Here is a 72,089-nt window from a genome sequence, read left to right as displayed (position 1 = left end):
AGACATGCTGAGGAGTCTGCAAAATACCGGGGAGATGAAAGAGCCAACCGGGTTGCTAATCTTAAAAGATATCTACTGAGGCAACAAGATTTCTTTAAGAAAGCTAGCTGCGTGGTTAGTGATATCATTGCTAAAGCAGGAAAGCCTTTCAAAGAAAGTGAATTTGTTAAAAAGTGCATATTACAGGCTGCAAGTATTGTCTGTCCAGAAAAGAAAGGTCAGTTTAGCAACATCAGCCTTTCTGCCAACACCGTTGCAGAGCGCATTTGTCACGGTCACGTGTGTCTGGACGCAGCGAGTACCGCAAGGCGATCCCATGACACGCGTGACCCTGGATACACCGCCTCCAGTGGGGCGAATTTAAATAAAACGTGCAGCTGGAAACCCCGCCTCCAGTAAGGCGAATTTAAATAATAAAGGGGGAACCTGGGAACATTAACAATGGTGGGCCCTGCAATTAGGAATAGGGAAGTGGAGACCTCCTGAACTCCCCTGAGCCAGTGTCCCTGCACTCCTAACGTTCCCTATGCCGGTTCCGCACCGGGCGACGCACAGGAACCTAAAAACCCTAGCTCGCCCTGAACCTAAACCCTCACTAGGGAATTGGTCGGTGAGGAAACTAATCCCACCACTGCACTAAACACACATGAGGGAAAATGACAATACAGGGGAAACACCACTTAGCTTTGTTCTGTTGCGTACGCTCCTAGCAACAGAGCCCACCACCTGTGTGTATCTTCTCCTCCACCCGGATCCATCACCATAACTGGATCCTTCACCATAGTGCAGCCTTGGAGCAGAGTCCACCACCAATTGCAGAAGTCCAGTAACAGAGTCCTGTTGTGAGTTCATTTTCCCCTTCATTACTGAGGCCCGAGGAACTCCCTCTTCTGGTAAAGAAAGGTAGTGAGCCTGATTATTAAACACCTGGGGCTGATGATGATGACTGGCTGAGTGGAGTTAATGACTGGATATAAGGCTGCCGACGCCCTTCTGCCCTGCGGGTGATTTCTCTGTGGGATCCTTGGAGACCAGTCTGAATTCCTGCTCCTCTAAAGCTAAGTTTGCTGCTCGGCCTTTTGCTTTGGTGCTTTGACTTTGTTTTGCTTTGTTTTCTGGATTTCTGCCATTCCCTGCTGGGGTGTGCTGAATTCCTTTAGCTCTGTCTTCTGAAAATACCTGAGTGCTGATTTAGTTTTTGAAGCCTAGCTGCTTCAGGGCCATTTTTATATCAGCTTGTTGGCTTATGTCTTTGATAGGGTTTTGGCAGATTGCAGACAGCAGCCTTCCTGTCCTTTCCTATCTAGGTAGTTTTGGGCCCCGTCTTTGCTCAGTCTATCTTTCTGTCTGTGTTGGTGTTTTCATCTTGCTTCACCGTCATTATATGTTGGGGACTGCCTATTGCTTTGGGGTCTGCTCTGGGGCAGTTTAGATTTCCCCTTTCTTTCTTTAGGCTTATTTAATTCTCCGGCTGTGATCGAGGGGTCTAGGGCATCGTAGGAACCCCCCACGGCTACTGCTAGTTGTTGTTGATAGGTTCAGGGGTCTGCAATCTGATAGTTGCCAACTTCTCTGGTTTTCTGGACTTAGCTTGTATTTCTGCTTTTGCCTCCTACGGTGACTAATTCATAACAGAGTCCCAAAGATGAGTTCAGCTCCTGCCCAAAAAGTCAAGCATGCTTGAGTCCAGCTCTCAGCAACCAAGTCCCGCATGCTGAGTGCAACTCTCTCCATAGTCGTCACTCCACCAAGCCATGCAAGCACTTCCTGCCAACACCATAAACTGTGACTCCACCATGCCATGCCAGCCCTTCTTGCAGACCACCTAGCTGCCACTTGTCCCCTCTGGCTGGGTTGCGCAGGATTCATGTTAAGCTCCTTCATCACCCAGGCTTCCTTCCCAAATGATGAACACAATATCACCAACAGTGATTGAACACACCTGGCTCTCTTTTATAGAGCCTCACACCTGATTTATAATTACGTGCACTAAACCAAAGAAACTAAAGTGCACTACCACTCACCACCACCGGGGCAACTTAGAATGAACGACACCACGTGTAATAATTCTAAAGGCCACCGGGGGCAATCACATCACTTTGGCACCTAGCCAAAGGAAAAAAAAGTTCACTTATCCATTTAAACTGTCAGATCCACGCTGGATCATGATAGCATTTCTGACCTGTCAAGTGACATTTATGATCAACTGTGTGAGAAAGCAAAATGTTTCAGTGTATACTCAGTCGCTCTTGATGAGACCACAGACATCACCGACACTGCCCAGCTCGCAATCTATGTCCGTGGTGTTGATGACAATTTTGAAGTCAGAGGAGTTGCTCACAGTGCAGTGACTCCAATGCATGGCCAGACCACCGGTCAGGAGATATTTCACCTGCTGTGTGATGCCATTGAGAATGCTGGTTTACCTTGGAGGAGGTTTGTTGGAATAACAACTGATGGCGTGCCATCAATGACGGAGGAAAAATGGACTGGTGGCACTTGTTAAAAAAAAAACTGGAAGAGGAAGGTGTGGAGGAGGTCATTGCTCTGCACTGCATTATTCATCAGCAGGCCCCTTGCAGCAAATGCCTGAAGTTTGACAATGTGATGTCTTTCATTGTGAAATGCATCAACCAAATTAGATCCAGGGGCTTAAACCACAGAAGGTGTCATGCTTCTTTAGAGGAAATGGAGTCAGAATATGGGGATGTGCTCTACTTCACCGAGGTACGTTGGCTCAGCAGGGGAAACATATGGAAGAGATTTTTTGAGTTGAGCGCGGAAGTGAAAGCCTTCATGGAGAAAGCTGGGGCTGCTGTTCCTGTGCTAAGTGATCCAAAATGGCTCATGGACTTAGCTTTTTTTGTTGATGTCACACATGAGCTTAATGTACTGAACAAGAAGTTACAAGGCAAGGGGCAACTTGTCAGTGCTGCCTATGACAACGTGAGAGCATTCTCTACAAAACTTATGTTATGGAAAGCCCAGCTTTCTCAGACAAACATTTGCCATTTCCCATCATGCGAGGCACTCATGGAAGCAGGCACACCATTAAGTGGTGAGGAATATATGGATGTCATTTTGACGCTACAGGAGGAATTTGATCACAGATTTGCAGACTTCAAGATGCACAGAGCCACATTTCAAATTTTTGCAGACCCCTTCACCTTTGATGTGCAAGGTGCCCCTCCTGTGCTTCAAATGGAGATCATTGACTTGCAGTGCACCTCTGAACTCAAAGCCAAGTTCAGGGAGGTGAGTGGAAAAGCAGACAAGCTAGTGCAATTTTTGAGAGAATTGCCCCCCAGCTTCCCTGAGCTTTCCCGAATGTTCAAGCGGGCCATGTGTCTTTTTGGGAGCACATACTTGTGCGAAAAGCTCTTCTCTACCTTGAACTTCAATAAGTCCAAGTATAGGTCCAGACATGCTGATGAGCATCTTCAAGCCCTACTGAGGGTCTCATCTGCTTCCTCCCTTAAGCCGAATGTGGCTCGGCTATGCGAGAGTAAGGGCCCCGTCACACATAGCGACTCACCAGCGATCCCGACAACAATATCAATGTGTCAAGATCGCTGGTGAGTCACTACATGATCGCTGGTGAGCTGTCAAACAGACAGCTTCACCAGCGATCAGCACAGCGACGACGAGCGCCCAGCGTCGCTGTGTACTTTAGTTACGCACGCCCCTTAGAAAGCTGATGTGTACCTTAGTTACCAGCTCCCTGCATCAGCTCGCTGGTAACTAAAGTACACATCGGGTTTCTAGGCACAGCGCGCCCCCTTAGAAACCTGATGTATACCTTAGTTACCAGCTCCTGCTCGCTGGTCTCCCGCCTGTCACACGCAGCGATGCGTGCTGACCAGTGGGAGACCAGCGACCCCAAAAATGTTCCGGGCTTTCCATCAACGATCAGCGATACCGCTGGTGAGATCACTGTTGCATCACAGAACTAGTGACTAAGCAGCGATCTCGCTATGTGTGACGGGGCCCTAAGCGCTGCCAGATCTCTAGCAGCAAGAAGTAGGCAGAAGAAGCCATGTTCAAAACAGTTTATGTTCAATGTTCCATTCATGTTCAGAAAGTAAAATGTTAAAGAACTGTTAATACAGACATCTGAATCTGAATAATAATTACATTTCTCAGCAACTATATGTGGTTTCTTCAGTCTTCTATATATATATGCTGTATTATCATTTTCATTTTATTTATTTATTACTGATTGATTTATTTTTTTCTTATGATTTTGTTAATTTATTTTTACTTTTTAACACAAAATAGCATGAAAAAATAAAGACATTTGATAACATTGGAATGTTTTTGTAAGAGCTTTTCTTGTGGAAAACCTGATGCGGCCCAGCCTCAGCCAGATTCTACCTCCAGCGGCCCCCAGGTAAATTGAGTTTGAGACCCCTGATGTAGGTTGTAGGCTTGTCGGAAAAGGTAGGTCTTCAGGTTCCTTTTGAAGTTTTCCATGGTAGGCGAGTGTCTGATATGTTAGGGTGAAAAGTTCCAGAGTAGAGGGGATGCAAGTGAGAAATCTAGTATGTTGTTGTGGGAAGAGGACATAAGTGGGGAGTAGAAAAGGAGATCATGTAAGGATCGGAAGTTGCATTCAGGCAAGTACCGGTAAACTAGGTCACAGATGAATGGAGGAGAGAGGTTGTAGATGGCTTTGCATGCCATGGTTAGGGCTTTAAACTGAAGTCTCAGGACAATAGGTGGATTAGCAAGGCAGCAGAGTTTAGGATATATTGGAGGGGTGCAAATGTGTTAGACGGGAGGCCACAAAGCAGGATCTTGCAGTAGTCGAGGCAAGAGATGATGAGGGCATGGACAAGGGTTTTTGAAGATTCTTGATTAAGGATTGTGTGGATCCAGGAAATACTTTTCAGTTGTAGGCAGCAAGAAGTGGAAAGGGCATGGATATGTGTTTTGAAGGAGAGATTAGAGTAAAGTGATACCCCGAGGAAGCGATCTTGTGGGACACCATCATCTACACCTTATAGATGAGGAAGCACACTACCCAAGCCCATTTTCCTCAAAAAATGAAAGGGCCACACTTCAAATAACAATGAAGCACACTGATCATTGTAGAGTTACAGGCTACATATAGATCAAGAGGTGTGATGAAAACACACGTTATCTAAAATATAATTTTATTTCACAAACATACATACACATTTAATAAAACAAGATACCTCAAACCATCGACAACCAGAAGGAGTTTAGAATGTACAATACAGGGAAAACCAAAATAACCAACTTCAAATAAGGTAACAGAAGTGGAGATAAATCTATCAAAAATTTCTGGTTTTTAAACTACATTTACCAAATATATGGGAATAATATACATTTTAAAAGCTAAAGTACTTTTATTGCCTTTTTTCACAAGCCAAGATGAAAGCTAATTCTTATATAATACTAATTTCAGGATAATTCCAATAGGTTTGTGCTCATACCACATCAGCAAAACAATATGGGAACCATTATATTGCACTATTCCACATGGCCTTGAAAAGTGCACCTGCATATAATATCATGGGACCATATTACTAAGCTCAAGTACGTGTTATATGTATAATCCTTCAAAACTCCACATCAGCATAGTGTATATCCAAATTATAAATCCCCACTAGATTCACAGAAATGTTCAAAACAGAAATGAATTGAAAAAATAAATAAAATAAAAATAAAGTATTTACAGTGTATTCAGAAAATTGTGTCTAGAGGGGAGCAACTGATACCAGAGAACGTATCCTTCATCATTACTCAAAATAAGCAGAGAAGAGCATAATGCAAGTATATCATAAATAACATCATCTATTTAGTATAGCAACACAAGTTGTAAATGGCAGTAGAGAAAGAGTAGGTGGGAGAAGTTATATGATAAATGAAACAGAAGGACCTACTCAAATGATAATTGGTGAGATTTGGGGGATCCCCCCGCAAGGCAAAATAACCCTTTGTGGGTGAAGGTATGATTCAGTGGCAGTGAACAAAATATGCCTTGTATATAATGTGAAAGCCAGAAAGGTACATACCAGTGTAGAATGCCACTGGCTTATGGTACTGCCAGATCAGAGTGACTGTGAGAACCTGCAGGGTATAACGTAAGTTATCAGATATATAGTATCGCCAACTATAGCTGCTACAAGTGACCAGTGACAAGTGACCAGTTAGTAACGCTCACTAATATACAAATTAGGCACACTGAATACAGTTTTATGGTAAAACAATAATGTAACAATTTATTAAGATTACATCAGGATAATGCTGAATTATGAAATGGCAGATATATTACCCTGTTTTGTGCTAATTCATTTCATGTGAATCATACAATTAATATGAATTATAGTACATAGAGAAATAAGCATCAATACATTACCAAGTATTGTAACATCACTTCTCTACTGGAGGGACCACAGTGTCAGCGAGAAGGAAATACTCTGGTCTTGTCATCACAGAAACCGTGCGTCCACGATACCTTCTGGAATGTCCCTACCTCACTGACACAGGGTCCCCTTTTTTATACACAGCTTCCACTTCCTCCCCTATCACATCTGTGCAGTATGTTTAGGCTGACTCATCAGTATCTTGCCATTGCGCAATAGGTTGTTTGTTACGGATTACAACCCAAGATTTGTTTGCCACTGGCATGTCTCTTAACAATAGCACAATGTTTCAAGGTTGTTTGCTTCTGTTCAAAGTTCAACCATATGTTGCTTGTCACAAACTTAACTCTTCATGATCATAGCATAACGCTCTAAGATGGTAGCATATGGGCAGCATAACTTCCATAATCACCTATTCTGAAAACTGGATACCTATCGTAACCCAGGCACACATTCATACTTGTCTCATTTGTATCACAATCGGTCCTTGATTATTGATGTCATGCATGACCATTGCTACATAAAACCATCAAAACATTTTGGTCTTCCTTGTCTCTGAGCATCACACTATCATTGAGCACAAGACTTCCTTGTTCAAGCAGCATAAATATTCAATATCTGTATAGTTGTTATTTTTCCTATTGTCTTTGTAATCTTTCCCAGCACATGTGTAAGAATACACCACACAACTCTTACCCCTATAAATATTAGAATACCACACAGAATTAGTTGGAAAGCTCCTTGTAGAATTCCCATCAACCACCCCCCAATTCTTTAACCCAATTGGCAGGGTTTAGAAAAGAGAAAGTATTCAGTATAACTGTTTGTCAAAGCAAATTTCACAGTGGTCACTTGTGTGCAAATCAGGATAATGAATCCTTGAAACACACAGCTTCAAAGACCATAGAACAATTAAGGTACTGTCACACTTAGCGATGCACCAGCGATCCCGACCAGCGATATGACGTGGTCAGGATCGCTGGTGCATCGCTAAGTGGTCGCTAGTGAGCTGCCACACAGGCAGATCTCACCAGCGACATCGCAGGGATCGGGGGTTGCTACTTACCTGTCACACTAGGCGATCCTGACATCCTCCCGCCCGCGTCCACGCTCGTCGCTCGTCTCTCCACAGGAAGCCCAGCAGGAAGCTGACGACGAGAAACGGTCCAGGACGTTCTCGCGCGATCAGCGATAACCAGCGGGGGAGCAGTTGGAGGTAAGTATCAGACATAGCAATGTCGCTAGCAATATTGCTATAACGTCACAAAACCTGTGACGTTATAGCGATATTGCTAGCGATATCGCTTAGTGTGACAGGCCCTTTAGCCTTGTCTTACGGTATTAACACAGACCAAACACTTTGTGGCTCAGTATCAAAGTTCAGCATCAATGATATTACACTGTAGTATATTGCAATATACAGTATAGTGTTTGGATTCAAACAACCATATTTCATATTTGCAATACTTTCCACCCTTGGTCTAATGACCACACTATATCAAAACATATAAACAATATATTACAATATGTAGGCTATAAGATATCCATATTTTTATTAGCACCACACATAGGCAGGAAGTGGAGCTGTAGTGTCCATGGAACGAGCGTAACACTATTTGCAGATCCATAGTGGAGGCAAGAATGGAAATCATACAGGAAGGAGGGAATGGGAAGGTCCAGGGAAGTATTCATGCAGAAAGACAGTTTCATTTTCAATACAGTCGACTCTGTGAAAGAGACATTAACCATTAATATCAGGACAGTAACATGGTTACAGCACATTATGATCACAGCATTACTTTTTCAACAGAGTGATGACAAAAGAATATTAAAATAAGACACGATAATAGCAACACATTGTATTTGGAGCCAAGCCCATAAAACAATGAGATGGTATAACATGAGAGTGGGGAATATAAGGTACTAAAATGAGACAATATAATTATTATTTTTATTATTATTATTATTATTATTTATTTATTTATAAAGCACCATTGGTTACATGGTGCTGTACATGAGAAGGGGTTACATACGAATTACAGATATCACTTACAGTAAACAAACTAACAATCACAGACTGATTTAGAGGGGAGAGAGGACCCTGCCCTTTCCTGCTTACATGCTACAGGATGGTGGGGAAGGAGACAGTAGGTTGGGGGGTTGCAGCAGCTCCAGTGATGGTGAGGCGGTAGCTCCAGTAGTGGTGAGGCAGCGGGGATCATTGCAGGCTGTAGGCTTTCCTGAAGAAATGGGTTTTCAGGTTCCATCTGAAGGATTCGAGTGTGGTTGATAGCTGGACGTGTTGGGGCAGGGAATTCCATAGGATGGGGGCTATTCGGGAGAAGTCTTGGAGGCGGTTGGGTGAGGAGCGAATAAGTGTGGAGGAGAGAAGGAGGTCTTGGGAAGACCGGAGATTACATGAGGGAAGGTATCGGGAGATTAGTTCAGAGATGTATGGAGGAGACAGGTTGTAGATGGCCTTGTAGGTCAGTATTAGTAATTTGAATTGGATACGCTGAGGGAGTGGGAGCCAGTGAAGAGATTTGCAGAGGGGAGAAGCGGATGAGTAGCGAGGACAGAGATGAATTAGTCGGGCGGCAGAGTTGAGGATGGACTGGATAAGTGCAAGGGTGTTAGCAGGGAGGCCACAGAAAAGGATGTTGCAATAGTCGAGGCGGGAGATGATGAGGGCATGCACAAGCATTTTAGTAGATTGAGGGTTGAGGAAGGGACGGATTCTGGAACTATTTTTGAGCTGGAGGCGACAGGAGGTGGAGAGAGCTTGGATGTGCGGTTTGAAGGACAGGGCAGAGTCAAGGGTTTCTCCGAGGCAGTGGATCTCTGGTACGGGGAAAAGCGTGATGTTGTCAATTGTTATAGAAGGGTCAGGTAAGGAAGATCTGTGAGATGGGGGAAAGATGATCAGTTCAGATTTGTCCACACTGAGTTTGAGGAAGTGAGAGGAGAAGAAGGAGGATATGGCTGATAGACACTCTGGTATTCTGGAGAGCAGAGAGGTGATGTCTGGGCCAGAGAGGTAGATCTGAGTATCATCGGCATAAAGGTGGTACTGGAATCTGTGGGACTTTTTGAGTTGCGCAAGGCCAAGTGTGTAGATTGAGAAGAGTAGGGGTACTAGAACAGAGCCTTGGGGAACTCCAACAGAGAGAGGGTGGGATGAGGAGGTAGTGTGGGAGTGGGAGACGCTGAATGTGCGGATGGAAAGGTATGATGAGATCCAGGATAGGGCGAGGTCTTTGATGCCAAAGGAGGAGAGGATCTGTAGTAGGAGGCAGTGGTCAACTATGTCGAAAGCAGATGACAGGTCTAGAAGGAGGAGTATAGAGTATTGTCCGTTAGCTTTGGCTGTATGTAGGTCGTTGGTAATTTTGGTCAGGGCTGTCTCAGTGGAATGATGCGGGTGGAAGCCAGATTGTCAAAGAGCAAGTTAGATGAGAGGTGGGAGGAAAGTTCAGCGTGGACATGCTGCTCCAGGAGTTTAGAAGCGAATGGGAGCAGCGATAAAGTAGCAACACATGTCCCATGAGATGGCATGACAAGGGAATTAGGATAATATAAGGTACCCAGCTAATCCCTTATTACACGAAGATTGCAGATCATACTCCCTATTCAGGCCTTTTGGGACTAATGTCTGCAATTCATGAACCAAGTATGCCTCTCTGCGTATGAGAATGCTGACTCGGTCGCCACCTCGTCGTAAGGGAGGGATGTGTTCAATAATTTGGAACCGTAGTTGAGAAATCCTATGTCTACTAAAGATGAAATGATGTGGTATGGGCAATAAGAGGTTACTGTATCTTATGATGGACTTATGTTTTGATATCCAGTCTTTATTGGGATGTGTGGTCTCACCAATGTATAATAGTCCACATGAACATTTGATAAGGTAGACAACTTATGATGTGTCACATGTAAAAAACTCCTTGATGGTATATTTTTTGCCTGTGTATGGGTGGTAAATGGTGTTTCCCTTCTGGATATTATTACATTGGTTGCATTCTAAGCATGGGAAGGTCCTTGCTCTGGGATTAGAAAGCATTGTGTCCTAGTTGGGCGCATAGAGCCTACATCAGGTTTGACCAATGTGTCCTGTAAATTCTGTGCTCTTTTTAAGCATGGAAAGAAGGGTTCTTTGAATTCCTCAATATCCGGGTGCGCTGTCCGTAAAATGTTCCAATGTGTCCTAATGGTTTTATGGAGAATATATACAAACAGATGGCAATTGTGTACAAATGGGATTCGGTTGCTGGTTTTAATACGAGAAGGAGTTATAGATGTGTTAGGGGTGTCTATGAGATGTGGAGGATAGCCACTTTGAATGAACTTAGATCGCATTTCCTCTGTTCTTTTCTGGTGTAGAAAGAGGTTTGAGATGTCATGGTAAAGTCCAGTCCAGGCCATGATGATCTGAGAAAATTAAAGAAGCAATCAAGAGACTCAAGTGTTCCCCTCCAAATGCAGAAGATGTCACCAATGTACCTCTTCCCCTAGCCCTCTACCCCTTGTCTGAAGATAATAAGTGTCCTCAAAGTAAAACAATTCTTTGTGAAGAGTCAGGACCAATGCAAGTAGATCACAACAAAGGTTTATTTGGTCAGGATTCATCCCTGATGAAGTAAGGAAGCAACATACTGATTGAATGCCCTGTTCATGTGGTATAGAGGTGTAAAAATCTTTGACATCAAAAGATACAAGGAGGGCTTCCCTAGGAACTGAACCAAGATTTTTAAAAGTGTCAAGAATGGCCACTGTGTCAAAAAGAAAAGAGGTTGTTTTTTTTATGAGATGTGTAAGGATCATCTCAAGATAGATGGAAATGGATGATAAGATGGATTCAGTGGATGCTACTATTGGCCTACCAGGTGGCTTTTTCAGGTTTTTTTGTGTATTTTTGAAAGTATGTAAAAGATAGGGGTAATAGGGTATTTCTTAGTCAGGAATTTGCAAGTTTTTATATCTAGTACCCCTATATCAGTGAATTTGCTCAATACACTTTTAATTAAACCCTGGATCTGGTTGGTAGGGTCCCCCGCAAGTGCCTTGTATGTAGTAATGTCCCCAACTTGCTATAAACCTCCTGCATGTAAGTGGATTTATCCATAACAACGATGGCTCCTCCCTTATCTGTTGGTTCGATGATTAATTCCTTATTTTCCTTTAGAGATTTAAGTGCCTCTTGGTCAAGAGGGGTTAAATTGGAGGGATAGTGTAGTTTACCCATGTCTATGTCTCCTTAAATTTTGGAAGGAGTCATCTATGAAACCAATGAAAGTTTCAAGTGCATATGAGCCTGGTGGGAGTCTGTAGTAAATTTTGCTACGCAATCCCAGACTGTTGGCCGACAGGCATTTTGGTTGTATGGTAGCACCTTGTCCTCTAACTGTCGCTGATGAATCAGTGAAATGTAGTTTAAGTCTCAGCCTTCTGTAAAATCTATGGAGGTCCATCTCTAGAGTGAACGTGTTACATTTGTAACTAGGACAAAAAGAGAGGCCTTTATGTAAGACTTGATGTCCTGCTATCACCAGAAATTTAGAAGAAATATTACTGTATTTTTCACTTTATAAGACGCTCCGGATTATAAGACGCACCCCAAATTTTGAGGAGAAAAATAGGAAAAAAACGTTTTTTTAATAAAATGGTGGTGCTTATAATCCAGGCGTCTTATTGCTTACCGCTCTGTCCCCTGGTACTGTCGCCCACTCTGCCCCTGGTACTGTCGCCCACTCTGTCCCCTGGTACTGTCGCCCACTCTGTCCCCGGGGTGCTGTCGCCCACTCTGTCCCCGGGGTGTTGTCGCCCACTCTGTCCCCGGGGTGCTGTCGCCCACTCTGTCCCCGGGGTGCTGTCGCCCACTCTGTCCCCGGGGTGCTGTCGTCCACTCTGTATCTGGTGCTACCGCCACCGTGCTGGGTCCCCCGGGTGCTGCTGCCGCCGCACTGGGTCCCTCGGGTGCAGCCGCCACCGCGCTGTGTCCCCCGGTGCCTGCCGCCGCCGGGCTCTGTCCCGTGCTGCGTGGGGGGCTCTGCCGTTCCATCCATGCCTGTGTGGTGGATTGCTTCCTGGAAAATGGCCACCGCACAAGCGCAGATGGAGATCTCGGCACTGTAATCTCAGGAGATGAGATTTCAGCACTGAAATTTCATCTCCCGAGATTTCAATGCCGAGATCTCCATCTGCGCTTGTGCGGTGGCCATTTTCCAGGAAGCAATCCACCACACAGGCATGGATGGAACGGCAGAGCCCCCCACGCAGCATGGGACAGAGCCCAGCGGCAGGCACCGGGGGACACAGCGCGGTGGCAGCAGCTCCCGAGGGACCCAGCGCAGCGGCAGCACCCGGGGGACCCAGCGCGGTGGCACAATAAAAGGTACATTTGCATTGTATGACGCACCCCTATTTTCCTATTTGGGGAAAAAAAGTGCGTCTTACAAAGCGAAAAATATGGTAATTACTAATGGGTTAGTACCTGGGACCGTGTCACTCGGGTGTAGTCCATATTTCTGTGTACGTCGGGGCCTCTTCTTCTTGTTGGTCTCCTGCATTGGCCTGAAAAACGTCCGGAGTTAGGTTATCTTTCTTGTCTCTCCTAGTCTGAACCAGATGTGGAAAAACACAGATGACAGCATGGGAAACACCATAGGAAGCCAGTAAAAATGCAACCAAAAACTCAGCAAATCCACAAACATTTTCATACCTGTGTAAGGAAAAGAACCCAGCTAGGCGTGCTTCCTCTGTGACGGGTCCGGAGCCATTGGGGCTGTCACCTATGTTGCAGGGTGGGGGCTTAGGGCCCTGGACTGTTCCCTGCACTTGAGGATAAGGGTGTGGTTAAGCTGAGGGAACTGCAGTGTGCAAGTGATCAGACAGTTTGGCCGGGAACGCTGAATGAGCAAGACATCTGTGAGAAGTCTAGAGCTATGAGGCACGCGGAGGATTAGGTCCAAACCTGGGACGTCAGAGAGACACCTCTAGAAACTGTCTACTGAGTTCTATACTGACATCACTGACACCGCTGTCACAGCTGACTCCGCTGACTCCGCTGACATCTATATGGTACGACGAACCGGGCTGCCTGTTGTGAACTGTGCTTTGAGAGTGCTGCACACCTCTGTTGTGCTGAGACAATCACAGCTGGTGATAAGGACATTTTCTTCTTGGCCCCCATGACTTCTGTGCCCAAGACCCGCATCAGGACCACGAGGAAACACCGCCAACGTCAGGACCATGAGAAAACACCACCATCATCAGAATTCAGGACACCGACTTCCTCAGGACTGAGTCAGACCCTAACTGCGTCACAGTCTAGGCACCACCAGCGACCTCCAGGAGTTCAACAGTGACTCCCGCCAGAGTGATAATTGTGTGGCACCCCAGGAGTCCGGTTGCCACAGTGGCATTGCCTGACTCACATCGGGTGATGTCATGCCCGGAAGCAAAAAGGGTTCTCCTTACCAGGTACACAAACATCCAACACTTTTCCTGACTCCAGGCCAGAAGGGGGAGCTCTAACACCTGATTTCAGGGGAGCTTCCTTATAAGTTCTGGTCTGGATGAGGGGTTAGTCAGTCTGAGGGAGATAGAGAGAGGAAGTCAAGGAACAACCTGGGGAGTGGAGCTGTAGCTAAGCTCACCCCAGGGCCAAGTGCTAGAGACCAGACGCTGGAGTCCATGGCTGTGCAGGTACAGAAGTTCTGGCAGCTAAATTTGAAGGGCAGGTGACTGCAAATTTCCTGGCCCCATCACAATACCTGAAGGCACAGCAGCATATGAGAGCCCGGAGCCACCACAAAGGAGTGACACCTGTTATAGGCTCAAGCTGCCTGACATACAGGCAAGGACTAAAGAACGAGAAGGAGCAGAGGACTAAGCATAGCTTTAGGCAGCAAGAACCTCAGAATGCAGTGCAATAGGGAGGCCTACTCTGAACTCACCTGGCTAGGTGTATCCCAAATTGCTTCCAGGCTGCACAGATCTCCAATACCAACTTTAATCAGTGCCCTGTCTACACCACAATCTGTGAGTAAAAGAGTGAAGATTGTACCCCGCTGTGTCCTCAGAGTTATTTACTGCACCATCCACTCTGCACTACAACCATCGCCACTATCCTTAACAATATAATTGCCCTGGGACTAGCTCTACCTGTGGAGAGCTGTACCAACTCTGCTGCATCATCATCAGCCCCAGCGGTCTCTTTAAGCAGCCTTGACTGAGTACCACAGGTGGTAGGACGAACTATATATTATAAACTTTATTTCCCCTTTTATCATCATTTTCATTGGATGCCCAGGGCCACGGACTGGGTCACTGCTGCCGTGACACATCCCCTTAAGAACCAGCCCGATAACAAGTATCCCCACGGCCGTGGAGGGCGCTCCATTTGAACTTGCAATCTAGTTTGTTTTGTTACTTAATTTATCGTCTGTTGTTACTGGCTGTATTAGGGAAAATTATCCCTCCGTTTCTACCCTGCATGGAGAATCCGCTGTTCAATAAATCCCTGTCACCCTTGGTCTATATACGGGTTCGTTACTGCATCCTACGTGCCTGCTATCTCCTCACACTTGCACAAAGAATTGACATGCTGCAGAAAAAAACGCACTAAGAATACTCAAGGAAATTTACTGATCATGTGCAGAGGACTTCAGGATTGTCATTGAAGCAGCTGGCATAATGATTCCATAGCGTTTTTGGCCCATTTCCACGCAGAATAATCACCGCAAAAATGCAAAACAAATGCACCATGTGCACATAGCCTAAAACCAAATAATGATGGGATTTAGTTATCTCTTTTGTTCATAACTTTGCTTTTTGTTAATAAATAAAAAATAAACTATTAAAACTTTTACTTTTCAAAACAATCTCACTTTGCAGCACGTTTCTCCGCACTTGCATAAAACTTTTTCTAAGAACTGTATATGCATACTTATGTCTGACCAAGTCAGCCTTGAATAACCAAATGCTGTAGGAAGGTTTTCGTAGTAGCTGGTGGAGATGACGGGCAACACGCGGGACGCAGGTAATATTGGACGCTGTGGGGATGCGGCTCCCATGCATCCACCTTGGACTCCACAGAAGGCGCTGTGCGAGCTGTAACACGTGTGTGTGTTTGTCTTCTGGCTTCCTGGTTGTTGTGATGTGTTGGTTTCCCTGAATCCTCGTGTTTGGGAATGTGAGCAGGAAATGGGTAGATATTAGAAGTGACAGGAGCACCCAACCGATGTGAGCATATTGGGGGCGCTGTACCAGAATACAGGCTCATGTTACAGGGATGAGTAACTCAATGAGGTCTTGTATGTGCCCTAATAAAGGGAAATTAAGCGGCCACAGATGCATTAATCCTCAGTCATCTAGCAATAAAGCAGGAACCATCCTGAGAAATAACGTCGAATGGTACGATGGCTGAGGAGCCTGGGATGGATGACTCCATCCTACACTGACACACAATCACAAGCCTCAGCTTTTAATACTGGGAATACATAGAGGTGGTCATTGTTATGAGGCAAGTGGTCTCTCCTGTGTGATGTGAATGTCGTCATCCCTCTTGCACCTGGCTGCTTCCGCACTCGCCATTCATCAGGGGCCTTTGAAGTGGGGGAGCATTAATTATAGCTGCTCTACTGTAACTAAGAGCGACAGTCATTGAGATGGAGGTATTATTGTAAGAGCCGGAGATACAACCCACATTATAAGTAATCAGCCATGAAAGGACGAGAGAAAGTAGGAAACACAAGGAGGGGATCTATTCAACGTGATCTCTTCGATTGTCTGGTCACATGTGCAATAGATGATGGTAACGCTGGAGCCGGTAGTCTGCCATAGCCTCATTATTTTGCAAAAATTGCTTCTCCAGAATATAAAAGTGACTTACCAGTGGTACATTTTGCCCTGAACACATATCGAGACTGTTGCCAAAAATTTCCAATGAGGTAGAATGTCCTCAGTGTTTTATGTAGTGGAAAACGTTTTGTGTAAATCCAACCTAACAAACAAACGGCAGGATGATATCGGCTGCTGACATGATCTGCGATGATATACATATGTGACACCAACGAGAAGGGAAATGCACCCCCAAGGCAAATCACAAGCGTAAGGTAAGAAGGGGCGAGGAGATGATGGGATTTACTTGGGGAAACACAGGGTTAGGGATGAGGTCAGATGAGGGACAGACAATGGAGAGGAGAATCAACACATGACTTCATAGAGGGACTATAAAAGGTGGTGAGGATCACACGGAGCTCAGAGGAGACGAGACTCATCACAGGGAAGAAGTGGAGATACAGGTGAGGCGATATACTGCAGGGTGTGAGGAGGAGAAGGACACGGCAGCACTGCATGAGGCAATATACTGCAGGGTGTGAGGAGGAGACGGGCAGGGCAGCACCGCATGAGGCATTATACTGCAGGGTGCAGGGGTGGACAATGACAGCCTGGGTTCCTTTTATGGCGACAAAGCTATATATATTTATATATATATATATATATATATATATATATATATAGAGCCACGCGCACATACATGTATATATATTACATAGTCTCCTTTATTATGTATATTGCCATCCCTTATACAGTGCCCTCTCTTGTTATGTACAGTACCGTGCCTTACATATTGGATTAGATAGAGCCCTGTTTTTTATTACATACCGTCCTGTCTTGTTAGCTATATAATGCAATGATGGCTGATGGAGCATGGGAAAGCTTCCTTTCTAATGGAGGAGCTGATGGACTGGTCGTCTGGTCACCAGGTGCTCCATCAGCAGTCATTTTATATCTAAAAAGAGAGCAGACTATGTAATAAAATAGGGCGCTGTGAATAACAAAATAAACAAGAATACACTATGTAAGACACAGCACTATACATAACAGCGGAGGAAGCTATATAATAAGGGACGGCACCATATATAACTAGAGAGGATGATATCTAATAAGGGACGTGTTATACATAAAAGAGGAAACTATGTAACGAATGATGGTGTTATACAGAATTAGTGAGTACACTATATACTAAGGGACTGTGTTAGACATAATAAGCGATGATGTCTTCCTCCACTTCTCCTGGTCCCAAGTTCATTATCAGTCCCCCTTCCTCCCATCCCAATCCCCCACAACCCTCATTGTCCTCTCCCCCACCCCATGATTGCCCTCTTTACCACCTCCATTGCCTTCTCCCCCACCACTATCATTGCTTTATCCCATGCCACCCCATCATTGCCCATTCCACCACCCCCATCATTGTCTCTTCCCCCACCACTCCATCATTGCCCGTTCCACCACCTTCATCATTGCCTTCTCCCCTACCACCCCATCATTGCCCTCTCATCACCCCATCATTGCCTTCTCCCCATCATCCCCATCATTGCCTTCTCCATTCTCCATCAACCCCCTTATTTCCTTCTCCCCATCACCCCCATCAATGCCTTCTCCCCATCATCCCCATCATTACCTTCTCCCCATCATTGCCTTCTCCCCATCACCCCCATTATTTCATTCTCCCCATCACCCTGTCATTGCCTTCTCCCATCACCCCCATCATTGCCTTCTTCCCATCACCCATCACTGCCTTTTCCCCATCATCCCATCATTACCTTCTCCTCATCATTGCCTTCTCCATCACCCCATTATTTCCTTCTCCCCATCACCCCCATCAATGCCTTCTCCCCATCACCCCCATCATTGCCATCTCCATCACCCCCATTATTTCATTCTCCCCATCACCCCGTCATTGCCTTCTCCCCATCACCCCCATCATTGCCTTCTCCCCATCACCCCTATCATTGCCTTCTCCCCATCACCCCCATCATTGCCTTCTCCCCATCACCCCCATCATTGCCTTTTCCCCATCATCCCATCATTGCCTTCTCTCCATCACCCCCATCATTGCCTTCTCCCCATCACCCCCATCATTGCCTTCTCCAACACCCCCATTATTTCCTTCTCCCCATCATTGCCTTCTCCCCATCACCCCCATCATTGCCTTTTCCCCATAATCCCATCATTGCCTTCTCCTCATCACCCCCATCATTGCCTTCTCCAACACCCCCATTATTTCCTTCTCCCCATCATTGCCTTCTCCCCATCACCCCCATCATTGCCTTCTCCCAATCATAGCCTTTTCCCCATCATCCCATCATTGCCTTATCCCCATCACCCCATCATTGCCTTCTCCAACACCCCCATTATTTCCTTCTCCCCATCATTGCCTTCTCCCCATCACCCCCATCATTGCCTTCTCCCCTTCACCCCCATCATTGCCTCCTCCTCCAACACTGCCTTCTGCTCCACCTACACACAGCCAGACACACAGAGCACCATTCACCTCTCCGCACATTCCCCCGCAGTGCTACGCATGCACGCGCACACACACACCACTCATCTCTACACACACAACACACGTACATACAAAAACACACACACAGCACCTCTCATGTGTCTGCATGCTCTCCCGCAGCAGCAGCACCACCGCCTCCGGCTGATTCCTCTCTCTGGCACATTTTCTCTTGTAGGCAGTGGAGCTGCTGGGATTGCTCCCTGCCCGCCGCACATGAAGGCAATCTGGCCAGGGGCCCCCCAGAGCCTCGGGCCTTGAGAAACAGGCCAGATTGCCCTCATTATTAGCCACCCTGCATGGGCTCCCCTCCACCTCCAGGCCCCAATGCAGCCACACAGGCTGCACAGACAGTATGTCCAGCCATGGCAGGGTGTAAGGAAGAGGAGGACACACAGCAGCACTGCATGAGTCAATATACTGCAGGTGTGAGGATGAGGTGGACATACTTGGGCAGCACTGCATGAGTCAACATGCTGCAGGGTGTGATTATTTGGAGGATACAGCAGTACTACATGAAGCATTATACTGCAGGGTGTGAGGATGAAGGGGATACATGGTAGCACTGCAGGAGGCAATAAACTGCAGGGTGTGAAGAGGAGGACACATGGCAGTATTGCATGAGGCAATACACTGCAAGATGTGAGGAGAAGGAGGATACAGCACTGCATGAGGTAATATCCTCCAGGGTGGGAGGAGGATGTGAGCACACGGCAGCACTACATGAGGCGATATACTGCAGGGTATGAGGAAGAGGAGGACATACAGCAGTACTGCATGAGGCAATATACTGCAGGGTGTGAGAAGTACACACGACAGCACTGCATGAGGCTATATACTGCAGGGTGTGAGGAGGAGGACACACGGCAGCACTGCATGATGCAATATACTGCAGGGTGTGAAGAGGAGTAGGGCACACGGCAGCACTACATGAGGCAATATACTGCAGGGTGTGAGGATGAGGAGGACATGGCAGCACTGCATGAGGCAATATACTGCAGGGTGTGAGTATTTGTAGGACACAGCAGTACTGCATGAGGCAAGATACTGCAGGGTGTGAGGAGGAGGAGGTCACACGGTAGCACTGCATGAGGCAATATACTGCAGGGTGTGAGGAGGAGGACACATGGCAGCACTGCATGAGGCAATATACTGCACATTGATAGGAGGGGGAGGACACACGGCAGCACTGCATGAGGCAATATACTGCATGGTGTGAGGACACAGCAGCACTGCATGAGGCAATATACTGCAGGGTGTGAGGTAGAGGAGGACATGGCAGCACTGCATGAGGCAATATACTGCAGTGTGTGAGTATTTGTAGGACACAGCAGTACTGCATGAGGCAAGATACTGCAGGGTGTGAGGAGGAGGAGGTCACACGGTAGCACTGTATGAGGCAATATACTGCAGGGTGTGAGGAGGAGGACACATGGCAGCACTGCATGAGGCAATATACTGCAGGGTGTGAGGAGTAGAAGGACACATGGCAGCACTGCATGAGGCAATATACTGCAGGGTGATAGGAGGGGGAGGACACACGGCAGCACTGCATGAGGCAATATACTGCATGGTGTGAGGACACAGCAGCAATGCATGAGGCAATATACTGCAGGGTGTGAGGATGAGGAGGACACGGCAGCACTGCATGAGGCAATATACTGCAGGGTGTGAGTATTTGTAGGACACAGCAGTACTGCATGAGGCAAGATACTGCAGGGTGTGAGGAGGAGGACACATGGCAGCACTACATGAGGCAATATACTGCAGGGTGTGAGGATGAGGTGGACATACTTGGGTAGCACTGCATGAGGCAATATACTGGAGGGTGTGAGGAGGAAAAGGACACGCCAGCCCTGCATGAGGCAATATACTGCAGGGTGTGAACAGGAGGAGGATACACAGCAGCACTGTATGAGGCAATATACTGCAGCGTGTGAAGAAGAAGAGGACACAGGGTAGCACTGCATGAGGCAATATGCTGCAGGATGTGATGACAAGAAGGACACAAGGCAGCACTGCATGAGGCAAAATACTGCAGGGTGTGAGGAGAAGGATACAGGCAGCACTGCATGAGGCAATGTACTGCAGGGTTTGAGGAAGAGGAGGACACTGCAGCACTGCATGAGGCAATATACTGCAGGGCGTGAGGAGGACATACATGGGCAGCACTGCATGAGGCAAAATACTGCTGGGTATGAGAAGGACACACAACAGCACTGCATGAGGCAATATACTGCAGGGTGTGCGGAGGACACATGGCAGCACTGCATGAGGCAATATACTGCAGGGTGTGAGGAGCAGAAGGACACAAGGCAGCACTGCATGAGACAATATACTGCAGGGTGAGAGGAGGGGGAGGACAAACGGCAGCACTGCATGAGGCAATATACTGCATGGTGTGAGGAGGACACAGCAGCACTGCATGAGGCAATATACTGCAGGGTGTGAGGATGAGGATGACATGGCAGCACTGCATGAGGCAATATACTGCAGGGTGTGAGAATTTGAAGGACACAGCAGCACTGCATGAGGCAATATATTTCAGGGTGTGAGGAGGACGACACACGGTAGCATTGCATGAGGCAGTATACTGCAGGGTATGAGGAGGAGGACACATGGCGGCACTGCATAAGGCAATATACTGCAGGGTGTGAGTACACCTGACAGCACTGCATGAGGCTGTGTACTGCAGGGTGCGAATAGGAGGACACATGGCAGCACTGCATGATGCAATATACTGCAGGGTGTGAGGAGGAAGAGGGCACATGGCAGCACTGCATGAGGCAATATACTGCAGGGTGTGAGGAGAAGTACACCTGACAGTACTGCTTGAGGTGATATAATGCAGGGCGTGAGGAGGAGGACACACGGCAGCACTGAATGAGAAATTATACTGCAGGGTTTGAGGAGAAGGACACACTGCAGCAATGCATGAGGCAATATACTGTATTTTTTTAGGACAGGGCAGCACTGCATGAGGCAATATTCTGCAGGGTGTGAGGTGGAGGAGGACATACATGGGCAGCATTGCTTGAGGCAATATAATGCAGGGTGTGAGGAGGAGGAGGACACATGGCAGCACTATATGAGGCAATATACTGCAGGGTATGAGGAGAAGGCGGACATACATGGGTAGCACTGCATGAGGCAATATACTGCAGGGTGTGAACAGGAGGACACAAAGTAGCACTCCATGAGGCAATATACTGCAGGATGTGAGGATGAGAAGGACACACGGCAGCACTGCATGAGGCAATACACTGCAGAGTGTGAGGAGGAGGACACACGGTAGCACTGCATGAGGCGATATACTGCAGTGTGTGAGGAGGAGGAGGCGCACGGCAGCACTGCATGAGGCAATACACTGCAGAGTGTGAGGAGGAGAAGGACACGCAGCACTTCATGAGGCCATATACTGCAGGTTCAGGGTGTGTGGAGGAGGACACACAGCTGCACTGCATGAGGGAATATACTGCAGAATGTGAGGAGGAGGGCACATGGCAGCACTGCATGAGGCAATATACTGCAGGGTGTGAGGATGAGGAGAACACACGGCAGCACTGCATAAGGCAATATACTGCAGGGTGTGAGGAGGAGGAGGACACACGGTAGCATTGCATGAGGCAATATACTGCAGGGTGTGAGGAGGAGGAGGACACATGGCAGCTCTAGATGAGGCAATATACTGCAGGGTGTGAGGAGCAGAAGGACACATGGCAGCACTGCATGAGACCATATACTGCAGGGTGAGAGGAGGGGGAGGACACACGGTAGCACTGCATGAGGCAATATACTGCATGGTGTGAGGAGGACACAGCAGCACTGCATGAGGCAATATACTGCAGTGTGTGAGGAGGAAAAGGACACGGCAGCACTGCATGAGGCAATATACTGCAGGGCGTGAGGAGGAGGAGGACATACATGGGCAGCACTGCATGAGGCAAAATACTGCAGGGTGATAGGAGGGGGAGGACACACGGCAGCACTGCATGAGGCAATATACTGCATGGTGTGAGGACACAGCAGCAATGCATGAGGCAATATACTGCAGGGTGTGAGGATGAGGAGGACATGGCAGCACTGCATGAGGCAATATACTGCAGGGTGTGAGTATTTGTAGGACACAGCAGTACTGCATGAGGCAATATACTGCAGGGTGTGAGGAGGAGGAGGACACATGGCAGCACTGTATGAGGCAATATACTGCAGGGCTTGAGGAGGAGGAGGACATACATGGGCAGCACTGCATGAGGCAAAATACTGCAGGGTATGAGGAGGAGAAGGACACACAACAGCACTGCATGAGGCAATATACTGCAGGGTGTGAGGAGGAGGAGGAGGACATAGGTACATGTGCAGCATTGCATGAGGCAATATACTGCAGGGTGTGAGGAGGAGGAGGACATATGGCAGCACTGCATGAGGCAATATACTGCAGGGCGTGAGGAGGAGGAGGACATAAATGGGCAGCACTGCATGAGGCAAAATACTGCAGGGTATGAGGAGGAGAAGGACACACAACCGCACTGCATGAGGCAATATACTGCAGGGTGTGAGGAGGAGGAGGAGGACATAGGTACATGTGCAGCATTGCATGAGGCAATATACTGCAGGGTGTGAGGAGGAGGAGGACACCTGGCAGCACTGCATGAGGCAATATACTGCAGGATGATAGGAGGGGGAGGACACACGGCAGCACTGCATGAGGCAATATACTGCATGGTGTGAGGACACAGCAGCACTGCATGAGGCAATATACTGCAGGGTGTGAGGATGAGGAGGACATGGCAGCACTGCATGAGGCAATATACTGCAGGGTGTGAGTATTTGTAGGACACAGCAGTACTGCATGAGGCATGATACTGCAGGGTGTGAGGAGGAGGAGGTCACACGGTAGCACTGCATGAGTCAATATACTGCAGGGTGTGAGGAGGAGGACACATGGCAGCACTACATGAGGCAATATACTGCAGGGCGTGAGGAGGAGGAGGACATAAATGGACAGCACTGCATGAGGCAAAATACTGCAGGGTATGAGGAGGAGAAGGACACACAACAGCACTGCATGAGGCAATATACTGCAGGGTGTGAGGAGGAGGAGGAGGACATAGGTACATGTGCAGCATTGCATGAGGCAATATACTGCAGGGTGTGAGGAGGAGAAGGACACCTGGCAGCACTGCATGAGGCAATATACTGCAGGATGATAGGAGGGGGAGGACACACGGCAGCACTGCATGAGGCAATATACTGCATGGTGTGAGGACACAGCAGCACTGCATGAGGCAATATACTGCAGGGTGTGAGGATGAGGAGGACATGGCAGCACTGCATGAGGCAATATACTGCAGGGTGTGAGTATTTGTAGGACACAGCAGTACTGCATGAGGCATGATACTGCAGGGTGTGAGGAGGAGGAGGTCACACGGTAGCACTGCATGAGTCAATATACTGCAGGGTGTGAGGAGGAGGACACATGGCAGCACTACATGAGGCAATATACTGCAGGGTGTGAGGATGAGGTGGACATACTTGGGTAGCACTGCATGAGGCAATATACTGGAGGGTGTGAGGAGGAAAAGGACACGGCAGCCCTGCATGAGGCAATATACTGCAGGGCGTGAACAGGAGGAGGATACACGGCAGCACTGTATGAGGCAATATACTGCAGCGTGTGAAGAAGAAGAGGACACAAGGTAGCACTGCATGAGGCAATATACTGCAGGATGTGATGACGAGAAGGACACAAGGCAGCACTGCATGAGGCAATATACTGCAGGGTGCGAGGAGAAGGACACAGGCAGCACTGCATGAGGCAATGTACTGCAGGGTGTGAGGATGAGGAGGACATGGCAGCACTACATGAGGCAATATACTGCAGGGTGTGAGTATTTGTAGGTCACAGCAGTACTGCATGAGGCAATATACTGCAGGGTGTGAGGAGGAGCACACATGGCAGCACTACATGAGGCAATATACTGCTGGGTATGAGAAGGACACACAACAGCACTGCATGAGGCAATATACTGCAGGGTGTGAGGAGGAGGACACATGGCAGCACTGCATGAGGCAATATACTGCAGGGTGTGAGGAAGAGGAGGACATGGCAGCACTACATGATGCAATATACTGCAGGGTGTGAGGATGAGGAGGACATGGCAGCACTACATGAGGCAATATACTGCAGGGTGTGAGTATTTGTAGGACACAGCAGTACTGCATGAGGCAATATACTGCAGGGCGTGAGGAGGAGGACATACATGGGCAGCACTGCATGAGGCAAAATACTGCTGGGTATGAGAAGGACACACAACAGCACTGCATGAGGCAATATACTGCAGGGTGTGAGGAGGAGGACACATGGCTGCACTGCATGAGGCAATATACTGCAGGGTGTGAGGAGCAGAAGGACACATGGCAGCACTGCATGAGACCATATACTGCAGGGTGAGAGGAGGAGGAGGACACACGGCAGCACTGCATGAGGCAATATACTGCATGGTGTGAGGAGGACACAGCAGCACTGCATGAGGCAATATACTGCAGGGTATGAGGATGAGGACGACATGGCAGCACTGCATGAGGCGATATACTGCAGTGTGTGAGGAGGAGGAGGCGCATGACAGCACTGCATGAGGCGATATACTGCAGGGTGTGAGGATGAGGAGGACACACGGCAGCACTGCATGAGACAATATACTGCAGGGTGTGAGGATGAGGAGGACACACGGCAGCACTGAATTAGGCAATATACTGCAGGGTGTGAGGAGGAGAAGGACACGCAGCACTTCATGAGGCCATATACTGCAGGTTCAGGGTGTGAGGATGAGGACACATGGCATCACTGCATGAGGCAATATACTGCAGGGTGTGAGGAGGGCACATGGCAGCACTGCATGAGGCAATATACTGCAGGGTGTGAGGAGGAGAAGAACACGCAGCACTTCATGAGGCTATATACTGTAGGGTGTGAGGAGGAGGACACATAGCAGCACTGCATGAGACAATATACTGCAGGGTGTGAGGAGGAGGAGGGCACATGGCAGCACTGCATGATGCAATAAACTGCAGGGTGTGAGGATAAGGAGAACACACGGCAGCACTGCATGAGGCAATATACTGCAGGGTGTGAGGAGGACACAGCAGTACTGCATGAGCCAATATACTGTAGGGTGTGAGTATTTGTAGGACACAGCAGTACTGCATGAGGCAATATACTGCAGGGTGTGACGAGAGCGACGCATGACAGCACTTCATGAGGCGATATACTGCAGGGTGTGAGGAGGAGGAGAACACATGGCAGCACTACGTGAGGCAATATACTGCAGGGTGTGAGGAGGAGGACGCACTGCATGAGGCAATATACTGCAGGGTGTGAGGAGGAGGAGGGCACATGGCAGCACTGCATGAGGCAATATACTGCAGGGTGTGAGGATGAGGAGAACACACGGTAGCACTGCATGAGGCACTATACTGCAGGGTGTGAGGAGAGAGACGCATGACAGCACTGCATGAGGCAATATACTGCAAGGTGTGAGGATGAGGAGGACATGGCAGCACTACATGAGGCAATATACTGTAGGGTGTAAGTATTTGTAGGACACAGCAGTACTGCATGAGGCAATATACTGCAGGGTGTGAGGAGGAGGAGGACACATGGTAGCACTGCATGAGGCAATATACTGCAGGGTGTGAGGATGAGACCACACGGCAGCACTGCATGAGGCAATATACTGCAGGGTGTGAGGAGGAGAGAGACGCATGACAGCACTGCATGAGGCGATATACTGCACATGTGAGGAGGACACAGCAGCATTGCATGAGGCAATATACTGCAGGGTGTGAGGATGAGGAGGACATGGCAACACTGCATGAGGCAATATACTGTAGGGTGTATTTGTAGGACACAGCAGTACTGCATGAGGCAATATACTACAGGGTGTGAGGAGGACACACGGTAGCACTGCATGAGGCAATATACTGCAGGGTGTGAGGATGAGGAGGATATGGCAGCACTGCATGAGGCAATATACTGCAGGGTGCGAGTATTTGTAGGACACAGCAGTACTGTATGAGGCAATACACTGCAGGGTGTGAGGAGGAGGAGGACACACGGTAGCACTGCATGAGGCAATATACTGCGGGGTGTGAAGATGAGGTGGACATATTTGGGTAGCACTACATGAGGCAATATACTGGAGGGTGTGAGGAGGAAAAGGACACAGAAGACCTGCATGAGGCTATATTCTGCAGGGCGTGAACAGGAGTAGGATACAAGACAGCACTGCATGCGGCAATATACTGCAGGGCGTGAGGAGGAGGAGGACATACATGGGCAGCACTGCATGAGGCAACATACTGCAGGGTATGAGAAGAACACACAACAGCACTGCATGAGGCAATATACAGCAGGGTGTGAGGAGGAGCAGGACACACATGGGCAGCACTGCATGAGGCAATATACTGCAGGGTGTGAGGATGAGGAGGACATGGCAGCACTGCATGAGGCAATATACTGCAGGGTGTATTTGTAGGACACAGCAGTACTGCATGAGGCAATATACTGCAGGGTGTGAGGAGGAGGAGGACATGGCAGCACTGCATGAGGCAATACACTGAAGGGTGTGAGGAGGACACATGGTAGCACTGCAAGAGGCAATATACTGCAGGGTGTGAGGATGAGGAGGACATGGCAGCACTGCATGAGGCAATATACTGCAGCGTGTGAGTAATTGTAGGACACAGCAGTACTGCATGAGGCAATATACTGCAGGGTGTGAGGAGGAGGAGGACACACGGTAGCATTGCATGAGGCAATATACTGCAGGGTGTGAGAAGGAGGAGGACACATGGCAGCACTACATGAGGCAATATACTTCAGGGTGTGAGGATGAGGTGGACATACTTGGGGAGCACTACATGAGGCAATATACTGCAGTGTGTGAGGAGCAAAAGGACACGGCAGCACTGCATGAGGCAATATACTGCAGGGTGTGAGGAGGAGGACATACATGTGCAGCACTGCATGAGGAAATATACTGCAGGGTGTGAGGAAGAGGAGGACACATGGCAGCACTGCATGAGGCAATATACTGCAGGGTGTGAGGAGTAGAAGGACACATGGCAGCACTGCATGAGGCAATATACTGCAGGGTGATAGGAGGGGGAGGACACACGGCAGCACTGCATGAGGCAATATACTGCATGGTGTGAGGACACAGCAGCACTGCATGAGGAAATTTACTGCAGGGTGTGAGGATAAGGAGGACATGGCAGCACTCCATGAGGCAATATATTCTGCAGGGTGTGAGGATAAGGAGGACATGGCAGCACTGCATGAGGCAATATATTCTGCAGGGTGTATTTGTAGGACACACGGCAGCACTGCATGAGGCAATATACTGCAGGGTGTGAGGAAGAGGACACACGGTAGCACTGCATGAGGCAATATACTGCAGGGTGTGAGGATGAGGAGGACATGGCAGCACTGCATGAGGCAATATATTGCAGGGTGTGAGGCGGAGGAGGACATACGGTAGCACTGCATGAGGCAATATACTGCAGGGTGTGAGGATGAGGTGGACATGGCAGCACTGCATGAGGCAATATACTGCAGGGTGTGAGTATTTGTAGGACACAGCAGTACTGCATAAAGCAATACACTGCAGGGTGTGAGGAGGAGGAGGTCACACGGTAGCACTGCAAGAGGCAATATACTGCATGGTGTGAGGAAGAGGAAGACACATGGCAGCACTACATGAGGCAATATACTGCAGGGTGTGAGGATGAGGTGGACATACTTGGGAAGCACTGCATGAGGCAATATACTGGAGGGTGTGAGGAGGAAGGAGGACATGGCAGCACTGCATGAGGCAATATACTGCAGGGTGTGAGTATTTGGAGGACACAGCAGTACTGCATGAGGCAGTATACTGCAGGGTGTGAGGAGGACGACACATGGCAGCACTGCATGAGGCAATATACTGCAGGTTGTGAGGATGAGGTGGACATACTTCAGCAGCACTACATGAGACAATATTTTGTAGGATGTGAGGAGGAGAAGGACATACGTCAGCACTGCATATTGCAATATACTGCAGTGTGAGGAGGAGGACACATGGCAGCACTGCATGAGGCAGTTTGCTGCAGGGTGTGAGGAGGACAAGCGGCAGCACTGTATGAGGCAGTATATTGCAGGGTGTGAGAAGGAGGACACACACGGCCAGCACTGCATAATGCAGTATACTGCATGGTTTCAGGAGGAAGAGGATACACATTGCCAGCACTGCATGAGGCAGTATACTGCAGTGTGAGGAGGAGGAGGACACACACGTCAGCACTACATGCCCCATCATTGCCTTTTCCCCATCATCCCATCATTGCCTTCTCTCCATCACCCCCATCATTGCCTTCTCCCCATCACCCCCATCATTGCCTTCTCCAACACCCCCATCATTGCCTTCTCCAACACCCCCATTATTTCCTTCTCCCCATCATTTCCTTCTCCCCATCACCCCCATCATTGCCTTTTCCCCATAATCCCATCATTGCCTTCTCCTTATCACCCCCATCATTGCCTTCTCCAACACCCCCATTATTTCCTTCTCCCCATCATTGCCTTCTCCCCATCACCCACATCATTGCCTTCTCCCCATCATAGCCTTTTCCCCATCATCCCATCATTGCCTTATCCTCATCACCCCATCATTGCCTTCTCCAACACCCCCATTATTTCCTTCTCCCCATCATTGCCTTCTCCCCATCACCCCCATCATTGCCTTCTCCCCTTCACCCCCATCATTGCCTCCTCCTCCAACACTGCCTTCTGCTCCACCTACACACAGCCAGACACACAGAGCACCATTCACCTCTCCGCACATTCCCCCGCAGTGCTACGCATGCACGCGCACACACACCACTCATCTCTACACACACAACACACGTACATACAAAAACACACACACAGCACCTCTCATGTGTCTGCATGCTCTCCCGCAGCAGCAGCACCACCGCCTCCGGCTGATTCCTCTCTCTGGCACATTTTCTCTTGTAGGCAGTGGAGCTGCTGGGATTGCTCCCTGCCCGCCGCACATGAAGGCAATCTGGCCAGGGGCCCCCCAGAGCCTCGGGCCTTGAGAAACAGGCCAGATTGCCCTCATTATTAGCCACCCTGCATGGGCTCCCCTCCACCTCCGGGCCCCAATGCAGCCACACAGGCTGCACAGACAGTATGTCCAGCCATGGCAGGGTGTAAGGAAGAGGAGGACACACAGCAGCACTGCATGAGTCAATATACTGCAGGTGTGAGGATGAGGTGGACATACTTGGGCAGCACTGCATGAGTCAACATGCTGCAGGGTGTGAGTATTTGGAGGATACAGCAGTACTGCATGAAGCATTATACTGCAGGGTGTGAGGATGAAGGGGATACATGGTAGCACTGCAGGAGGCAATATACTGCAGGGTGTGAGTAGGAGAAGGACACATGGCAGTATTGCATGAGGCAATACACTGCAAGATGTGAGGAGAAGGAGGACACAGCACTGCATGAGGTAATATCCTCCAGGGTGGGAGGAGGATGTGAGCACACGGCAGCACTACACGAGGCGATATACTGCAGGGTATGAGGAAGAGGAGGACATACAGCAGTACTGCATGAGGCAATATACTGCAGGGTGTGAGAAGTACACACGACAGCACTGCATGAGGCTATATACTGCAGGGTGTGAGGAGGACAAACGGCAGCACTGCATGATGCAATATACTGCAGGGTGTGAAGAGGAGTAGGGCACACGGCAGCACTACATGAGGCAATATACTGCAGGGTGTGAGGATGAGGAGGACATGGCAGCACTGCATGAGGCAATATACTGCAGGGTGTGAGTATTTGTAGGACACAGCAGTACTGCATGAGGCAAGATACTGCAGGGTGTGAGGAGGAGGAGGTCACACGGTAGCACTGCATGAGGCAATATACTGCAGGGTGTGAGGAGGAGGACACATGGCAGCACTGCATGAGGCAATATACTGCAGGGTGTGAGGAGTAGAAGGACACATGGCAGCACTGCATGAGGCAATATACTGCACATTGATAGGAGGGGGAGGACACACGGCAGCACTGCATGAGGCAATATACTGCATGGTGTGAGGACACAGCAGCACTGCATGAGGCAATATACTGCAGGGTGTGAGGTAGAGGAGGACATGGCAGCACTGCATGAGGCAATATACTGCAGGGTGTGAGGAGGAAAAGGACACGCCAGCCCAGCATGAGGCAATATACTGCAGGGTGTGAACAGGAGGAGGATACACAGCAGCACTGTATGAGGCAATATACTGCAGCGTGTGAAGAAGAAGAGGACACAGGGTAGCACTGCATGAGGCAATATGCTGCAGGATGTGATGACAAGAAGGACACAAGGCAGCACTGCATGAGGCAATATACTGCAGTGTGTGAGTATTTGTAGGACACAGCAGTACTGCATGAGGCAAGATACTGCAGGGTGTGAGGAGGAGGTCACACGGTAGCACTGTATGAGGCAATATACTGCAGGGTGTGAGGAGGAGGACACATGGCAGCACTGCATGAGGCAATATACTGCAGGGTGTGAGGAGTAGAAGGACACATGGCAGCACTGCATGAGGCAATATACTGCAGGGTGATAGGAGGGGGAGGACACACGGCAGCACTGCATGAGGCAATATACTGCATGGTGTGAGGACACAGCAGCAATGCATGAGGCAATATACTGCAGGGTGTGAGGATGAGGAGGACACGGCAGCACTGCATGAGGCAATATACTGCAGGGTGTGAGTATTTGTAGGACACAGCAGTACTGCATGAGGCAAGATACTGCAGGGTGTGAGGAGGAGGTCACACAGTAGCACTGCATGAGGCAATATACTGCAGGGTGTGAGGAGGAGGACACATGGCAGCACTACATGAGGCAATATACTGCAGGGTGTGAGGATGAGGTGGACATACTTGGGTAGCACTGCATGAGGCAATATACTGGAGGGTGTGAGGAGGAAAAGGACACGCCAGCCCTGCATGAGGCAATATACTGCAGGGTGTGAACAGGAGGAGGATACACAGCAGCACTGTATGAGGCAATATACTGCAGCGTGTGAAGAAGAAGAGGACACAGGGTAGCACTGCATGAGGCAATATGCTGCAGGATGTGATGACAAGAAGGACACAAGGCAGCACTGCATGAGGCAATATACTGCAGGGTGTGAGGAGAAGGATACAGGCAGCACTGCATGAGGCAATGTACTGCAGGGTTTGAGGAAGAGGAGGACACGGCAGCACTGCATGAGGCAATATACTGCAGGGCGTGAGGAGGACATACATGGGCAGCACTGCATGAGGCAAAATACTGCTGGGTATGAGAAGGACACACAACAGCACTGCATGAGGCAATATACTGCAGGGTGTGAGGAGCAGAAGGACACAAGGCAGCACTGCATGAGACAATATACTGCAGGGTGAGAGGAGGGGGAGGACACACGGCAGCACTGCATGAGGCAATATACTGCATGGTGTGAGGAGGACACAGCAGCACTGCATGAGGCAATATACTGCAGGGTGTGAGGATGAGGATGACATGGCAGCACTGCATGAGGCAATATACTGCAGGGTGTGAGAATTTGAAGGACACAGCAGCACTGCATGAGGCAATATACTTCAGGGTGTGAGGAGGACGACACACGGTAGCATTGCATGAGGCAGTATACTGCAGGGTATGAGGAGGAGGACACATGGCGGCACTGCATAAGGCAATATACTGCAGGGTGTGAGAAGTACACCTGACAGCACTGCATGAGGCTGTATACTGCAGGGTGCGAATAGGAGGACACATGGCAGCACTGCATGATGCAATATACTGCAGGGTGTGAGGAGGAAGAGGGCACATGGCAGCACTGCATGAGGCAATATACTGCAGCGTGTGAGGAGAAGTACACCTTACAGTACTGCTTGAGGTGATATAATGCAGGGCGTGAGGAGGAGGACACACGGCAGCACTGAATGAGAAATTATACTGCAGGGTTTGAGGAGAAGGACACACTGCAGCAATGCATGAGGCAATATACTGTATTTTTTTAGGACAGGGCAGCACTGCATGAGGCAATATTCTGCAGGGTGTGAGGTGGAGGAGGACATACATGGGCAGCATTGCTTGAGGCAATATAATGCAGGGTGTGAGGAGGAGGAGGACACATGGCAGCACTATATGAGGCAATATACTGCAGGGTATGAGGAGAAGGCGGACATACATGGGTAGCACTGCATGAGGCAATATACTGCAGGGTGTGAACAGGAGGACACAAAGTAGCACTCCATGAGGCAATATACTGCAGGATGTGAGGATGAGAAGGACACACGGCAGCACTGCATGAGGCAATACACTGCAGAGTGTGAGGAGGAGGACACAAGGTAGCACTGCATGAGGCGATATACTGCAGTGTGTGAGGAGGAGGAGGCGCACGGCAGCACTGCATGAGGCAATACACTGCAGAGTGTGAGGAGGAGAAGGACACGCAGCACTTCATGAGGCCATATACTGCAGGTTCAGGGTGTGTGGAGGAGGAGGACACACAGCTGCACTGCATGAGGGAATATACTGCAGAATGTGAGGAGGGCACATGGCAGCACTGCATGAGGCAATATACTGCAGGGTGTGAGGATGAGAACACACGGCAGCACTGCATAAGGCAATATACTGCAGGGTGTGAGGAGGAGGAGGACACATGGTAGCATTGCATGAGGCAATATACTGCAGGGTGTGAGGAGGAGGAGGAGGACACATGGCAGCTCTAGATGAGGCAATATACTGCAGGGTGTGAGGATGAGGTGGACATACTTGGGCAGCACTACATGAGGCAATATACTGCAGTGTGTGAGGAGGAAAAGGACACGGCAGCACTGCATGAGGCAATATACTGCAGGGTGTGAGGAGGAGGAGGAGGACATAGGTACATGTGCAGCATTGCATGAGGCAATATACTGCAGGGTGTGAGGAGGAGGAGGACACATGGCAGCACTGCATGAGGCAATATACTGCAGGGCGTGAGGAGGAGGACATAAATGGGCAGCACTGCATGAGGCAAAATACTGCAGGGTATGAGGAGGAGAAGGACACACAACAGCACTGCATGAGGCAATATACTGCAGGGTGTGAGGAGGAGGAGGAGGACATAGGTACATGTGCAGCATTGCATGAGGCAATGTACTGCAGGGTGTGAGGAGGAGGAGGACACTTGGCAGCACTGCATGAGGCAATATACTGCAGGATGATAGGAGGGGGAGGACACACGGCAGCACTGCATGAGGCAATATACTGCAGGGTGTGAGGACACAGCAGCACTGCATGAGGCAATATACTGCAGGGTGTGAGGATGAGGAGGACATGGCAGCACTGCATGAGGCAATATACTGCAGGGTGTGAGTATTTGTAGGACACAGCAGTACTGCATGAGGCATGATACTGCAGGGTGTGAGGAGGAGGAGGTCACACGGTAGCACTGCATGAGTCAATATACTGCAGGGTGTGAGGAGGACACATGGCAGCACTACATGAGGCAATATACTGCAGGGTGTGAGGATGAGGTGGACATACTTGGGTAGCACTGCATTAGGCAATATACTGGAGGGTGTGAGGAGGAAAAGGACACGGCAGCCCTGCATGAGGCAATATACTGCAGGGCGTGAACAGGAGGAGGATACACGGCAGCACTTTATGAGGCAATATACTGCAGCGTGTGAAGAAGAAGAGGACACAAGGTAGCACTGCATGAGGCAATATACTGCAGGGTGCGAGGAGAAGGACACAGGCAGCACTGCATGAGGCAATGTACTGCAGGGTGTGAGGATGAGGAGGACATGGCAGCACTACATGAGGCAATATACTGCAGGGTGTGAGTATTTGTAGGACACAGCAGTACTGCATGAGGCAATATACTGCAGGGTGTGAGGAGGAGCACACATGGCATCACTACATGAGGCAATATACTGCTGGGTATGAGAAGGACACACAACAGCACTGCATGAGGCAATATACTGCAGGGTGTGAGGAGGACACATGGCAGCACTGCATGAGGCAATATACTGCAGGGTGTGAGGATGAGGAGGACATGGCAGCACTACATGAGGCAATATACTGCAGGGTGTGAGGATGAGGAGGACATGGCAGCACTACATGAGGCAATATACTGCAGGGTGTGAGTATTTGTAGGACACAGCAGTACTGCATGAGGCAATATACTGCAGGGCGTGAGGAGGAGGACATACATGGGCAGCACTGCATGAGGCAAAATACTGCTGGGTATGAGAAGGACACACAACAGCACTGCATGAGGCAATATACTGCAGGGTGTGAGGAGGAGGACACATGGCTGCACTGCATGAGGCAATATACTGCAGGGTGTGAGGAGCAGAAGGACACATGGCAGCACTGCATGAGACCATATACTGCAGGGTGAGAGGAGGAGGAGGACACACGGCAGCACTGCATGAGGCAATATACTGCATGGTGTGAGGAGGACACAGCAGCACTGCATGAGGCAATATACTGCAGGGTGTGAGGATGAGGACGACATGGCAGCACTGCATGAGGCGATATACTGCAGTGTGTGAGGAGGAGGAGGCGCATGACAGCACTGCATGAGGCGATATACTGCAGGGTGTGAGGATGAGGAGGACACACGGCAGCACTGCATGAGGCAATATACTGCAGGGTGTGAGGATGAGGAGGACACACGGCAGCACTGAATTAGGCAATATACTGCAGGGTGTGAGGAGGAGAAGGACACGCAGCACTTCATGAGGCCATATACTGCAGGTTCAGGGTGTGAGGATGAGGAGGACACATGGCAGCACTGCATGAGGCAATATACTGCAGGGTGTGAGGAGGGCACATGGCAGCACTGCATGAGGCAATATACTGCAGGGTGTGAGGAGGAGAAGAACACGCAGCACTTCATGAGGCTATATACTGTAGGGTGTGAGGAGGAGGACACATAGCAGCACTGCATGAGACAATATACTGCAGGGTGAGAGGAGGAGGGCACATGGCAGCACTGCATGATGCAATAAACTGCAGGGTGTGAGGATAAGGAGAACACACGGCAGCACTGCATGAGGCAATATACTGCAGGGTGTGAGGAGGACACAGCAGTACTGCATGAGCCAATATACTGTAGGGTGTGAGTATTTGTAGGACACAGCAGTACTGCATGAGGCAATATACTGCAGGGTGTGACGAGAGCGACGCATGACAGCACTTCATGAGGCGATATACTGCAGGGTGTGAGGAGGAGGAGGACACATGGCAGCACTACGTGAGGCAATATACTGCAGGGTGTGAGGAGGAGGACGCACTGCATGAGGCAATATACTGCAGGGTGTGAGGAGGAGGAGGGCACATGGCAGCACTGCATGAGGCAATATACTGCAGGGTGTGAGGATGAGGAGAACACACGGTAGCACTGCATGAGGCAATATACTGCAGGGTGTGAGGAGGAGAGAGACGCATGACAGCACTGCATGAGGCGATATACTGCACATGTGAGGAGGACACAGCAGCATTGCATGAGGCAATATACTGCAGGGTGTGAGGATGAGGAGGACATGGCAACACTGCATGAGGCAATATACTGTAGGGTGTATTTGTAGGACACAGCAGTACTGCATGAGGCAATATACTACAGGGTGTGAGGAGGACACACGGTAGCACTGCATGAGGCAATATACTGCAGGGTGTGAGGAGAGAGACGCATGACAGCACTGCATGAGGCAATATACTGCAAGGTGTGAGGATGAGGAGGACATGGCAGCACTACGAGGCAATATACTGTAGGGTGTAAGTATTTGTAGGACACAGCAGTACTGCATGAGGCAATATACTGCAGGGTGTGAGGAGGAGGAGGACACATGGTAGCACTGCATGAGGCAATATACTGCAGGGTGTGAGGATGAGAACACACGGCAGCACTGCATGAGGCAATATACTGCAGGGTGTGAGGAGGAGAGAGACGCATGACAGCACTGCATGAGGCGATATACTGCACATGTGAGGAGGACACAGCAGCATTGCATGAGGCAATATACTGCAGGGTGTGAGGATGAGGAGGACATGGCAACACTGCATGAGGCAATATACTGTAGGGTGTATTTGTAGGACACAGCAGTACTGCATGAGGCAATATACTACAGGGTGTGAGGAGGACACACGGTAGCACTGCATGAGGCAATATACTGCAGGGTGTGAGGATGAGGAGGATATGGCAGCACTGCATGAGGCAATATACTGCAGGGTGCGAGTATTTGTAGGACACAGCAGTACTGTATGAGGCAATACACTGCAGGGTGTGAGGAGGAGGAGGACACACGGTAGCACTGCATGAGGCAATATACTGCGGGGTGTGAAGATGAGGTGGACATATTTGGGTAGCACTACATGAGGCAATACACTGGAGGGTGTGAGGAGGAAAAGGACACGGAAGACCTGCATGAGGCTATATTCTGCAGGGCGTGAACAGGAGGAGGATACAAGGCAGCACTGCATGCGGCAATATACTGCAGGGCGTGAGGAGGAGGAGGACATACATGGGCAGCACTGCATGAGGCAACATACTGCAGGGTATGAGAAGAACACACAACAGCACTGCATGAGGCAATATACAGCAGGGTGTGAGGAGGAGCAGGACACACATGGGCAGCACTGCATGAGGCAATATACTGCAGGGTGTGAGGATGAGGAGGACATGGCAGCACTGCATGAGGCAATATACTGCAGGGTGTGAGTATTTGTAGGACACAGCAGTACTGCATGAGGCAATATACTGCAGGGTGTGAGGAGGAGGAGGACATGGCAGCACTGCATGAGGCAATACACTGAAGGGTGTGAGGAGGACACATGGTAGCACTGCAAGAGGCAATATACTGCAGGGTGTGAGGATGAGGAGGACATGGCAGCACTGCATGAGGCAATATACTGCAGCGTGTGAGTAATTGTAGGACACAGCAGTACTGCATGAGGCAATATACTGCAGGGTGTGAGGAGGAGGACACACGGTAGCATTGCATGAGGCAATATACTGCAGGGTGTGAGAAGGAGGAGGACACATGGCAGCACTACATGAGGCAATATACTTCAGGGTGTGAGGATGAGGTGGACATACTTGGGGAGCACTACATGAGGCAATATACTGCAGTGTGTGAGGACCAAAAGGACACGGCAGCACTGCATGAGGCAATATACTGCAGGGTGTGAGGAGGAGGACATACATGTGCAGCACTGCATGAGGAAATATACTGCAGGGTGTGAGGAAGAGGAGGACACATGGCAGCACTGCATGAGGCAATATACTGCAGGGTGTGAGGAGTAGAAGGACACATGGCAGCACTGCATGAGGCAATATACTGCAGGGTGATAGGAGGGGGAGGACACATGGCAGCACTGCATGAGGCAATATACTGCATGGTGTGAGGACACAGCAGCACTGCATGAGGCAATATACTGCAGGGTGTGAGGATAAGGAGGACATGGCAGCACTCCATGGGGCAATATATTCTGCAGGGTGTGAGGATAAGGAGGACATGGCAGCACTGCATGAGGCAATATATTCTGCAGGGTGTATTTGTAGGACACACGGCAGCACTGCATGAGGCAATATACTGCAGGGTGTGAGGAAGAGGACACACGGTAGCACTGCATGAGGCAATATACTGCAGGGTGTGAGGATGAGGAGGACATGGCAGCACTGCATGAGGCAATATATTGCAGGGTGTGAGGCGGAGGAGGACATACGGTAGCACTGCATGAGGCAATATACTGCAGGGTGTGAGGATGAGGTGGACATGGCAGCACTGCATGAGGCAATATACTGCAGGGTGTGAGTATTTGTAGGACACAGCAGTACTGCATAAAGCAATACACTGCAGGGTGTGAGGAGGAGGAGGTCACACGGTAGCACTGCAAGAGGCAATATACTGCATGGTGTGAGGAAGAGGAAGACTCATGGCAGCACTACATGAGGCAATATACTGCAGGGTGTGAGGATGAGGTGGACATACTTGGGAAGCACTGCATGAGGCAATATACTGGAGGGTGTGAGGAGGAAAAGGACACGGCAGCCCTGCATGAGGCAATATACTGCAGGGCATGAACAGGAGGAGGATACACGGCACGACTGCATGAGGCAATGTACTGCAGGGTTTGAGGAAGAGGAGGACACGGCAGCACTGCATGAGGCAAAATACTGCAGGGCGTGAGGAGGACACACAACAGCACTGCATGAGGCAATATACTGCAAGGTGTGAGGAGGACATACATGGGCAGCACTGCATGAGGCAATATACTGCAGGGTGTGAGGAGCAGAAGGATACATGGCAGCACTGCATGAGGCAATATACTGCAGGGTTAAGGAGGGGGAGGACACACGGCAGCACTGCATGAGGCAATATACTGCATGGTGTGAAGAGGACACAGCAGCACTGCATGAGGCAATGTACTGCATGGTGTGAGGATGAGGATGACATGGCAGCACTGCATGAGGCAATATACTGCATGGTGTGAGGGGGACACAGCAGCACTGCATGAGGCAATATACTGCAGGGTGTGAGGATGAGGAGGACATGGCAGCACTGCATGAGGCAATATACTGCAGGGTGTGAGTATTTGGAGGACACAGCAGTACTGCATGAGGCAGTATACTGCAGGGTGTGAGGAGGAGGATGACACATGGCAGCACTGCATGAGGCAATATACTGCAGGTTGTGAGGATGAGGTGGACATACTTCGGCAGCACTACATGAGACAATATTTTGTAGGATGTGAGGAGGAGAAGGACATACGTCAGCACTGCATATGGCAATATACTGCAGTGTGAGGAGGACACATGGCAGCACTGCATGAGGCAGTTTGCTGCAGGGTGTGAGGAGAAGGACAAGCGGCAGCACTGTATGAGGCAGTATATTGCAGGGTGTGAGAAGGAGGACGCACACGGCCAGCACTGCATAATGCAGTATACTGCATGGTTTCAGGAGGAAGAGGACACACATTGCCAGCACTGCATGAGGCAGTATACTGCAGTGTGAGGAGGAGGAGGACACACACGTCAGCACTACATGCCGCAGTATACTGCAGGGTGTGAGGAGGAGGACGCATGGCAGCACTGCATGAGGCAGTATACTGCAGGTTGTGTGTCGCCGTATGTCCTCCTCCTCACAACCTGCAGCAATCTGCCTCATGCAGTGCTGCCATGAGGAGGATACAAGGCAGCACTGCATGCGGCAATATACTGCAGGGCGTGAGGAGGAGGAGGACATACATGGGCAGCACTGCATGAGGCAACATACTGCAGGGTATGAGAAGAACACACAACAGCACTGCATGAGGCAATATACAGCAGGGTGTGAGGAGGAGCAGGACACACATGGGCAGCACTGCATGAGGCAATATACTGCAGGGTGTGAGGATGAGGAGGACATGGCAGCACTGCATGAGGCAATATACTGCAGGGTGTGAGTATTTGTAGGACACAGCAGTACTGCATGAGGCAATATACTGCAGGGTGTGAGGAGGAGGAGGACATGGCAGCACTGCATGAGGCAATACACTGAAGGGTGTGAGGAGGACACATGGTAGCACTGCAAGAGGCAATATACTGCAGGGTGTGAGGATGAGGAGGACATGGCAGCACTGCATGAGGCAATATACTGCAGCGTGTGAGTAATTGTAGGACACAGCAGTACTGCATGAGGCAATATACTGCAGGGTGTGAGGAGGAGGAGGACACACGGTAGCACTGCATGAGGCAATATACTGCAGGGTGTGAGAAGGAGGACACATGGCAGCACTACATGAGGCAATATACTTCAGGGTGTGAGGATGAGGTGGACATACTTGGGGAGCACTACATGAGGCAATATACTGCAGTGTGTGAGGAGCAAAAGGACACGGCAGCACTGCATGAGGCAATATACTGCAGGGTGTGAGGAGGAGGACATACATGTGCAGCACTGCATGAGGAAATATACTGCAGGGTGTGAGGAAGAGGAGGACACATGGCAGCACTGCATGAGGCAATATACTGCAGGGTGTGAGGAGTAGAAGGACACATGGCAGCACTGCATGAGGCAATATACTGCAGGGTGATAGGAGGGGGAGGACACATGGCAGCACTGCATGAGGCAATATACTGCATGGTGTGAGGACACAGCAGCACTGCATGAGGCAATATACTGCAGGGTGTGAGGATAAGGAGGACATGGCAGCACTCCATGGGGCAATATATTCTGCAGGGTGTGAGGATAAGGAGGACATGGCAGCACTGCATGAGGCAATATATTCTGCAGGGTGTATTTGTAGGACACACGGCAGCACTGCATGAGGCAATATACTGCAGGGTGTGAGGAAGAGGACACACGGTAGCACTGCATGAGGCAATATACTGCAGGGTGTGAGGATGAGGAGGACATGGCAGCACTGCATGAGGCAATATATTGCAGGGTGTGAGGCGGAGGAGGACATACGGTAGCACTGCATGAGGCAATATACCGCAGGGTGTGAGGATGAGGTGGACATGGCAGCACTGCATGAGGCAATATACTGCAGGGTGTGAGTATTTGTAGGACACAGCAGTACTGCATAAAGCAATACACTGCAGGGTGTGAGGAGGAGGAGGTCACACGGTAGCACTGCAAGAGGCAATATACTGCATGGTGTGAGGAAGAGGAAGACTCATGGCAGCACTACATGAGGCAATATACTGCAGGGTGTGAGGATGAGGTGGACATACTTGGGAAGCACTGCATGAGGCAATATACTGGAGGGTGTGAGGAGGAAAAGGACACGGCAGCCCTGCATGAGGCAATATACTGCAGGGCATGAACAGGAGGAGGATACACGGCACGACTGCATGAGGCAATGTACTGCAGGGTTTGAGGAAGAGGAGGACACGGCAGCACTGCATGAGGCAAAATACTGCAGGGCGTGAGGAGGAGGACACACAACAGCACTGCATGAGGCAATATACTGCAAGGTGTGAGGAGGACATACATGGGCAGCACTGCATGAGGCAATATACTGCAGGGTGTGAGGAGCAGAAGGATACATGGCAGCACTGCATGAGGCAATATACTGCAGGGTTAAGGAGGGGGAGGACACACGGCAGCACTGCATGAGGCAATATACTGCATGGTGTGAAGAGGACACAGCAGCACTGCATGAGGCAATGTACTGCATGGTGTGAGGATGAGGATGACATGGCAGCACTGCATGAGGCAATATACTGCATGGTGTGAGGGGGACACAGCAGCACTGCATGAGGCAATATACTGCAGGGTGTGAGGATGAGGAGGACATGGCAGCACTGCATGAGGCAATATACTGCAGGGTGTGAGTATTTGGAGGACACAGCAGTACTGCATGAGGCAGTATACTGCAGGGTGTGAGGAGGAGGATGACACATGGCAGCACTGCATGAGGCAATATACTGCAGGTTGTGAGGATGAGGTGGACATACTTCGGCAGCACTACATGAGACAATATTTTGTAGGATGTGAGGAGGAGAAGGACATACGTCAGCACTGCATATGGCAATATACTGCAGTGTGAGGAGGACACATGGCAGCACTGCATGAGGCAGTTTGCTGCAGGGTGTGAGGAGAAGGACAAGCGGCAGCACTGTATGAGGCAGTATATTGCAGGGTGTGAGAAGGAGGACGCACACGGCCAGCACTGCATAATGCAGTATACTGCATGGTTTCAGGAGGAAGAGGACACACATTGCCAGCACTGCATGAGGCAGTATACTGCAGTGTGAGGAGGAGGAGGACACACACGTCAGCACTACATGCCGCAGTATACTGCAGGGTGTGAGGAGGAGGACGCATGGCAGCACTGCATGAGGCAGTATACTGCAGGTTGTGAGGAGGAGGACGCACACGGCCAGCACTGCATAATGCAGTATACTGCATGGTTTCAGGAGGAAGAGGACACACATTGCCAGCACTGCATGAGGCAGTATACTGCAGGGTGTGAGGAGGAGGAGGACACATGGCAGCACTGCATGAGGCAGATTGCTGCAGGTTGTGAGGAGGAGGACATACGGCGACACTTCATGAGGCAGCATATTGTAGAGTGTCATGAGGAGAAGGAAGACACACAGGGCTAGCACTGTATGTATACTGCAGGGCATCATGAGTGGGAGGAAACATGCCAGCACTGCATGTGGCAGTATACAGTAGAGTGTGGGGTGAGGAGGAGGACACACACGGCCGCAATGCATGACGCAGTATACTGCAGGGTGTAAGGAGGAGGACACACACAGTCACTAATGCATTAGGCAGTATACAGCTGAGTGTGAGGAGTAGGAGGACACACACGGCCAGCACTGCATAAGGCAGTATACTGCAGGGTGTAAGGCAGAGGAGAACACATGTGCAGTACTGCATGAAGCCGTATACTGCAGGGTGTGAGGAAAAGTACACACATGGCAGCACTGCAATATGCAGTATACTGCAGGGTGTAAGGAGGAGGAGGACACACAGACAGCACTGCATGATGGAGTAAATAGGAGGAGGACATACATGGGCATCAATGCAATTGACCATCATACGATGTATGGAATTATTGGACATGGGGAATGCAATCTATTTATGACTGTTATCAGCCACTTCTGACTTGGAAAGAGATGACTTTTGGACAACAGATCATTATACTTCAGGATATACACCGTACAGGGATCATTGTTACTGCAGGTTATAGACCGTACAGAGATCATTATACTGCAGGATATACATTCTACAGTGATCATTATACTGCAGAATATACACTGTCAGGGAAACCACTTTTTAGTTCCAGTTCATGAACTTGCAGATCTCTGGCACCCCTCTTACCTTCAGGTCAGTCAGGGAACTGCACCTAGGATAAATAGTAATCAGAGAGGCTGCCCTGTCACGTGCTAGTTATCGGGGCACTCTGCAGTGAGGGCGGTATATATACCACCGGTCCCAGGCCCGGCATCCATATATAAGCTTCCGTTCCATCACTGCCGGGATCCCCCAATAACACCAGAACGCTATGCTGCCACCAGTTCCTAGTTAGATATAAGCCCGGTCCATTACACGTCGGTTCGGTCATAGAGCAAGAAGAACGAAGTTAGCAAATTTTACAAGTTTACTCTGGAAAAAATCGCCAGTGTTTACAAAAGATACCAAAGATATTACAAAAGAGAGAAATTGCAAGTATGTACAAACAGTTACAAATTAAAAGGGATAAAAGGTATTAAACTTACTAAATCTCAGTCACAAATATGACATGTCGATAAAGGAGAGGTCCTAAAGAAATGATTCAGTCGTGTAGGTACGAGTGCCGACTGGGGGGTGGTCCCTTACAGCCGCGGAACACAATGGAGGCAGAGTCAGAAATCCGTTCAATCAGGTCCAAACTTTATTTGGTGTCCTCTTGACATCCACAGCAGACACAGACACATCAGCTTCTGCTCCCTGGCCTGGGTACCTGTCACCTTCCTTCAGCTTCGATTGGTGAAGACCCTCCGGGTTCTTTCACCGTGGCTGCCGTTAGGCCCACAGCGCTTCCCCTGGCTAAGTCTGCCCGCTGTACACATACTCACTCTTCGGTGTCCAAGCCGTCCGGTACCCAAACCTTACGTCAGTCGCTGCCATCCCTTCCTGCGGCTGCCTCCTCAGGGCCACCCACCTCTCCGAGTAACCATCTCTGGTTCTCCTCTGTCCTTCCTGAGATTCTTCTCATCTCTCCATCCTCTCTTGTGCTCTTCTCACTTCTTTCTTCCCCATGGGTTTCTCTCTGCCCTGCCCCTGGGACTCTCCTCTCTTATCTCTCCTCTCTCTGGAAATCCCCTTCTCAGTTCCATAGCTCCACTCAGCATGACTATACAGTTTCCCTAGCCTATGGCCTGCTGTTAGTGTTAAGTCCTTTTCTCACTGCTCTCTGTCTCCATCTTGTGGCCAAAACACGGTACTACGTCATCCTGCACTAATTCCCAGCTGTTAACCATACACATGCAATAAAGCATAGTGCACATCATCCTTTACATGTTCTTTCCATCTCAGACAGGTCCATGGGTCAGTCCACCCCCTACAGTAGCACAGCATGGTGTTGTTTCAGCTGTCACTCTGCTCTGAATGCCTCCCAAAATGGTTTTGGCCATAAACTAAAGCCCCCCGTCACACACAGCGAGATCGCTAGCAAGATTGCTGTCGAGTCACAAGTTTTGTGACGCAACACCGATCTCATCAGCAAACTCGGTGTGTGTGACGTGAATCAGCGACCGCCCCCCCCCCCCCCCCCCCGCGTGTATCGCTGATCGTGCTCGAAAGCCCTGGACACTTTTTTGATCGTTGTCTCCCGCTGGCCAGCAGGAGACCATCGATCAGCGAGCTGGAGCTGGTATCCGAGGTAAGCCGCAGGTAACTAAGTTCGCACGTCACTTAGTTACCCGCTGTGTACCTTAGATATCAGCGTGCTGGCGCTGGGAGCTGGTATCCAAGGTAAACAGCGGGTTTCTAAGCGCGGCGCTTCGAAACCCGCTGTTTACCTTGGATACCAGCTCCCAGCACCAGCACGCTGGTATCTAAGGTACACAGCGGGTAACTAAGCGACGCGCGTGCTTGTTACCCGCGTCATCGCTGGTGCTGAACACTGGTGAGATCTGCCTGTTTGGCAGCTCACCAGCGATCATGTAGCGACACACCAGCGATCCTGACAAGGTCATATCGTTGTCGGGATTGCTGGTGCGTCGCTATGTGTGATGGGGGGCCTTAGGGACTGCCCTTTTGCTGGCCTCAAATATAGGCTGTCTCCTGGGAGGTACACCTATTTTGGAAAGTTATCAAAACTCCTTTTTTTATATCTATGGCCTGGAAGCTCACAGGCCAACGATATTGGTATTATTCTTTAGAGTCCTAACACAGTAGGTCTGTGATTTGCTGGTGGGCAGAAATTAATTTCCCAGATTTCTGATGGCCCTGAATGCTGCAAAATGCTGCCATGCATGACCCCAATTTCCCAGATCCTGGAAATTTAATATCATCTTTCTAGGATTAGCGTGTGTCACTGAAATTGACTTTGAGAATTCTTCCTAGGAAACAAAGAATCTTGGCGGGAAAATACACTCAACTCTGCTGCAGGCAATAAAAGTGACCATTTGCTGGGATGGAGGGGGAGTGGGACTTCACAGAGAGGGAGAGAGGGGGGGCTGCAGCAATATGAGGGGGACTTCAGCAGTATTTTGGTAATACAGAAACCAATGGAGGGAGGAGTAGCAAGCAGCTCTGACTGTGTAACCCGAACAATGGAAAATAATTCATATTTTCCTGACATACACCATACAGGAATCATTATACTGCAGGATATACACCGTACAGGGATAATTATACTGTAGGATATATAGTGTACAGGGATCATTGTACTGCAGGATATACACTGTACAGGGATCATTATACTGCAGGATGTACACTGTTCAGGGATCATTCTGCATGATATACACTGTACAGGGATGATTATACTGCAGGATGTACACTATACAGAGATCATTATACCGCAGGATATACACTGTACAGGGATCATTATACTGCAGGATGTACACTGTTCAGGGATCATTCTGCATGATATACACTGTACAGGGATGATTATACTGCAGGATGTACACTGTACAGAGGTGATTATAGGATATACACCATACAGAGGTGATTATAGGATATACACCGTACAGACATCACTATACTGCAGGATATACACTGCACAGGGATCATTATACTGCAGGATATACACCGTACAGAGAACATTATACTGCAGGATATACAATGTACAGAGATCATTATACTGCAGGATATACACTGCACAGGGATCATTATACTGCAGGATATACACCGTACAGAGAACATTATACTGCAGGATATACACCGTACAGACATCACTATACTGCAGGATATACACTGCACAGGGATCATTATACTGCAGGATATACACCGTACAGAGAACATTATACTGCAGGATATACAATGTACAGAGATCATTATACTGCAGGATATACACTGCACAGGGATCATTATACTGCAGGATATACACCGTACAGAGATCATTATACTGCAGGATATACACCGTACAGAGAACATTATACTGCAGGATATACACTGCACAGGGATCATTATACTGCAGGATATACACCGTACAGAGAACATTATACTGCAGGATATACAATGTACAGAGATCATTATACTGCAGGATATACACTGTATAGATGTGATGGTAAGGAGGTGGAGGGGACCCTCAGTTGCCTCCTCTCTTCTATACGGCGGGCATGAGTGCCCCGTGCTGTGTCCTGAGGGTTTGCCTATATATTACTGTTTTATAATGTAATGTGTGATGTTCCTTTATTGCAAGTCCTTGTATTGTATATACTGCATGTTAATACTAGAGATAGCAGGAGTTAACCCAGTGGGCTGGGTTAGCAACCTAGAGTAGGCAGGAAGGCAGGAGGATTTGCAGCGTCGGGAGCCTAATATTTCCCTGGAGGGGAGAAAATGCTGCCCTGGATCCCCGGGCAGTGGAAACGGGTACCAGGACTGAGGAGGTGCCCACATAGAGACTGTTAGCTCCCAGGAGCTGATTGGGAGCCGCTGCTTCTGCAGCTGATGAAACAGCTTCTTTGTATAGGGACAGCTCAGAAATTGTAATCTTCTTTACCTCATCATCATTGAAAAGTTTGCTACTGGTGGAACTGAGGTGTGATGTGTGGTGCATCCAGAGGACGCTGTTCCAGTGTGGAGAGCAACCGTGTGTCAGAGGTAACCAACTGTCTTTTCATGTGCAAGGGACCTAGTGGACTCACCCATGACTACCACCCCATGCAACCTTGTTACTTTTGGTGTAGTCGGCAGGATCAACCCCAGCAGCCTGTAACCACAAGATTGGAAGAGAAGATTCCCGAGATTTGCATTTTGTCGATCGCCATGAAGGAGTTAAAGATGGCAGCTGACAGTGATTTTAAAATGGCACCAAACGCTGACAAGGAGATAATGGTCAGTGGCGCGAAAATGGAGGAGGGTGCCGCCTTACGTGGACATCATTTAAGAGGCTTGGTGCCAAAGGAAAGAAAGCCGCACCTCACTGTGATGGATGCCCGCCCGAAATGGGTGCGGGCGAAGAGAGAGCTCCAGCTTCTGCACCAGAATTTGGAGAAACAGGTGGAGCAGCAGGAAGTGACTCCACCTACAAAAGGGAGGAGCCAGACAGAGCCAGACTACCTGTTGATGGATGAGACGCTATGGCTGAATACTATGGAGAGTTGCAGCATGTCATTCCAGGACTGGAGGTGATCTGTGACCGGGCAGAGAGGGGCCTGTGCTTCGATACCTGGTGGTCGGAGGAGCTGGAGGAGTGGCACCCATTCCGGCGGCCAGACAAGCAGCCGGTGGAGAAGAAGGAGTATGGGACTGGCGGCACCCAAACTAGAATCAGGAGTTCGAAAGATCATGGAGGCTGCAATAAGCTGGATTGTTGTGGCCACAATCACCGACTCCTGCAGCCGGGCCAGAGGATTGTCACTGGATGCAGCGGAAGTGAGTAGGGGACTTTCCTCCCGGCCGTCCGGTCACCTCACCTCCTGTGGCCCCTTCGTCCTCTCCGGTTGCATTTTGTCTTCTGACTCCACTGTCGTCCCCGATGTTGGTGGCACCTGCGTCCTCTCGGCCTCCATTTGTTATGTCTGGCACCAGCGGCGCTTACATGGAGAAGCCCCGGGTGCCCACTGCTGGCGAATATTGATGGCTCCGTAATGTGATTAGGGAGAAGAAGCAGCGAGAGTGCCACATTGTCAAGGAACTGCAGCGCCCCAACGGGGGACCTATGGCTGGACTGATAACAAGTGGTGTGATCTGGCATTTTGATTTGACGAGAGGCTACGGCTTTATCTTGGAGACCAGCACTGGAGATAAGGTCAACGTCAATGCCGGATCCATTGATTTCAATAGTCCCCTTTAGTTATGGGACCGAGTCTCGTTCATCAAGGAGCAAGGACCCCGAGGGTCATATGTGGTTGCCGTGAGGATGACCTCCAGTCGGGAGGAAAGCCCACCACAGGAGACTCAGTGTAGTGAACGGCAGACTGCGACGGTCGTGGCTCCTGCAGCTGGACTGGAGGAAGCGGCACCTGGATAACATGTGGCGGCCACCAAGGAGTCACAGAGCTGGCGGCTCTGGGAGCCATGGGGCCACCGCTGGAGGGGGTGCGGAGCAGAAGGAACAGTGGAGACTCCTCCTCCAGCGGATCCTCATCCCATATGTACATTGTCGTGCAGGGTCCGCATGCGGCCCATTATATCAATCAGCGGCAGTGTATCGATTGCAACAGCCCCTTTATTATGTTGTGCCGGTTGCACTTGCTGGATAACAGAAATTGTTCTGCGTCTCTAAAAGGGCAGTGGGCCCTATGTAGCACCACGGACTAGGTGCCAGTGGTGGCCTTTGCTGTCACAATGGGATACTCTTTCTTTTCCCCTACTCCAAGTTTTAGTTGCGCCCGTTGTGCATTCCCTGCTGGATCACGGGTCTGAAACTCCATGGGGGGGTTGGTCGTTGTGGACCATGTGCATGGCTGCTTAAGGAACTGGACTGTTTTACCCTTGGATTTTGCCCTATTTTTAACCCTGGACTGGTCCCTGTTAAATGCAGTCCACCACAGTTTGAGGGCCCGTGATCCACTAAAAGGAGGGAGGGGGAGAGCTTTGTGCAGGAGGACCCAAGGAGTGAGCCAGGTCAGGACTGAAAGAACTATATGGACCATGGATATGTTGGCCATTGGGCCAGTGAATGTGTTTACAGGTCCCAGGAGCAAAGGGACCAAGGTTAGTTGGACCAGCACTAAGAGAATCTTTTATTAGCTTGATTGATGGTTTTACACCTGTTGTTTTATGTTTACAAAGCCATTATGGTTAGGGACGACCATATTTTAGTAGGGTGGGGTGTAAGGAGGTGGCGGGGACCCTCAGTTGCCACCTCTCCCCTATACGTCCGTGTGGTGTCCTGAGGGTTTGCCTATGTATTACTGTTTTATATTGCAATGTGTGATGTTCCTTTTTACCATGTCCTGGTATTGTATATACTGTATGTTAAGATTAGGGAAAACAGGAGTTAACCTGGTGGGCTAGGTTACCAGCCTAGAGGAGGTAGTAAGTTCTTGCTTTGTGAGCAATGCCTGGGCAGGCTTGACCAGGGCAGGAGGGCTTTGCAGAGTCGGGAGCCTAATACTTCCCTGGAGGAGAGAGAATGCTGCCCTGGACCCCCAGGCAGTGGAAACGGGCACCAGGACTGAGGAGGTGCCCACCAAGAGACTGATAACTCCAAGGAGCCGATTGGAAGCCACTGCTTCTGCTGCTGCAGCTGTTGCTGATGAAGCAGCATCTTTGAATAGGGACAGCTCAGGAATTGTTAGTTCATCGTCATTAAAAAGTTTGCGACTGTGACTGTTGGAACCGAAGTGTGATGTGTGGTGCATCCAGAAGATGCCGTTCCAGTTTGGAGAGCAACCGTGTGTCAAAGGTAACCAACTCTTGCCATAGAGCTGGGACTTGAACTGTCTTTTCATGTGCAAGGGGTCAGTGTGCTCACTGACTGTGACCTAGTGGATTCACCCATGACTACCAACCCGTACCACCTTGTTACATCATTATACTGCAGGATATACACTGTACAGATGCCATTATACTGCAGGATATACACTGTACAGTGATCATTATATTGCAGGTTATACACAGTACAGAGATGATTAAACTACATGATATACACTGAACAGAGATAACTATACTTCAGGATATGCAGAACACTGTACAGAGGTGATTATACTGCAGGATATATACTGTACAGATGTCATTATACTACAGTCATGGCCAAAAGTTTAGAGAATGACACAAATATTATATTTTCACATGATCTGCTGTGTGCTTTATGTGTGCTTGTCAGATTTATTTAGCACATACAGAAATATAATTGCAATCATATTATGAGTAACAAAAGGTTATATTGACAGTTAGAATGAGTTAATGCAGCAAGTCAATATTTGCAGTGTTGACCCTTCTTCTTCAGGACCTCAGCAATTCTCCCTGGCATGCTCTCAATCAACTTCTGGATCAAATCCTGACTGATAGCAGTCCATTCTTGCAAAATCAATGCTTTTATTTTGTCTGAATTTGAAGGTTTTTGTTTGTCCACCCGTCTCTTGATGATTGACCACAAGTTCTCAATGGGATTAAGATCTGGGGAGTTTCCAGGCCATGGTCCCAAAATCTCTATGTTTTGTTCCCTGAGCCATTTAGTTATCACCTTTGCTTTATGGCAAGGTGCTCCATCATGTTGAAAAACTGCTCTTGGACGGTTGGGAGAAGTTGCTCTTGGCGGACATTCTGGTACCATTCTTTATTCATGGCTGTGTTTTTAGGCAAGACTGAGAGAGAGCCCATTCCCTTGGCTGAGAAGCAACCCCACACATGAATGGTTTCAGGATGCTTGACAGTTGGCATGAGACAAGACTGGTGGTAGCGCTCACCTGGTCTTCTCCGAATAAGCCGTTTTCCAGATGTCCCAAAAAATCGAAAAGGGGATTCATCAGAGAAAATGACTTTACCCCAGTCCTCAGCAGTCCACTCCCTGTACCTCTTGCAGAATATCAGTCTGTCCATGATGTTTTTTCTGGAGAGAAGTGGCTTCTTTGCTGCCCTCCTTGGGCCAGGCCTTGCTCCAAGAGTCTCCGCCTCACAGTGCGTGCAGATGCACTCACACCTGCCTGCTGCCATTCCTGAGCAAGCTCTGCACTGCTGGTAGCCCGATCCCGCAGCTAAAACACTTTTAAGAGACGGTCCTGGCGCTTGCTGGTCTTTCTTGGGCGCCCTGGAGCCTTTTTGGCAACAAGGGAACCTCTCTCCTTGAAGTTCTTGATGATGCGATAGATTGTTGACTGAGGTGCAATCTTTCTAGCTGCGATACTCTTCCCTGTTAGGCCATTTTTGTGCAGTGCAATGATGACTGCACGTGTTTCTTTGGAGATAACCATGGTTAACAGAAGAGAAACAATGATGCCAAGCACCAGCCTCCTTTTAAAGTGTCCAGTGGTGTCATTCTTACTTTATCATGACAGATTGATCTCCAGCCCTGTCCTCATCAACACCCACACCTGTGTTAATGGAGCAATCACTGAAACGATGTTAGCTGGTCCTTTTAAGGCAGGGCTGCAATGATGTTGAAATGTGTTTTGGGGGATAAAGTTCATTTTCTAGGCAAATATTGACTTTGCAAGTAATTGCTGTTAAGCTGATCACTCTTTATAACATTCTGGAGTATATGCAAATTGCCATTAGAAAAAATAGACTTTGTAAAAATTAATATTTGTGTCATTCACTAAACTTTTGGCCATGACTGTACAGAATATACACTGTACAGATGTCATTATACTGCAGGATATACACTGTACAGGGATCATTATAGTGCAGGATATACTGTACAGAGATCATTGTATGCAGGGTATACACGGTGCAGAGATCATTACACTACAGGATATACACTGTACAAGGATCCTTATACTGCAGGATGTACACTGCACACATGTAATTATACAACAGGATATACACTGTACAGGGATTATTGTACTGCCGGATATACATTGTACAGAGATCATTATAGTGCATTATATTCACTGGACAGGGATCATTATACTGCAGGATATACACTGTACAGAGATAATTTTACTGCAGGATATATACTGTATATATGTTATTATACTGCAGGATGTACACTGTACAGAGATCATTATACTGCATTATATTCACTGTACAGGGATCATTATACTGCAAGAAATACATTCTACTGCAGGATGTACACTGTACAGAGATCATTGTAAGCAGGGTATACATGGTGCAGAGACCATTATACTACAGGATGTACACTGTACAGAGAACATTATACCGCAAAATATACACTGTACAGAGATCATTATACTGCAGCATATACACTGTACAGGGATCATTATACTTCAGGATGTACACTGTACAGAGATCATTATACTGCAGGATATACACTGTACAGAGATCATTATACCGCAGGATATACACTGTACAGAGATCATTATACTGCAGGATATACACTGTACAGAGAACATTATACCGCAAAATATACACTGTACAGAGATCATTATACTGCGGTATATACACTGTACAGAAATCATTCTACTGCAGAATATACACTGTACAGGGATCATTATACCGCAGAATATACACTGTACAGAGATCATTATACTGCAGGATATACACTGTACAGGGATCATTATACTGCAGAATATACACAGTACAGTGATCAATATACTTCAGGATGTGCACTGTACAGAGATCATTATACTGCAGGATCTACCCTATATATATATGTTATTATACTGCAGGATATATACTAATACTTTAAAGAGGTCATTATACTGCAGGATGTACACTGTACAGGGATCATTATACTGCAGCATGTACACTGTATAGAGATCATTACACTGCAGGATATACACTGTACAGAGATCATTATACTGCAGAATATACACTGTACAGGGATCATTATACTTCAGGATGTACACTGTACAGAGATCATTATACTGAAGAATATACACTGTACAGAGATCATTATACCGCAAAATATACACTGTACAGAGATCATTATACTCCAGGTTATACACTGTACAGGGATAATTAAACCGCAGAATATACACTGTACAGAGATCATTATACTGCAGGATATACACTCTACAGGGATCATTATACTGCAGGATATACATTGTACAGGGATCGTTATACTGCAGGATATACATTGTACAGGGATCGTTATACTGCAGGATATACACTGTACAGAGATCATTATACTGCAGGATATACACTTTACATGGATCATTTCACTGCAGGATATACACCGTACAGAGATCATTGTACGCAGGGTATACATGGTGCAGAGATCATTATACTATAGGATGTACACTGTACAAGGATCCTTATACTGCAGGATGTACACTGCACACATGTAATTATACTACAGGATATACACTGTACAGGGATTATTGTACTGCCGGATATACATAGTACTGAGATCATTATACTCCAGGATATACACTGTACAGAGATCATTATACTGAAGAATATACACTGTACAGAGAACATTATACTAAAGGATGTGCACCGTACAGAGATCATTATACTGCAGGATATACACTGTGCAAAGAACATTATACCGCAAAATATGCACTGTATAGAGATCATTACACTGCAGGATATACACTGTACAGAGATCATTATACTGCAGAATATACACTGTACAGGGATCATTATACTTCAGGATGTGCACAGTACAGAGATCATTATACTGCAGGATATACCCTATATATATATGTTATTATACTGCAGGATATATACTAATACTTTAAAGAGGTCATTATACTGCAGGATGTACACTGTACAGGGATCATTATACTGCAGCATGTACACTGTATAGAGATCATTACACTGCAGGATATACACTGTACAGAGATCATTATACTGCAGAATATACACTGTACAGGGATCATTATACTTCAGGATGTACACTGTACAGAGATCATTATACTGAAGAATATACACTGTACAGAGATCATTATACCGCAAAATATACACTGTACAGAGATCATTATACTCCAGGTTATACACTGTACAGGGATCATTAAACCGCAGAATATACACTGTACAGAGATCATTATACTGCAGGATATACACTCTACAGGGATCATTATACTGCAGGATATACATTGTACAGGGATCGTTATACTGCAGGATATACACTGTACAGAGATCATTATACTGCAGGATGTACACTATACAGAGATCATTATACTGCAGGATATACACTTTACATGGATCATTTCACTGCAGGATATACACCGTACAGAGATCATTGTACGCAGGGTATACATGGTGCAGAGATCATTATACTATAGTATGTACACTGTACAAGGATCCTTATACTGCAGGATGTACACTGCACACATGTAATTATACTACAGGATATACACTGTACAGGGATTATTGTACTGCCGGATATACATAGTACTGAGATCATTATACTCCAGGATATACACTGTACAGAGATCATTATACTGAAGAATATACACTGTACAGAGAACATTATACTAAAGGATGTGCACCGTACAGAGATCATTATACTGCAGGATATACACTGTGCAAAGAACATTATACCGCAAAATATGCACTGTATAGAGATCATTACACTGCAGGATATACACTGTACAGAGATCATTATACTGCAGAATATACACTGTACAGGGATCATTATACTTCAGGATGTGCACTGTACAGAGATCATTATACTGCAGGATATACCCTATATATATATGTTATTATACTGCAGGATATATACTAATACTTTAAAGAGGTCATTATACTGCAGGATGTACACTGTACAGGGATCATTATACTGCAGCATGTACACTGTATAGAGATCATTACACTGCAGGATATACACTGTACATAGATCATTATACTGCAGGATATACACTGTACAGAGATCATTATACTGCAGCATGTACACTGTATAGAGATCATTACACTGCAGGATATACACTGTACAGAGATCATTATACTGCAGAATATACACTGTACAGGGATCATTATACTTCAGGATGTACACTGTACAGAGATCATTATACTGAAGAATATACACTGTACAGAGATCATTATACTCCAGGTTATACACTGTACAGGGATCATTAAACCGCAGAATATACACTGTACAGAGATCATTATACTCCAGGTTATACACTGTACAGGGATCATTAAACCGCAGAATATACACTGTACAGAGATCATTATACTGCAGGATATACACTCTACAGGGATCATTATACTGCAGGATATACACTGTACAGAGATCATTATACTGCAGAATATACACTGTACAGGGATCATTATACTGCAGCATGTACACTGTATAGAGATCATTACACTGCAGGATATACACTGTACATAGATCATTATACTGCAGGATATACACTGTACAGAGATCATTATACTGCAGCATGTACACTGTATAGAGATCATTACACTGCAGGATATACACTGTACAGAGATCATTATACTGCAGAATATACACTGTACAGGGATCATTATACTTCAGGATGTACACTGTACAGAGATCATTATACTGAAGAATATACACTGTACAGAGATCATTATACTCCAGGTTATACACTGTACAGGGATCATTAAACCGCAAAATATACACTGTACAGAGATCATTATACTCCAGGTTATACACTGTACAGGGATCATTAAACCGCAGAATATACACTGTACAGAGATCATTATACTGCAGGATATACACTCTACAGGGATCATTATACTGCAGGATATACATTGTACAGGGATCGTTATACTGCAGGATATACACTGTACAGAGATCATTATACTGCAGGATGTACACTATACAGAGATCATTATACTGCAGGATATACACTTTACATGGATCATTTCACTGCAGGATATACACCGTACAGAGATCATTGTACGCAGGGTATACATGGTGCAGAGATCATTATACTATAGGATGTACACTGTACAAGGATCCTTATACTGCAGGATGTACACTGCACACATGTAATTATACTACAGGATATACACTGTACAGGGATTATTGTACTGCCGGATATACATAGTACTGAGATCATTATACTCCAGGATATACACTGTACAGAGATCATTATACTGAAGAATATACACTGTACAGAGAACATTATACTAAAGGATGTGCACCGTACAGAGATCATTATACTGCAGGATATACACTGTGCAAAGAACATTATACCGCAAAATATGCACTGTATAGAGATCATTACACTGCAGGATATACACTGTACAGAGATCATTATACTGCAGAATATACACTGTACAGGGATCATTATACTTCAGGATGTGCACTGTACAGAGATCATTATACTGCAGGATATACCCTATATATATATGTTATTATACTGCAGGATATATACTAATACTTTAAAGAGGTCATTATACTGCAGGATGTACACTGTACAGGGATCATTATACTGCAGCATGTACACTGTATAGAGATCATTACACTGCAGGATATACACTGTACATAGATCATTATACTGCAGGATATACACTGTACAGAGATCATTATACTGCAGCATGTACACTGTATAGAGATCATTACACTGCAGGATATACACTGTACAGAGATCATTATACTGCAGAATATACACTGTACAGGGATCATTATACTTCAGGATGTACACTGTACAGAGATCATTATACTGAAGAATATACACTGTACAGAGATCATTATACTCCAGGTTATACACTGTACAGGGATCATTAAACCGCAGAATATACACTGTACAGAGATCATTATACTCCAGGTTATACACTGTACAGGGATCATTAAACCGCAGAATATACACTGTACAGAGATCATTATACTGCAGGATATACACTCTACAGGGATCATTATACTGCAGGATATACACTGTACAGAGATCATTATACTGCAGAATATACACTGTACAGGGATCATTATACTGCAGCATGTACACTGTATAGAGATCATTACACTGCAGGATATACACTGTACATAGATCATTATACTGCAGGATATACACTGTACAGAGATCATTATACTGCAGCATGTACACTGTATAGAGATCATTACACTGCAGGATATACACTGTACAGAGATCATTATACTGCAGAATATACACTGTACAGGGATCATTATACTTCAGGATGTACACTGTACAGAGATCATTATACTGAAGAATATACACTGTACAGAGATCATTATACTCCAGGTTATACACTGTACAGGGATCATTAAACCGCAAAATATACACTGTACAGAGATCATTATACTCCAGGTTATACACTGTACAGGGATCATTAAACCGCAGAATATACACTGTACAGAGATCATTATACTGCAGGATATACACTCTACAGGGATCATTATACTGCAGGATATACATTGTACAGGGATCGTTATACTGCAGGATATACACTGTACAGAGATCATTATACTGCAGGATGTACACTATACAGAGATCATTATACTGCAGGATATACACTTTACATGGATCATTTCACTGCAGGATATACACCGTACAGAGATCATTGTACGCAGGGTATACATGGTGCAGAGATCATTATACTATAGGATGTACACTGTACAAGGATCCTTATACTGCAGGATGTACACTGCACACATGTAATTATACTACAGGATATACACTGTACAGGGATTATTGTACTGCCGGATATACATAGTACTGAGATCATTATACTCCAGGATATACACTGTACAGAGATCATTATACTGAAGAATATACACTGTACAGAGAACATTATACTAAAGGATGTGCACCGTACAGAGATCATTATACTGCAGGATATACACTGTGCAAAGAACATTATACCGCAAAATATACACTGTATAGAGATCATTATACTCCAGGATGTACACTATACAGAGATCATTATACCGCAGGATATACACTGTACAGGGATCATTATACTGCAGGATATACACTGTACAGGGATCATTATACTGCAGGATATACACTGTACAAGGATCATTATACTGCAGGATATACACTGTACAGAGATCATTATACTGCAGGATATACCCTGTACAGAGATCATTATACAGCAGGATATACACTGTACAGGGATCATTATATACAGTCATATGTTAAAGTTTGGGCACCCCTATTAATGTTAACCTTTTTACTTTATAACAATTTAGTTTTTTGCAACAGCTATTTCAGCTTCATATATCTAATAACTGATGGACTCAGTTATATTTCTGGATTCAAATGAGGTTTATTGTACTAACAGAAAATGTGCAATCTGCATTTAAACAAAATTTGACCGGTGCAAAAGTATGGGCACCCTTATCATTTTCTTAATTTGAACACTCCCAACTACTTTTTACTGACTTCCTGAAGCACTAAATTGGTTTTGTAACCTCATTGAGCTTTGAACTTCATAGCCAGATGTATCAAATCATGAGAAAAGGTATTTAAGGTGGCCACTTGCAAGTAGTTCTCCTATTTGATTCTCCTATGAAGAGTGGCATCATGGGCTCCTCAAAACAACTCTCAAATGATCTGAAAACAAAGATTATTCACCATAGCTTTTCAGGGGAAGGATACAAAAAGTTGTCTCAGAGATTTAACCTGTCAGTTTCCACTGTGAGGAACATAGTAAGGAAATGGAAGAACACAGGTACAGTTCTTGTTAAGCCCAGAGGTGGCAGGCCAAGAAAAATATCAGAAAGGCAGAGAAGAAGAATGCTGAGAACAGTCAAGGACAATCCACAGACCACCTCCAAAGACCTGCAGCATCATCTTGCTGCAGATGGTGTCACTGTGCATCGGTCAACAATACAGCGCACTTTGCCCAAGGAGAAGCTGTATGGGAGAGTGATGCGAAAGAAGCCGTTTCTGCAAGCACGCCACAAACAGAGTCGCCTGAGGTATGCAAAAGCACATTTGGACAAGCCAGTTACATTTTGGAAGAAGGTCCTGTGGACTGATGAAACAAAGATTGAGTTGTTTGGTCATACAAAAAGGCGTTATGCATGGAGGCTAAAAAACACAGCATTCCAAGAAAAACACTTGCTACCCACAATAAAATTTGGTGGAGGTTCCATCATGCTTTGGGGCTGTGTGGCCAATGCCGGCACCGGGAATCTTGTTAAAGTTGAGGGTCGCATGGATTCAACTCAGTATCAGCAGATTCTTGACAATAATGTGCCAGAATCAGTGACGAAGTTGAAGTTACGCAGGGGATGGATATTTCAGCAAGACAATGATCCAAAACACCGCTCCAAATCTACTCAGGCATTCATGCAGAGGAACAATTACAATGTTCAGGAATGGCCATCCCAGTCCCCAGACCTGAATATCATTGAACATCTGTGGGATGATTTGAAGCGGGCTGTCAATGCTCGGCGACCATCAAACTTAACTGAACTGGAATTGTTTTGTAAACAGGAATGGTCACAAATACCTTCATCCAGGATCCAGGAACTCATTAATAGCTACAGGAAGCAACTAGAGGCTGTTATTTTTGCAAAAGGAGGATCTACGAAATATTAATGTCACTTTTATGTTGAGGTGCCCATACTTTTGCACCGGTCAAATTTTGTTTAAATGCAGATTGCACATTTTCTGTTAGTACAATAAACCTCATTTGAATCCAGAAATATAACTGAGTCCATCAGTTATTAGATATATGAAACTGAAATAGCTGTTTCAAAAAAAAAATTGTTATAAAGAAAAAAGGTTAACATTAATAGGGGTGCCCAAACTTTAACATATGACTGTATACTTTACACTGTACAGACATCATTGTACGCAGGGTATACACAGTGCAGAGATCATTATACTGCAGGATATACACTGTACAAGGATCCTTATACTGCAGGATGTAAACTGTACAGAGATCATTATACTGCAGGATATACACTGTACAAGGATCCTTATACTGCAGGATATACACTGTACAGGGATCATTATATTGCAGGATATACAGTACATTGTACAGAGATCATTATACTGCAGGATATACATTGTACAGAGATCATTATACAGCAGGATATACACTGTACAGGGATCATTATACTGTAGGATATACACTGTACAGGGATCATTATACTGCAGGATATACACTGTGGAGAGATCATTATACAGCAGGATATACATTGTACAGAGGTCATTATACTGCAGGATATATATTGTACAGAGATCATTATACAGCAGGATATACACTGTACAGGGATCATTATATTGCAGGATATACATTGTACAGAGGTCATTATACTGCAGGATATACACTGCACAGGGATCATTATATTGCAGGATATACATTGTACAGAGGTCATTATACTGCAGGATATATATTGTACAGAGATCATTATACAGCAGGATATACACTGCACAGGGATCATTGTACTGCAGGATATACATTGTACAGAGATCATTATACTGCAGGATATACACTGCACAGGGATCATTGTACTGCAGGATATACACTGTACAGGGATCATTTTACTGCAGGATATACATTGTACAGAGATCATTATACTGCAGGATATACACTGCACAGGGATCATTTTACTGCAGGATATACATTGTACAGAGATCATTATACTGCAGGATATACACTGCACAGGGATCATTGTACTGCAGGATATACACTGTACAGGGATCATTATACTGCAGGATATACACTGTACAGAGATCATTATACTCCAGGATATACACTGTACAGAGATCATTTTACTGCAGGATATACACTGTACAGGGATCATTATATTGCAGGATATACATTGTACAGAGATCATTATACAGCAGGATATACACTGTGGAGAGATCATTATACAGCAGGATATACATTGTACAGAGGTCATTATACTGCAGGATATATATTGTACAGAGATCATTATACAGCAGGATATACACTGTACAGGGATCATTATATTGCAGGATATACATTGTACAGAGATCATTATACTGCAGGATATACATTGTACAGAGATCATTATATTGTAGGATATACACTGTACAGGGATCATTTTACTGCAGGATATACACTGTACAGGGATCATTATATTGCAGGATATACATTGTACAGAGATCATTATACTGCAGGATATACACTGTGGAGAGATCATTATACAGCAGGATATACATTGTACAGAGGTCATTATACTGCAGGCTATATATTGTACAGAGATCATTATACAGCAGGATATACACTGTACAGGGATCATTATATTGCAGGATATACATTGTACAGAGATCATTATACTGCAGGATATACATTGTACAGAGATCATTATATTGTAGGATATACACTGTACAGGGATCATTTTACTGCAGGATATACACTGTACAGGGATCATTATATTGCAGGATATACATTGTACAGAGATCATTATACTGCAGGATATACACTGCACAGGGATCATTGTACTGCAGGATATACACTGTACAGAGATCATTATACTCCAGGATATACACTGTACAGAGATCATTATACTCCAGGATATACACTGTACAGGGATCATTATATTGCAGGATATACATTGTACAGAGATCATTATATTGTAGGATATACATTGTACAGAGATCATTATACTCCAGGATATACACTGTACAGAGATCATTATACTGCAGAATGTACACTGTATAGAGATCATTACACTGCAGGATATACACTGTACAGAGATCATTATACTCCAGGATATACACTGTACAGAGATCATTATACTGCAGCATGTACACTGTATAGAGATCATTACACTGCAGGATATACACTGTACAGAGATCATTATACTCCAGGATATACACTGTACAGAGATCATTATACTCCAGGATATACACTGTACAGGGATCATTATATTGCAGGATATACATTGTACAGAGATCATTATATTGCAGGATATACATTGTACAGAGATCATTATACTGCAGGATATACACTGCACAGGGATCATTGTACTGCAGGATATACACTGTACAGAGATCATTATACTCCAGGATATACACTGTACAGGGATCATTTTACTGCAGGATATACACTGTACAGGGATCATTATATTGTAGGATATACATTGTACAGAGATCATTATACTGCAGGATATACACTGCACAGGGATCATTGTACTGCAGGATATACACTGTACAGAGATCATTATACTCCAGGATATACACTGTACAGAGATCATTTTACTGCAGGATATACACTGTACAGGGATCATTATATTGCAGGATATACATTGTACAGAGATCATTATACAGAAGTATATACACTGTACAGAGATCATTGTACTGCAGGATATACACTGTACAGGGATCATTATATTGCAGGATATACATTGTACAGAGATCATTATACAGAAGTATATACACTGTACAGAGATCATTGTACTGCAGGATATACACTGTACAGAGATCATTATACAGCAGGATATACATTGTACAGAGATCATTATACTGCAGGATATACACTGTACAGAGATCATTATACAGCAGGATATACCAGGAGCAGTGAGGACCTCAGGGATCTGTACCGGTAGCAGTGGGGACCGCAGGGATCTGTTCTGTTCGTGAGGCCCCCAGGGACCTGTAGTGAGAGCAATGGGGACTGCAGGGATCTGTACTGGGAGCAGTGGGGGCGGCAGGAATCTGTACTGAGAGCAGTGGGGACCACAGGGATCTGTACCCGGAGCATTGGGGACCCAGGGATCTGTACTGGGAGCATTGGGGACCACTGGGATCTGTACTGGGAGCAGTAGGGACCGCAGGGATCTGTACTGGGAGTAGTGAGGTCCCCAGGGATCTGTAGTGAGAGCAGTTGGGATCACAGGGATCTGTACCGGAAGCAGTGGGGACCGCCGGGATCTGTACTGGGAGCAGTGAGGACCACTGGGATATATACTGAGAGTAGTGGAGGCTGCAGGGATCTGTATTGAGAGCAGTGGGGACTGCAGGGATCTGTACCTGGAGCAGTGGGGACCATAGGGATCTGTACCCGGAGCAGTGGGGACCGCCGGGATCTGTACTGGGAGCAGTGGGGACCACAGAGATCTTTACTGAGAGCAGTGGGGACTGCAGGGATGTGTACCTGGAACAGTGGACACTGCAGGGATCTATACTGAGAGCAGTGGAGACTGCATATATGTGTACAGTGAGCAGTGGGGACTGCAGGGATCTGTACTGGGAGCACTGGGGACCACAGTGATCTGTACTGGGAGCAGTAGGAACTGCAGGGATCTGTACCTGGAGCAGTGGGTACTGCACAGGGATCTATACTGAGAGCAGTGGAGACTGCAAATATGTGTACAATGAGCAGTAGGGACTGTAGGGATATGTACTGGGAGCAGTGGGAACCGCAGCGATCTGTACTGAGAGCAGGGCTCTGTACTCAGAGCAGTGGGTACTGCAGGGATCTATTCCGAGAGCAGTGGAGATTGCAGGGATCTGTACGGGGAGCAGTGGGGACCTCGGAGATCTGTATCGGGAGCAGTGGGGACCTCGGAGATCTGTATCGGGAGCAGTGGGAACCGCAGGCATCTGTACCGTGAGAGCAATGGGGACTGCAGGGATCTCTACTGGGGGCAGTGGGGACTGCAGGGATCTGTACTGAGAGCAGTGGGGACCGCAGGGATCTGTACTGTGAGCATTGGGGACCCAGGGATCTGTACTGGGAGCAGTGGGGACTGCCGGGATCTGTACTGGAGCAGTGGGGACCCCAGGGATCTGTATAGGGAGTAGTGAGGCACCCAGGGATCAGTAGTGAGAGCAGTGGGAACCGCAGTGATCTGTACCGGGAGCAGTGAGGACCACCTGGATCTGTACTGAGAGTAGTGGGGGCCGCAGGGATCTGTACTGAGAGCAGTGGGGACCGCAGGGACCTGTACCTGGAGCAGTGGGGACCACAGGGATCTGTACAGGGAGCAGAGGGGACCGCCGGGATCTGTACTGGGAGCAGTGTGAACCGCAGGGATCTGTACGGGGAATAGTGAGGGCCGCTGGGATAGGCACCAAGAGCAGTGGGGACCACAGTGATCTGTACTGGGAGCAGTGGGGACTGCAGAGATCTGTACTGAGGGCAGTGGGGACTGCAGGGATGTGTACTGAGAGCAGCGGGGAATGCAGGGATCTGTACCAGGAGCAGTGGGGACCGCAGAGATCTGAACTGGGAGCAGTTGGGACTGCAGGGATCTGTACTGAGAGCATTGGGGAGTGCAGGGATTTATATTGGGAGCAGTGGGGACCACAGGGATCTGTACAGGGAGCAGTGGGGACCGCAGGGATCTGTACCGGGTGCAGTGGGGAGAGCAGTGTTCTGTACCGGGAGCAGTGGGGACTGCAGGGATCTGTACTGGGAACAGTGGGGACCGCAGTATCTGTACTGGAAGCAGTGGGGACAGCAAGGATCAGTACTAGGAGCATTGGTTACCGCAGGGATGTGTACTGGGAGAAGTGGAGATCACAGAGATTTGTTCTGGGAGCAGTGAGGACCGCATGGATCTGTGCTGGAAGCGATTCTTTTTAACCTCTTCATTAATATTGCAGTCCTTGTGGATGGGGTAGAGAGTAAAGTGTCAGTCTTTGCTGACTACACCAAACTATGTACTGTACGTGTTATGGACTGTCCTGAGTTGGATTAGTGATATGGCAACCACTAGGGGCAGCACCGGCAGGTAGCGTAGTTAGGAAAAGTCAGAAGTCGGTACACAGGAGCAGCAGTGTAGTTTAAACAAACAGAACATACAGGTGCTTCTTACAAAATTAGAATATCATCAAAAAGTTAATTTGTTTCAGTTCTATAATACACTTTTCAAAACACAATTTCAAGTGTTTATTTCTGTTAATGTTGATGATTATGGCTTACAGCCAATTAAAACCCAAAAGTCATTATCTCAGTAAATTAGAATACTTTATAACCCCCAGCTTGAAAAAGAATTTTAAAATCCGAAATGTTGGTCTACTGAAATGTATGTCTTAGCCATTAAAAGATATCAACCACTGAGGACTCTCCATTCTAAATGTTTTTCTATCTACTGGCTCACACGGTACAAAGATATACAGTATATCTTTCCTATATCTATATAATATGTGAGTTTCACTTTTTATATTGAATAACTGAAATAAATTAACATTTTGATGATTTTCTAATTTTGTGAGAAGCACCTGTAGCATAGTTAGGGATAGCCAAGGAGTCACTACATGGAGCAGCACTATAATCTTAGAATGAAGGAGCAGGTGAAAGGAAGCTTGACTGGAGGCTGGTAGCTCAATAATCTCACAAGGAAGGGAGTGCAATGCCAGGTTTAAATAGGGTGTTCATTGAGGATGGAGCCAATCAGGAATTCGGGATGAAGCCAATCAGGAACTCATGGTGAAAACACTCAGAAACAACATAGCTACTAGGATCTGGGTTAGCAAAGACCTGTCCAGCGAGCTGAATAGGGAAGAGCTGTCATCTGGTGCACAAGAGCTGCTGGGTTCTAGTCCTGACAGTAGGATACTAAAATCTGACCTTGACATTACAATATTACAGAATGATCTGAATGGGTAAAAACTTTTCAGCTGAGATGTAATGCTCTGAGGATGGAGTCCTCCTATTGCTGCGTATACTGTACATTAATGGGAGAATACTCAGGACCACAGAAAAGGAGAAGGATGGGGGATTCTGGCTACAAGTAAGCTGAGCAGCAGTACTGAATGTCAATCAGCAGCTGCAAAAGCAAACAAGATTTTAGGATGTATGAAAAGAGAAATAAAATCCCGCATTCCCAACATATTATTATTATTATTATTATTATTATTATTATTATTATTATTATTATTATAATAAATCACTGGTGAGGCCACATCTAGAACATGGGATCAAGTTTTGGGCTCCACATTTTAAAAAGGATATTCAGAAGTTAGAGTCAGTCCAAAGACAGGCAACTATAATATTACAAGGGATGGAAGGCCTCTCATATGAGGAGAGGTTGGAAAAGTTGAGCTTGTTTAGCTTAGAAAAAGACGCCCAAGAGATCTCATTTACATGCATAAATATATGTGTGGTCAGTACAGAGGACGGCACAGGACAAATTCCTTCCAAGGCCCATACTAAGAACCAGGGGGCACTCATTACAGGTGGAAGAAAGGTGATTCCAGCAGCTAAATAGGAAAGGGTTCTTTACCGTTAGAGCAGTTAAAATGTGGAATGCCGACCACAAGAGGCAGTCATAGCAGACAATATGACAGCTTTTAAAAAAGGGTCGGATGATTTCCTCAATACACAACATTGTGGGTTTTATTTATTAGTGACAAAATCTTCAATTGGTGGAAAAAGGTTGAGCTTGATGGACCCGTGTCTTTTTTCAACCTATACAACTATGTAACTATGTAAATCCTGTGTGGGCACATGGAAGAGAACAAGTGGAAAAGTTGAGGAATTTTTTAGCACTCGTGCTTATCATTTTCAGTAAATCAAATGTCTTTTTACTTAGTTTCAGATTTTACTCCATTCAGAAAAAGGCAAGAACGTCTTACATCCAGATGTTTTGCTCGAAGAAGAAGCTTCTACCGTCATGTCCAAATATTCTCACTCCAGATAAAATTCCCATATTCTTTATACCTCCTAAACTGTCCTCTCTCCCAGATGGAGGTGGTCATGTCGGAAAATGGCTACAGAAAAAAACATTAGATATCGGATCTAAATCTTCTCCAAGAGCCTTGCGTAAATCGGCAAGTCGACATGTTATCCAGGTAGAAGATCTGGAGACGGAGGGGGAGACTTCAGGAGAAGAAAACCATCAGTCCATTGCCACCAGTATTCTAGGAAGTCCTTACCTGTCTGAGAGCCCGCACACAAGGAGGAGGGAATCTCTGTTCCATCAGATATGTCACACACATGGTCCTTGTGATGCAAAACCATTATCCCCATTAGACACAGACCATATCATGAACTGGAAACCATCTTCTCATGATCCACTACTGCAGAGGTTTTCTTGTGGAGCCTTGGATAGTGACACAACATCATCCACAGAGTCTTCTCCCTTTAGTTCTCCCCTCTTAAATCGCTCCCTGTATGGAAGTACAGTTATTCCTGATCTTGACAAACGTAATTATTACCACACTGTGACTGTTAACACCCTGACTCGTGCCAACTCCTTGTCCACTGAAGAAACCAGCTCAACAGACACCAGTCCAAATCTACCCACGAAGGAACACCACTCCAACCCAAGAGCCTCCATGATGCACCTAGTTCCTCCTCCAATCCTTCACTTGGACTTTATTTGTTGTCAGGAGCGTTTGACCAGGGAGACCGAGGTGGTGCTCAGTAAACGTGGCATACTTCGTTTATCTATCGAGTATCTAAAAGAGTTGGGACGTCTGAGGGTGAAACTCGTCACTGCTGAGAACTTGTATTCATTGTACCAAGACCCCCGCAGCATCAGTTGTTGTGTGGTGATGTACCTGATGCCTGGAAAACTACAGAAGCAAAGAAGCACTGTGATCCGCCGAAGCAAAATCCCCATTTTTAATGAAGATTTTTACTTTGAAGAGGTGGAAAAAGGCGAAGTAAATAATCTCAGGCTGAAGATGAAAGTCATAAACAGAGGTACGGGCATGAAGCTTGATCATGTCTTGGGAAGTAGTGAACTTCCACTGTCTGCCATTGTACCTTTGTAGTGCCACTGTAGTGTTGGTTTTATATGGTAAATGAGTCAACTACTGTAGAGTATGGACCATGACTTGGTAAATTGAGGGGTTTTACCACCAGCTTTTCAGTGAGATGACCGCTATTATTCCTGACTCCACTGACTCTGTAGAGACAGTGGAGTAAACCATAAGGTCCCCATAAAAATGTCGGCTCAACCCACCAATATTGGTTTGGTCATTGGTCAATATGTATGGGGGTCCCGGCTGACTAATGGTATAGCGAGAAGTTGATCAGGCATGTCCGATTTCAGACTGTAAATCATATTGGTCTCCCTAAGACAAGCCGCAGGCCGATGTGTTAGTTCATGGCTTTCTCATAGAGAACAGCTTAGCTGAACGAACACTCTTATGTAGTGGAGAGTTGGCTGTCTGCTGAACTATCATGATCTGAAGCATTGCTCAGCCAACAGCCATCTAATGTATGTGAGGCCCTAGAACAAAAGTATCATGAGACTGAATTCCAAACTCCAAATCCTTATCTCCTACAGAGTCAGGAGCCCCCATGCACTTTAGATGGTCTGCAGTTCCAGATCGATTTAGCCACCTTTTATCTAATGAAGGGCGAGTTTACTCCCTAAAAAGCATGAAATACTCAAAAGTAAAGCTGGAGTCACACATAGCGACTCACCAGTCATCCCGACAATGATATCAACATGTCAGGATCACTGGTGAGTCGCTGTGTGATCGCTGGTGAGCTGTCACACAGACAGCTTCACCAGCGATCAGCACAGCGACGCCGAGCGCGCGGCGTCGCTGTGTTCGTTAGTTACCAGCGCGCTGATGCAGGGAGCTGGTAACTAACGTACACATCGGGTATCCAAGGGACGTGCGTCCCTTAGATACCCGATGTGTACGTTAGTTACCAGCTCCCTGCATCAGCGCACTGGTAACTAACGTACACATCGGGTATCTAAGGGACGCACGTCCCTTGGATACCCGATGTGTACGTTAGTTACCAGCAGATCGCTGGTCTCCCGTCTGTCACACGCAGGGATGCATGCTGGCCAGCGGGAGACCAGCGACAAAAGAAATGTCCAGCGGTTTCCTACAGCGATCAGCGATACCGGCAGGGGGGCCGGTCGCTGATCGCTGTCACACACAGAGATCTTGCTGGTGAGATCGCTGTTGTGTCACAAAACTTGTGACTCAGCAGCGATCTCGCTAGCGAGATCGCTATGTGTGACGGGGCCCTAAGGTGATGACGAGGCGGTATAATCAAGGAAAGGATGTAACATTGTAGGTTATAACTGAGGAAACTTCTGTAGAACTGGTAAGGGGAACTGTCACTTACCAAACCACAGGCAGCATGAGTCAAAGCCTTGCTGCACGACTTTAGCCAGGTATGTTTCTTTTTGAAACACAAAAAAAATTTGAAGAGCCAAGGACTATATGGAGAGACAAGCATAGTCCAGCCCTTCATTTGGCCGTCTATCAGTCTGGACAGCTACAGTTTAATGACAGGTCTCCTAAATCACATGGAGCTGTTGGAGGGCTGGCTCTTCAAACTATATTTTTTCCGAAATATTGAAGCATTTGAGAAAAGATAATATCTTACTGTAAGCACACATCCAGGAACTGAATGATATGGCCCGTAGTATAGCCAGAATGAGATAAGTGACAGTTTACCTTGAAGAACACATAAAATCACACAATGGAGCTGAGAGAATGTTTCACGTAATTATTTCCCTTGTATTATTATTATTTGCTAGATAAGATAAAAGAGGGGGGAGTTGTTTTTTTAAATAATTTGTTATTTCATTAGAATTTGCATTCATTATATGTTTGTAATAAAAGTAAGTAAAAATAAGAATGGAACTAATTGTACTAGTATGAATATGTGCACATGATGAATAAAATGATGTTTCCATACCGAGACGGATGTCATTCTTTGTGGTGTTTGTACGTACGTACGAACTACATATTACACTGCAAAACAATTTTTGTCCAGTATGCGGCATATAGTTCAGCTTTTGTGGATGTGACCAGTATCATCTGGGGCAGGTCTTTAGACTGTGCTGCATTATTACCTTGTGTGCCACCACGCCCCCTTGGTAAAGACCAGATAAATTAAGGATGTACTGAACGATAGCTGGTCTTGTGCCAGCACACCATCACATATGGGATACTGTCACACTGAGGAAACGTTGCATAGTAAATTGTTGGGTCCATTGTCTCCTATTACCTTGTGAAAAAAAAGTATTTTTCTATTTTTTTCATTCCATTTTCAAATTCTCTGACAGCAGTTTTGAATGAATTGAAGGATGCAGTTTTTAAAATGGGATCAGTTTGAGGGATTTTCCAATATAGGGTCCCTACAAAGTCACTCCAAGACTGAAAATGGCCATAAAAAATAGGTTTTGTAAATTTCCTAGAAAAAAATGAAAAATTGCTTTTGCCATCTTAACAAAATAGGTAGTTTGAAAGATGATGTCAAATTTAAAATGTTTTCATAAATGAAATGCAAAATATATTAAAATAAGTCATTGGGAGATGTGGAGGCTCCAGCGTTATTACTACATAAAGTGACACGTCAAAAATTGGAAAAAAGTCATTGAATTTTTTCATGTAACTGGAGTTTTGAGACCAGGATTTTGAAGTGACTGAAGAGCATGGATGGAAAGGTCACTCTATACTCCATTACACTCCACTGCACAGGTTATCCTCCTGACCAGAAGCCATAGGTGTGCTGAGAGCATTAAAGGGAACCTGTCACCAGTTTTGTGACATAGCAGCTAAACATATCTCTTTATTCAGCATCTGCGATGCATTCCCTAAATCCTTATATAACCCGCTGACTCCGCTTGTATACTTCCGAAAAACCTTTTTAATTTCTACTGCGCTGTTTGGTAATCTTCTCAGTCGGGTCCTATTGGCATGGTTTTGGGCCTCTACATCACTCCCATTGGCTGTTGCTCGCTGTCCTCCTGACATGGATAATGATCCACATCGCCATGCGTCATATTGCGCCTGCTCAGGGTTAGGGTAAAACAGTGTGGCAATGCTTTATTGAACCACAACACCCAATTAGCAAACAGAACATTCCCAGCAATTACCCCCAAGATGTTGCACATTACAGGGTCTCACCCATCCGCTGACCCGCCGGGATCATGGTAGATAATACGTCAGAGCTCCCAGGGTCTCTACCCAGGGCCGGCTCCAGGTTTTTGAGGGCCCCGGGCGAAAGAGTCTCAGTGGGCCCCCCCCTTTAACACATACCACGATTCATGCTGTGTGACATCCGTGGTGCCGGCCAAAAACGGACTTGTCTCCGTGTGGATCACACGGACACACATGTGATCCACACGGACACTCGCTCTGTGGCAAAACACGTTCATGTGAAGGAGGCTATTGATTAGTAGTGTACGCATGAAAGAAAGAAAAGAGAGAGAAAGAAAGAGAGAATAGAGAGAGACAACAAAAAGAGAGAAAGAAAGAACAGAGAGAAAGAAATAAAGAGGGGAAATAAAGAACAGAGAAATAAAGAACAGAGAGAAAGAAAGGAAGAACAGAGAGAGAAAGAAACAGAGAGAAAGAAAGAACAGAGAGAAAGAAAGAAAGAAAGAGGGGAAATAAAGAACAGAGAGAAAGAAACTAAGAACAGAGAGAGAAAGAAACAGAGAGAAAGAGAAAGAAAAGAACAGAGAGAAAGAGGGTAAAGAAAGAAAGAACAAAGAGAGAAAGAAAGAGGGGAAAGAAAGAAAGAACAAAGAGAGAAAGAAAGAGGGGAAAGAAAGAACAGAGAGAAAGAAAAAAAAGAAAAAGAACAGAGAGAAAGAAAGAGTGGACAGAAAAAAAGAACAGAGAAAGAAGGAACAGAGAGAGGGAAAGAAAGAGAGGATAGAGAGAACAGACAGAGAGAGAGAAAGAACAGAGACAGAAAGAAAGAGGAGAAAGAAAGAGAACAGAGAGAGAGAAAGAAAGAACAGAGAGAGAAAAAAAAGATTAGAAAGAAAGAACAGAGAGAGAGAAAAAAACAAAGAAAG

The 72,089-nt window shown here is 46.9% G+C and overlaps 1 protein-coding gene across 3 annotated transcripts; it reads left to right on the top strand.

The window, feature by feature from the left end:
- Window positions 1-16,186: 16,186 nt before the first annotated feature.
- Window positions 16,187-68,922, top strand: LOC141075891 (C2 calcium-dependent domain-containing protein 4C-like). 3 transcript variants are annotated; one of them, XM_073563081.1, is made up of 2 exons: window positions 16,187-16,507; window positions 66,891-68,922. In XM_073563081.1, the coding sequence occupies exons 1-2, from the start codon at window positions 16,443-16,445 to the stop codon at window positions 68,074-68,076; spliced, it is 1,251 nt and encodes a 416-aa protein (XP_073419182.1). In that variant the 5' UTR covers window positions 16,187-16,442; the 3' UTR covers window positions 68,077-68,922. The 3 variants fall into 3 exon arrangements, with proteins under 3 accessions (XP_073419182.1, XP_073419184.1, XP_073419185.1); XM_073563083.1 differs by lacking the exon at window positions 16,187-16,507 and adding an exon at window positions 16,568-16,696; XM_073563084.1 differs by lacking the exon at window positions 16,187-16,507 and adding an exon at window positions 47,977-50,333.
- Window positions 68,923-72,089: the final 3,167 nt, after the last annotated feature.

Source organism: Dendrobates tinctorius, unplaced genomic scaffold (assembly GCF_039654945.1).
Source record: "Dendrobates tinctorius isolate UK_male_01 unplaced genomic scaffold, ASM3965494v1 ptg000377l, whole genome shotgun sequence".
Taxonomy (NCBI): domain Eukaryota; kingdom Metazoa; phylum Chordata; class Amphibia; order Anura; family Dendrobatidae; genus Dendrobates; species Dendrobates tinctorius.
The sequence above is the reverse complement of the archived record's forward strand: the minus strand, read 5'-3'. Positions and strand labels throughout refer to the sequence as shown.

What these genes read in the sequence shown, in the direction of transcription:
- LOC141075891 (XM_073563081.1), top strand. Translation starts at nt 16,443, where the DNA reads ATGATATACATATGTGACACCAACGAGAAGGGAAATGCACCCCCAAGG. An exon ending in AGGCAAATCACAAGCGTAAG is followed by an intron (nt 16,508 to 66,890) that starts GTAAGAAGGGGC and finishes CTTTTTACTTAG; the next exon opens with TTTCAGATTTTACTCCATTC.